Raw genomic sequence first — 65,598 nt, 5'->3', positions numbered from 1 at the left:
CTTTAAAGGATTGTTTTTTATATTTAAGTAAGTAAGAAAGTATGTATGTATGTATGTATGTATATATGTTAGTATGTAGATAGCTCTTGCATGTATGTATGTATGTATATGTATATCTTGTATGTGTATATATACGAGGTGCATGAATTTAGATAGGTATATGAAAGTATGTATGTATGTATATATGTATATATGTTAGTATGTAGGTAGCTCTTGCATGTATGTATGTATATGTGTATTTTGTATGTGTATATGTACGAGGTGCATGAATTTAGATAGGTATATGAATATATGTAATTATATCAATAAGTATGATGTGGATCAAAAGACTTTGTAATCGAGATTTTCATGGTTTGGAACTTTAAAGATCGATATATACATTTTCATGGTTTGAAACTTTAAAGATCCATATATACATTTTTTATCTTTAAAGGATTGTTTTTTATATTTAAGTAGGTAAGAAAGTATGTATGTATGTATGTATATATGTTAGTATGTAGGTAGCTCTTGCATGTATGTATGTATATGTATATTTTGTATGCGTATATGTATGAGGTGCATGAATTTAGATAGGTATATGAATATATGTAATTATATCAATAAGTATGATGTGGATCTAAAGACTTTGTAATCAAGATTTTCATGATTTGAAACTTTAAAGATCGATATATACATTTTTTATCTTTAAAGGATTGTTTTTTATATTTAAGTAAGTAAGAAAGTATGTATGTATGCATGAATTTAGATAGTTATATGAATATATGTAATTATATTAATAAGTATGATGTGGATCAAAAGTCTTTGTAATCAAGATTTTCATGGTTTGAAACTTTAAAGATCGATATATACATTTTTTATCTTTAAAGGATTGTTTTTTATATTTAAGTAAGTAAGTAAGTATGTATGTATATATGTTAGTATGTAGGTAGCTCTTGCATGTATGTATGTATATGTATATTTTGTATGTGTATATGTATGAGGTGCATGAATTTAGATAGGTATATGAATATATGTAATTATATCAATAAGTATGATGTGGATCTAAAGACTTTGTAATCGAGATTTTCATGGTTTGAAACTTTAAAGATCGATATATACATTTTTTATCTTTAAAGGATTGTTTTTTATATTTAAGTAAGTAAGAAAGTATGTATGTATGTATGTATGTATATATGTTAGTATGTAGATAGCTCTTGCATGTATGTATGTATGTATATGTATATCTTGTATGTGTATATATACGAGGTGCATGAATTTAGATAAGTATATAAAAGTATGTATGTATGTATATATGTATATATGTTAGTATGTAGGTAGCTCTTGCATGTATGTATGTATATGTGTATTTTGTATGTGTATATGTACGAGGTGCATGAATTTAGATAGGTATATGAATATATGTAATTATATCAATAAGTATGATGTGGATCAAAAGACTTTGTAATCGAGATTTTCATGGTTTGGAACTTTAAAGATCGATATATACATTTTCATGGTTTGAAACTTTAAAGATCGATATATACATTTTTTATCTTTAAAGGATTGTTTTTTATATTTAAGTAGGTAAGAGAGTATGTATGTATGTATGTATATATGTTAGTATGTAGGTAGCTCTTGCATGTATGTATGTATATGTATATTTTGTATGTGTATATATATGAGGTGCATGAATTTAGATAGGTATATGAATATATGTAATTATATCAATAAGTATGATGTGGATCTAAAGACTTTGTAATCGAGATTTTCATGATTTGGAACTTTAAAGATCGATATATACATTTTTTATCTTTAAAGGATTGTTTTTTATATTTAAGTAAGTAAGAAAGTATGTATGTATGCATGAATTTAGATAGGTATATGAATATATGTAATTATATCAATAAGTATGATGTGGATCAAAAGACTTTGTAATCAAGATTTTCATGGTTTGAAACTTTAAAGATCGATATATACATTTTTTATCTTTAAAGGATTATTTTTTATATTTAAGTAAGTAAGTAAGTATGTATGTATATATGTTAGTATGTAGGTAACTCTTGCATGTATGTATGTATATGTATATTTTGTATGTGTATATGTATGAGGTGCATGAATTTAGATAGGTATATGAATATATGTAATTATATCAATAAGTATGATGTGGATCTAAAGACTTTGTAATCGAGATTTTCATGGTTTGGAACTTTAAAGATCGATATATACATTTTTTATCTTTAAAGGATTGTTTTTTATATTTAAGTAAGTAAGAAAGTATGTATGTATGTATGTATGTATATATGTTAGTATGTAGATAGCTCTTGCATGTATGTATGTATGTATATGTATATCTTGTATGTGTATATGTACGAGGTGCATGAATTTAGATAAGTATATGAAAGTATGTATGTATGTATATATGTATATATGTTAGTATGTAGGTAGCTCTTGCACGTATGTATGTATATGTGTATTTTGTATGTGTATATGTACGAGGTGCATGAATTTAAATAGGTATATGAATATATGTAATTATATCAATAAGTATGATGTGGATCAAAAGACTTTGTAATCGAGATTTTCATGGTTTGGAACTTTAAAGATCGATATATACATTTTCATGGTTTGAAACTTTAAAGATCGATATATACATTTTTTATCTTTAAAGGATTGTTTTTTATATTTAAGTAGGTAAGAAAGTATGTATGTATGTATGTATATATGTTAGTATGTAGGTAGCTCTTGCATGTATGTATGTATATGTATATTTTGTATGTGTATATGTATGAGGTGCATGAATTTAGATAGGTATATGAATATATGTAATTATATCAATAAGTATGATGTGGATCAAAAGACTTTGTAATTAATATTTTTATGGACTAGATCTTTAAAAGACTGAAATTTATATTGTTGATCTTTCAAAGCTTGTTATTTATATGTAAGTTCTTGGTCCTTTACAAAGCTCATAGTAAGTTCATGGTCCTTTGCAAAGCTCGGACTAATTGTTCATTGCTCCAAAAAGCTCGGCAAAAAAAGCTCGCAAAAAAAATCCCCCTGCATTATGCCTTTTATGATATGCATAATGTGCTATGCCTAGTGCTTATGCATTATGCGCGATGCCTTTTACACTATGCATTATGCGCTATGCTTTTTACACTATGCATAATATGCTATGGCTAATGCACTATGCGTATGCGTAATGTGCTATGCCTAACGTGTTATGGTTATGGCCTAATGTCTGAGGCATATGAGTTATGCATTATGGTTTAGGTGTTAAGAACTATGCCTAATGCATATGAGCTATGCGATACACTATGACTAATGCATTATGGTTTAGGTGTTAAGCACTATGCCTAATGCATATGAGCTATGCGATACACTATGACTAATGCATTATGCATATGGGTTATGGTTATGGAGTTAAGTGCTATGCTTCTTACATATGCGTTATGCACTATGCAAGGAGCATTACACGTAATGCGCTATGCCAAATGCATATGTGTTATGCCTAATGTGCTATGCGTATGCGTAATATGCTATGCCTTATGCATATGCATTATGGCCTAATGCCTAATGTGTATACATTATACGTGCTATATCTAATGTGCTATGCCTAATGCATATGCATTATGGTTTAGACATTGTGCACTATGCTAATGCATATGCATAATGATGCTATGCGCCAAATGCAAATGCATTATGCACTATGATTGATGTGTTATGGTTATGGTGTTAAGCGATATATCTAGTGCGTATGAATTATATAATATGCCCAGTGCATATGTGTTATGTGCTATGCCTAATGCATTATGATTATTGCCTAATGCTTAACGCATATGCATTATGCACTATACTTAATGTGTATGTGTTATGGTTTAGGCATTAAGTGTTATGCCTAATGTGTCCTAATGTGTGTGTTATGATTATAGAGTTATGTGCTATGCCTAATGCATTTGCATTATGATTATGGAGTTATGCACTATGCCTAATGTCTTATGGTTATGGCCAAATGCGTATATATTATGCGCTATGACGATTGCATTATGGTTATGGCGTTAAGTGCTATGCCTAGTGTGTATGCATTATGCACTATGCACTATGCAAGGAGCGTTAAGCATGATGCGCGAGATGCCAAATGCATATGTGTTATGCCAAATGCCCTATGCGTATACAAAATGCGTTATGCCTAATGCATATGCGTTATAGTTTAGGCGTTTTACACTATGCCTTATGGTTATGACGTTATGCACTATGCCTAATCTGTATGGTTATGCATTGTGCCCTAATGCATTATGGTTATGTGAATATGTTATGATTATGCTTATGCTTAGAAGGTCCCCAAGTCATGTGTCTACAATACTAAAATGATGTCACGTGTCTAGTTAGGGTGGACAGTGCCCTATTCTGCTTGGAAGGTTCCCAAGTCTCGGGCTTCAATTTTTAATTTTTTTATAGGGTGCCAGCAATCGCGTTGGTAATTTTCTAGTGCTTTTTTGGCACCATTATCGAGGTTATTTTTGACACCTAAAAAACATCATTTTTGTTTGATAATTTATAATATTTTTTACATGGTCATGTTTACAATCATTTTTAATTTTTTGGGCCTTCTCAGCTCATTTCTAATGTCAGAATTGTAAAAAATGAGTATTTTAAAAGTTTAAGAAAAATAGCTATTTTTAAAATTAAAATATATAATATTTTCCTGTATAACAATAGTCCCTTGGCCTTTAGAATTTGATGTCCGATCACTAAACAATAGAAATGGGGCCTTACCCTAGTGAATATTATGTAAACAACTCGCTCGGGTAAGGGCATATTCATAGATCGAATAGAAAAAGGGTATGTTTTATTCATAGATTGAATAGAAAAAGGGTATGTTTTATTCATGAGAAATTCATATATAAGGTGTTTTTTAATTAGGCCTTGAATGCACATGATATAGAGGGTTTATAGATAGTGAACCCCCCCTCCCCCCCCGGCGAGATTGAAACCAAACTTTACAAGGAGGGACATGGTACCTAGGACCCTTCCCCTACAAAGGTTGGTTAGCATCAGACACCAATTGATTGAGACGAGACCTTACCTCAACAAATTTTGTGAGATGGGACCCATGTGTAAAATTTATCAGGTTGAGACCAGGGTAAGTCAATTTCTCGCATGTTTGATGTTGGATTGTAACCTAACTTGGTAAGGTCGAAAATGGGACCTAGGACCCTTACCATGCAAATTTTGGTTACCATCAAACACCGAACAATTGAGACAGCATCTCATCCTAGCAAATTTTGTGAGACTGGGGCCATGTGAAAATTTGCTAGGGTAAGGAAATTTCTTGGTTTTTCAATATGCGATTGTAGCCAAAATTGGAAAGGAGGGGCATGAGACATAGAACCCTTCCTCTATAAAGTTTTATAACCATCAGACATCGAATGATCGAGACGAAACCTTACCATGTCAAATATTGTGAGGGAGACAATTCCCATGTGCAGAATTTACCAGAGTTAGGAAATTTCTTGCACGTTCAATATCAAAGTATAATCAAAATTGGCAAGTATGGGAGGGAATCTTGGACCCTCCTCTAGCAAAGTTTGGTTATCACCAGACACCAAACGATCGAGATGAGACCTTACCCTCATGAATTTTGTGAGTCGGGGCCCTTGTGAAAAATGTCCAAGGTAAGGCCAATTCTCACTTGTTCGGTGTTCTATTGCAACCAAACTTAGCAAGGAGGGGCATGGGACCTAAGATCCTTCCTTTTCAAAGTTTGCCATCGAACACCAAACAAGTGAGACGAGACCTTACCCTAGCAAATTTTGTGAGATGGGGCCCGTGTGCAAAATTTACAAAGGTAAGGCGATTTCTCACATGTTCAGTGTGTCGGATTGTAACCAAACTAAGAAAGGTTGGAGGCAATTTCTAGCCTATTCGGTGTCGGATTGCAACACAACTTTGCAAGGAGGGGCATGGGACGTAGGATCCTTCCCTTTCAAAGTTTTTGCCCTAGCAAACACCATTTGCATAGGTTGGTATATCCACAAGACTTCGTTTCGTACCTCCATGTCGACCATGATTTTGAAATAAGAGGTGCACCAACCTTAACTGATAGTATCCGAGACAGACTACAAACTTTGTAGAGTGCACTCCAAGGTATCCTCTACCATTTTTTTATAGAATTGAGGCTCATCAGACAATGCCCATATCGGTTGGTAAGTCTAAATGGCCTCCTTTTACAGAGTTTAGGCTTATCAGAGAATGCCCATATCGGTTGGTACGTCTAAATGGCCTCCTTTTACTAGGGTCGCCCGGGTCGCCAACTATAGTAAAATTAAGATTTGGCCACACTAATGTGATGTGCATGTATTCAATGGAGATTAAACTTTGTACACCACTTTAAGACATCCCTTAGCCCCTGCATGCAAAGCATTATCCCGATCAAACATCATTTGGACACACTGACATAGTTTGCAAGTATCTGATTATGGAGATTAAACTTTGCACACTAGTTAAAGGCATCCCTTAGCCGTTATCTACAAAGTTTTATTGCCATCAAACATCCTAATGGCCTCCATTCACTAGAGGTACCCTGATGTTTAGGATTTTTTAAAAGAGGGCATTTGGATGCTTTGGCATGATGTGTGAGTATATCCAATGAGGATCAAACTTTACACAGTGGTTCAAGGCATCCTCTACCATTCTTGTGTAAATTTTAATCCCCATCAAACACCACCCGTATAAGTTGGTATGCCCAAATGGTCTCCTTTCACTAGGTCATCAGCCATAGTTAAAAGAGGGCATTTGGGCGCATAGACGTGATGTGTCAATATTTGGTGGGTCTCAAAATTTGCATACAAGTTTGAGGCATTCCTTAACAACCTTGTGAAAAGTTTGGGCCCCATCCAACACTATCCGCATAGGTTGGTATGGCCAAATTTTCTCCTTTCACTAGGTTCTGGCATGTCTAGGGTTTTATAAAAAGAGGACATTTTGGCACACCAAGGTGATGCATCAATATCCAACGGGGCTCAAAATTTTCTTAGTAATCCAAGGGATCCTCTACCACCCCTATGTAACGTTTGGGCTCCATTGGATACCGCCCTTATAGGTTGGTATGTTCAAATGGCCTCCTTTTCACTATAGGTACGTCGGTGTCAACATCACCATAATAAAAAGAGGGCATTCGGGTGTGTGAACATTAAAACATGAAAACATAATTAATATCCACCATTATTTATATCTTTAGAATCCTAATAAACTTACCCTTAGCTTACACTTAAACTACAACTCAAATATCTTTAAAACACAAACTATGTTTAGATGGTACAATTAATTTATTTTCTTTAATGATTAATATATATTTTATCACTAACTTTTAAAATACTCATTTTCTTATAGTTCGAACATTAGAAATGAGCTTAGAAGGCCCAAAAACATTAAAAACACCTACGTTTACAAAAAAATAAAAAATTATCAAAAAAACTACTTTTGGTGTAACTTCTGACACTTTGCAATACCAATGCCATCGATATGGCCTCAATCTCTTGTATGCTAACTAACATGGTCTAATAACAATTACTATAAAATGACATGTGGATATGTTAATTAACATGTGATAATATTAAAAGCAAAGTGCTAAGTGTATGCAACTAAATGATGCAAACAAGCATCGTTTGATAACAAACATGGTCTAGTAACAAGCATGGTCTAATAATTAACATGTGATAATGAATAGATTATCCTAACTAGAGTGGTCTAATACCAAGCACGATCTCATAACATTTACTCTGTTAAACGGTATATGGATATATGAATTAACATGCAATGCTATCAAAAGCAAAGTACTAAGTGTGTGCAACTAAATGATGCTAACTAGCACTATTTGGTAGCAAACAAGCCAGTGCTAGTGCTAACTACATCTGCTAGTTCTAGCACTTACTATTAATTCTTAAAGCCAAAGTAGGTGATGAGTGCACATGTGTAATGTGGGATGCAATTATACATGCGGCATTTGTGCCACAGTAACATTGGTTTCTTGGCTTCACTTTGCATTTTCAAAGATGTTACACATCTCTGGGAGTCAATGCTCTACCCAAAGGAAAGAGATAGATCTTTCCACAACAAGAGGTGTCTAATGGGAGAATCCAAGAATTGTGGTGTGAAGAAGTTGGAAACATGCTTCTTAGAGACAGAAAAGAGAGGTAATATCATTCTTAGAGACAGAAAAGAGAGGTAATATCATTACTATAAAATATTTAAATATGTGGAAGCAACAAATACTACAAAGAGGCCTTTTTATAGGCTTTTTGAGGAAACTTCTAATGGCAATCTAGCTGAGAGGTACTTCTTGCAGCTAGAGGCATTTCACCTTCGACACATGGTGTTAAAACCCTAAGATCTCTCTAGATAATTGTTATGCATAAACATGCATAAATCAGGCATAAACCAATCCACTCGACCATCCCCGAGCCCAAGGGATGCACACATGAAATATAAAGAAATACATCATACCTCTACCTTGATGTTCCGTACCATCAAGAGGTATAACTCCAATCCAATAGCATTTAGCTATAGTGTGAAATGGTAGGTGAGTAGATATGATCCTCTACACAAGAGAGCATAACATAACCTTGGCCTCACAAGGCCAAGCCTCCAAGCCCCCCTTGTGAGTGTGCCCCATCCTCCTATTATATAGAAGGGCCCTCAAGTGACTCTTGACTCTCCATTTCCCATGTGTGACCCTTGGATACCTGACCCTAACCTTAACCCTTAAGGTTAGTCCTAACCCATGCTCCACTAGAGCTTGTTCCCATGCTCCCATGCTCACAAGCTTAATCTGGGTTAGCCTCCTAGTATATGCACACATAATGTGCATATAACACATGGCATGTGTGAGGGTTCCCAAATCCACAATACATGTTTGGACAATCTTGGGTGCCCTTTACCTATCATTATAGCTAGCGGGTGGCATACAAGATAAAAAGAAAAACCCATGTATCTATGAAGGTATTTTGGATCCCTGTGCATGGTGTCACACATGTCCACCCAAAAGGCTCTTCATGAAAAAAAACTTGGCTTCTCATTGTAGAAAGCTTTAGTTGTTGCTTCTTGGATTATGTGTGGCCCTTCTCTAGCCAAGTATGTCGATACATACCTGTACATGTGCATTTGACATCGTATTGCCTGTTGACCATAAACTAGTAACAGGCAACATTTATGTATCATACCAGCTTATTATAGCCATCGATACACACCTAAAAAAAACTTGGCTTCTCATTGTAGAAAGATTTAGTTGTTGCTTCTTAGATTATGTGTGGCCCTTCTCTAGAGCCAAGTATGTTGATACATACCTGTACATGTGCACTTGACATCGTAACTGCATTTCAAACCACTCATACTTTGGCTACGTACTATTGATCAGCTTTAATTCTCATATCACTGAAAGATCATTCTTTGCCTTCAATGATTCAATAGTACACAGATGCCCAACTTCAATAGTAAAAACACAATTGATGCCAAATCCATATGCAAAATCTTGTAGCCATACCAAAAAGGCATCTATTTCTTTCTAAGAGCTGGCAATGCCAAATGTAACTAACCATCATTTACTGACTTTTGTACCTAACTTCATTCCTTGCTAACTTTTAAGGCAACCATGTTGTGAATAGAATTTTCTTTGACTAATATTGCATACCAGTCCATTGCTAAGTTTTTCTATAGAATATCCAATGCGCTTCACATCTTCAACACCTCAAACAGCCAACTATCCCCACTTCAAGCCAACGGGTGCACACATTTCTTCACACTACAGCGCCCGAGGACGTGCGCAGTTTAGGAAGGGGGGAATGTTCCGGGAATGCCAGAACAGGAGCATGGAGCATGGAACATTGTGAAAGAGAAGGGATTACTGGAAGAAGAGCAATGGGCGGTCTATGATTTTTTCAGAGAAACTTACTTATTTTGGGCAGTTACTATTTTTAGCCAGTACAGGATCTAAAGTGGGCCCATGGTAAAGTTTGCTTCGACCTCATCATTTTTGAGCCCAAGAGCATGGCAACTGGAGATTGGAGTGCCAACTGGGATAATTACTAATAAATTCACTATTTTTAGCTGAACGTAGGGCATGTGTGGAAGTGTAGTGTGAAGCCAGGAACCCTAGAGTGTAAAAGTATATAGCTCAAGAATGCAATGTAATTTGGTTTAGCTTGTGTGGGAATTCTATTGAGAGCTATAGTGAGAGCACTCTTGAGCTTCAATCTTCCATAGCTTGTGAACAATAGAGAGCTAATCAATGGCAATCTAGTGAGTCCCAAGCCCTTTTCTATTCTCATCTCCTTCATTGTAATGTATTGAGAGCTCAAGCTACTCCATGCTTGAAGCTCATGCTTAATGAATCCACTCTTTACTCTCTCATTTGCTGATATCTTCTTGTTAATCTTGTGAATGTGTTGAAGTAGCTTAAGTCTTTTGCTTTATGTGTGTGTATGTGTAGTTAGCATGCATGCTTAAAGTGAGTAGACCTCTCCATTAATGTTTGAGAAGACTTTGAATAGCTTGTGGGTTTGAGTAATTGCACTAATTAGTGATTAGATTAGGTTAGTATGTGCTGATTTTCTTGCCCATTGAATGCCATTTGGTTTGCTTGCATTAATGTTGACTATGTGCATAGGATGCTTGCCCCAATGTGCTTGTAGTTGAAGTGTAGTGAAAGCACTCTTTGCTTGCATGTGTGGTTGGAGTGTTTATGCATATTTAGGAAGGTAGAGCATGGATGTGAGTCCTACATAAGATTAGCTTAAGGATTGATTGGTTAAGCTTTAGGATTGAGAGAGGTGAGACTTTGCATGTGCGCATCATATGTTGAGATACTTGCTTGTTTTGAATTACATATGTAAGTAGAGTGTGAGAGAGAGAAGAGGTAAGTGTATGCATTCAGTGCATTCATCTCATTCTTGAGATTTACTTTGCGAGCTAACCCGGGTTAGAGTCCTCGAAATGATAGAGTCTCATGACTCATTGGTTGAGAGATCTTGCTTTCCCGTTCACTATAACGTAGGGGACTAGAGGGTCTTCCATTGGCGCCATTGCCGGGGACCAAAAACCCTATGGTTAGTCGAGTGCCAAGCTCGTATGCTTACCCAAAAACATTAGCTCACTTCGATTGCAAAATCAGCAGCGGATAGGATTAAAGGCGGCTGGGCTGCGTTTAGGCTAGATAGGCTAAAGTAGGTGAGGGAAAGAATAGAGTGAGTTGGAGTGGATAGAGTCCTATTGTATCATACTTTATTGGCGGTGAGATCACTCCTGCATCCTCTTCTTTTTCTTGTTTTTATGTTTATGCATGTTGAGTAGAGTAAGTAGATCTCATATGCATGGTTGTATGTGTATGTGTATGTGCATTATGCATGTTGACATAGTGCTTTGATTTTTGTAGGAGCAGGTTAGGTACACAACCGCTGGAGTAAGGTAAGGGCCCTTGGAGGCCACATTTACTGCTTATATTTTGGCATTGCCAAGGCCCGTTAGTGGCTATGATGGTTTACTGGTTAGGATAGGAGCACAAAAATGTGTCCAAAGATGCCATTTTTGGTCATCATATTATGGGTGAATCTCTGCTTTGTCGCCTTGGTTAATCTCACTCGTGACCACACACCTTTGTGTAGTGACTCTCTCCCTGATTACCTTGGCGAGTCTAACACTTAGCCACCTTGGTTAATCTCGCTCGAGATCACACACATTTTTGTAGTGACTCTCTCATTGATTACCTCGATGAGTCTAGCTTGAGAATCTCTGCCTTGCCGCCTTGGTTAATCTTGCTCGAGACCACACATCTTTGTGTAGTGACTCTCTCCCTGATTATCTCGGCGAGTTTAGTTTGAGACCACACATAAGAGACATGATTTTGGTGTTAAATGTGGTGTAGATGGGCTCAAAGCTGATGTGTGGGTTGCCAAAAGCAGTAACCATGTCCCTATAGCTTTGGTTTATCATTTTGGTGCATTTTCAAACTCTTTTGTTGAGCCAAACGACTCCACAAAGCTTGTGAACTTGCCAAATCTATCGAGACTAAGGAAGCCACAAAGCCAACAGGTACGGATCAAATCTTTTCTGAATTAAATGATGTTCTGGGTTTTCCATTTAACTTAAAAAGAAATGAACCATTGGATAAGGGAAAAGTGAAAGAGGAAGCTTTTGATGTAGAGGTAATCTATGTTGAGATAGAGTCCCACAGGATAGATTTAACCAAGAAGTGTACAAAGACGGGATGGGAAACTACTTTGCAACATCAAGACACCCCTTAGATGAGCTTCCAGAAAAGCATGTTTTGTATGGGGAATATTGGGATGATTCAGAAAAGCGCTACACAAACAATATGAACTATGAGTACAATAGGCTGAGTTGGGATGAAATTATGAGACTAACCTACAATGGTGTCCCATTCTTCTCAGACTTTTCTCTTAGAGCAAGTGCAAGGCCGGAAGACACCACTTACTTTGGTGAGACGGTAGCACCCAAGCCCATGAACTTTGAGAAAAGAGAACACACTATACATGAGAAGGAGAGACCCGAAGTATCTTTTAGGACAACTGTGAGGGGACCTACTTTCAAACCTAGTGAAACCTCCTACAAGGACAACAATGAGACTAGCGACCTCCGATGCCAGGGCACAGTGGGTATGTTGATAGAAGAATAGCGGGCCATAAGGCTATTTCAGAGCCATTAGAGCCACCAAGTGTGCATGGGGAAACTCATCGCACAAGGGTTAGAGATACAGGTAGAAGACACAATGATGAATACACTCGTAGAGTGAGACCATCAAATCTGCAAAAACTTGTCAAGAAGTATGACGGATCTAGAGATCCCCATGATCGTGTAGCTTCATTCAGAAGTTGTTTGAGCTAAACAAGTCTCGGATGAGCATACACAGGTTGAAGGATTTGGTCTTACGCTTGAGGGTAAAGCTTTGTCTTGGTTCCAAAACCAAGAGACGGAATCTCGAACGACTTATGCAACATTGGAGAAAGACTTTATTACGGCTTTCTCTAAAATAGGTATAAGCATACTCTAGTCACTCTTATTTATTCCTTTAAACAGAAAGAACATGAATTAGTGAGAGACTGTGTTAATCGCCTTACGCAATACATAACTCGATATCCAACGGATGAGAAACCTAGCCAGGCAAGATTGATTTCAATCTTCCTTGAGGGCTTACAAGACAAAACTCTGCATGCTCACTTGTATGCAGAGAACATACAAACTTCAATGACTGTTGTCTTGATGCCATGGACTATGATGATAATTTTGATTTGTCTGGTGACCAAAAGGAAGAGAAGAAGACCTCTACCAAGTCTTCTGACTCAGCAGCTTTGTCTGCCAGAGAAGTGAATCCAAATGCTATAGCTCATATAGTTCTACGACGTATGGGACAACTGTATCGACCTCCCTATAGATCGGTGTATGCCCAACAAGTTAAATTTGCAGCAATGTGATGAGCTATGGTGGATTAAATGCTAGAATTAACATCATTAACAAAGAGATTAGATGATAATTAAGATGTGAGTAGTGAGCAATTAACTGATAGCTTAATGTAGGCATGGATAATCAAAAACCAATAAATTCTCATTAGGCCAATGCCTCAATTTATAGAGTTTACATCCAAGCATCTAATCCCACTGCTTCCTTGTAAGATTCCTCCCTCCAGCTTTTGGGGTGTGCAGGTGTAAGAACCTCCCCTTCTGATCTTATAATTATTCCCTTCTCTGAAATAAAAGAAAGACCCTGTTTTGACCTAGAGAGAGAAAATGTTCTAGAGTGAGGTTATTCAATTTTTAGCTATTTTTGGATGAAAAAATATCTCTTGTTATTAAAATAAATTTTTCCGAAACAGAAGTTCAAAAAGAAATTCAAAAGGTGCATTGGAAATAAATTATAATCTGTTCAAAAGGCCTTAGCCTAAGGGTCCAGATTTTCTGAAAATTTTAGATTAAGGTTCTGAGGGGCCAGTTAGATTAATCCAAATGTAGGGAGGAGATAAATTAAAGAAATAAAGAAAATCCCTCCAAAAATGAGTAAATACTCACATAAGATGAAGAGTTGACTAAGGACAAGGATAATTTGTTGCCATATATATAGGCAGTGATGTGTGTGAACACACTTAGGACCGCCGGGGCACTTTTTCCCTCTTTAGGAGGTTTTTTCCCCCGGCTTGTATATACGCCCATCCTTCTAGGGCTAACTTATCTTTGTACATTGACACAATCTAATACACTTTGTGTTGTGTGCATTCTTGTTTTCTTCTTCTCCAAGCTTTGTGTGCTTTCCTGCAACTCTAATTCCAACAATTGGTATCAGAGCAGGCATTGGGGCTCCCAGGGCTACGCCGCCAGCACCCTCCGACTCACGTTCTCTGATTGAGGTGAGTTTTCATGACAGCTTCCAGGTCCCTATACTCTACAAATTAGCCGTGGGGCTTTGCGTTCTCAGAATTCGCATCTGAGGTCGTTTCGGGCTCCGTTTTTGCATTTCAAGTTCTGCACAGGTGTTTTCGTCATTTTCTACAGAAATTTTGACAGTGCAGTTTTCTGCAAAATAGGCATACGTATTCTATTGTGGACCGTGCTACATAGCACGAGTTGTTTTTTGTTCAGTCTTTGCTTCATTACAGGCAGCTTTTGCATCAGTTTCAGTCAGTGGCCATGGCTGATAACAGCAATGATGTATTTCGCATGTTGTCTGCTGAAGACAAACTGGATGGAGATAGCAACTACCCACTTTGGGCATACATGATACAGCATATTTTGGTTGCAAAAGGAGTGTGAAACATTGTGCATGGTACGGATGTACGTCCAGGTTCTGTGGATGTAGGATCTGTTGAGGATGTTGCAGGTTCTAGCAGCTCTACTGTTGCTGCTGTTTTACCCACTGCTGAACAAGCTCGTTGGGATGGTAAAGATGCGTAGGCTCATGCCTTGATTGCACTTTCTGTCAAACGTAACATCACCCCACATATTCGTTCAGCTAAAACAGCAAAACAGGCTTGGGATATTCTAGCTGGTTTGTATGCAGGTCGTAACGAGGCAAAAATCGCTTACCTGCATAAAGAGCTAGAATTGAAGATTATGCAGGAAGATGATGACATGAATGTTTTTCTTACTGAGATTAAAGATCTCAAAGAACAGTTGATTTCTGCAGGTGAGATTATTCCTGATCATTCTCTTGTGCAGACTGTTCTTGATGCTTTACCTGAGACATATCAGACTTTTACTTCCACATGGAGACTTCTTAATGAGGACAGACCTGATGCTGTCAAGTATGATACTTTAGTCAACAAGCTCTTGCAAGAAGCGCAGTCCAGGCAAAACAGGGCCAGGCAGCGTGCAGTTGATCAAGCATTTATTGCTGCCCAGCAGCAGAGAAGAAGTGGTAAGGCAGCCCCTTCCACTGTTTCTTCTCCTATTAGTAGGTCTGCAACTTCTTCTCCTTCCACAGGTAGCAACAATAAGAATGAGAAGGCTCTTGATGATAAAGGCAAGAAAAAGACCAGGTGCAACTATTGTAAGGCAAATGATCATGTCATTAAGAATTGCCCTAAGCTAAAGGCTAAAGAGGCAAAGAAGAAAGAGTCAAATGCAGCCACAATAGCGGATGCTTCTACAAATGCAGATTCTGCAAATGTTGTGCAAGATACAGAATGGGCGTTTAGCGTGTATTGCCAGTATGACCCATCTGTACATGATGCATGTTTGGCAGTTTCTGTTGACTCTCATGTTTGGTATTTTGACAGTGGTGCTACAAAGCACATTACCTCGCATCGTGATATGTTCACTTCTCTTGAGGCTGTCCCTAATGGGAATACTGTCACATGTGCCAACAATGCTTCTTACCCAGTGAAGGGCATTGGTAAAATTATGCTTACTGCTGCAAATGGCAGCGCTTTCACACTTTCAGATGCTTTGTATGTGCCAGGGATAAAGAAGAATCTATTGTCTGTCTCTGCACTTGCTAGACTTGGACTTGTAGTCAAATTTGTGGATGACAGATGTACTGTTCATGATTTGACTTCTGGTGATACGATTATTGTATCTGGCACCTTGTTTCGTGGGCTGTATAGGCTCAATTCTTATGACAAGTGTGTGGAAGATTCAGCAAATGCAGTTTCTGATGAAAAGGCAGTTTCAGATGCAAAACTATGGCATGCTCGTTTTGGTCATCTGAACTTTGCTAGTTTGCTGCGTTTGCAGAAATTTGATATGGTTGCTTCATTGCCCCCTCTTGAGGCACCATTGAAACATGTTTGTGAAGGCTGTATTTTGGGCAAAATGCAGCGTTCTGCGTTTCCAAAGGATGGTTCTGTGCGGGCCACTCGCAAATTGCAGCTTGTACATAGTGATGTATGTGGGCCTATGCAAACTCCATCATTTGGTAAACACTTGTACTTCGTGACTTTCATTGATGATTACTCAAGGCATGCATGGGTATATCCACTGAAGGCAAAGTCCGAAGTGTTTTTGTGCTTCAAACAGTTTTTCCTTATGGTTGAAAATGTATCCAATTGTACTGTGGGCACCCTCTGTTCTGATCGAGGGGGGGAGTACATGTCTAAAGAGTTTGATGCATTTCTAGCTAGTCGTGGGATAAAACACCAATGTACAGTGCCGTATACCCCTCAGCAAAATGGTGTTACTGAGAGAAAGAACAGGTCACTTATGGAGATGGCACGATGTATGGTTAAGAGCCAAGCTTTGCCACATGCGTTTTGGCTTGAGGCTGTCATGTGTGCTGCATATGTACTCAACAGGTGTCCCACTAAGGCCTTGCAGTCTATTACTCCATACGAAGCTTGGCATGGCAGGAAGCCTTCTATTGGTCACTTGCGTGTCTTTGGTTGCTTGGCCTATGCTTTAGTGCCTATGCAACAACGCAGAAAATTGGATGATAAGGCTGTCAAATGCATTTTTGTTGGTTACAGTGCTGAGAGCAAGGGTTACAGATTGTATCATCCGCAGTCAAAGCGTATCTTGATTAGTCGAGATGTTGTTTTTGTGGAAGATGCTGTGCAGCCCTTGTTATCATGTACCAAAGAGACAGGTGTGAGCTCACGGGATGTATTTAATACGTTGTTGCCTCTCTTTACAGGTGGGAATTCAAATGTAAGTCCTAATGAATCAAATATTCAGCCTATGCAGATTTCAAACGACATCATAGATCAGCCTATTTCTGATGCAGATTTACAGGATGTAATTGATGAGGATAGGGCTGAAAATGAGCAGGCTAGAGGTAATGCCTAAATGGCTGGTGCAAACCTTGCGTGATAGTAAGATTGATGCACCTATGACTAGTCGTACTCGTTCAGGTTTTCAGCATGCCTCTTATGCATCAGATTGTTATGCTTTGGCTGTGTCTAGTATGTGTGAAGAGGAAGAACCTCTTTCATTTGATGAGGCACAAAATTCAAAAAATTGGTTGGCTGCAATGCAAAGTGAATATGATGCTATAATGAAGAATGGTACATGGTCTTTGTGTGATTTGCCTATTGGTAAAAAGGCCATTGGATGTAAGTGGGTTTTTAAATTGAAACGAAAGCCAGATGGTAGTGTTGATCGCTATAAGGCTAGACTTGTTGCAAAGGGTTATGCTCAAGAAAAGGGCATTGATTTTGATGAGACCTTTGCTCCCACTTGTCGTATGACTACCATTCGTAGCATTTGTGCATTGGCAGCTCATAATGGTTGGAATGTACATCAGTTGGACATAAAGACTGCGTTCTTGAATGGAGATTTGCATGAGGAGGTGTATGTATCGCAGCCTCGTGGTTTTGTTCAAAGAGGGCAGGAAAACAAAGTGTGCAGGTTGAAAAAGGCTTTATATGGTTTAAAGCAAGCTCCACGAGCTTGGTATGAAAAGATACATGCATATTTGAGTGCACATGGGTTTCAAAATAGTCCAACAGAAAGCATTTTGTATGTTAAATGTGTGGATGGTGTACATCTAATCATTGCTCTCTATGTCGATGACATGCTGCTCACAGGACCAAATGAAAGTCATATTGCTGATTTTAAGGCTGATTTGAATGCCTCTTTTGAGATGTGAGATTTGGGACATTTGCATCATTATTTGGGGATACAATTTAAGCAGTGTGATGGAGGTATTGCTTTGTGTCAGACAAAGTATATTGAGACATTGTTGCGGAGATTTGGCCTTGAAGACTGCAAGCCTATTGCTACTCCAATGGAGACAGGTTTGAAGTTGAGTCTTCATGATGCTGGAGATCACTTTGATGTCACACTCTATCAGACAGCTGTTGGTTGCCTCATTTATGTATGCATTACGAGGCCGGACATTCAGTTTGTAGTCTCACAGGTGAGCAGGTTTATGCATAGCCCAGGGTCTCAGCATTGGAAGGCAGTTAAACGCATCTTTCGCTACTTGAGTGGCACCATACATCTTGGGTTGTTTTATCCCAAGGGGGGATCATTGCCGCCAGATTTACATGCTTTTTCGGACTCAGATTGGGCTGGTTGCTATGACACAAGAGTGTCCACACAAGTGGTTTTTGTTTCATGCTCGGTAGCTCATGCATATCTTGGTTGAGCAAGAAGCAACCTACTGTGGCCACTTCTAGTTGTGAAGCTGAGTACAGGGCAGCTTTCACAGCTACGGTTGAGTGTGTGTGGCTCAGACGGCTTATGGCTGACTTGGGTGTTGGACAGGAGTCTGCCACCTCTATCTTCACTGACAGTCAGAGCGCATTGGCAGTTGCGAGAAACCCAGTTTTTCATGCTCGCACAAAGCACATTGAGGTGCATTATCACTATGTCAGGGAGAGACTCTCAGCAGGAGAGATCAGCTTGGCCTATGTGCCAACACAGGACAACCTCGCCGATCTTTTCACAAAGGCACTTCCTCGTGAGAAGTTCGAAGCTTTCCGCAAAGCTTTGGGCTTGCTCCCCTTTGTGGATTGATCTACTTCGGTCATGGCACTCCCCTATACATGAGTGCCAGCTCTCGTTCACACCATCACTCCCAGGGGGAATTTGTTGCCATATATATAGGCAGTGATGTGTGTGAACACACTTAGGACCGCCGGGGCACTTTTTCCCTCTTTAGGAGGTTTTTTTCCCCGGCTTGTATATACGCCCATCCTTCTAGGGCTAACTTATCTTTGTACATTGACACAATCTAATACACTTTGTGTTGTGTGCATTCTTGTTTTCTTCTTCTCCAAGCTTTGTGTGCTTTCCTGCAACCCTAATTCCAACATATTAGTTAAAAAAGAAGAGATATTTAGAGAAATGATGCATTTTTGACACCTCAGTGTGGGAAAATTCCCCTCATGAAAGAGGCACCTATTTCACATGTGTGGGTGAGTTTTAAACTCACAAATAATGAGATATTTTCATCTCTCCTCTCTCTTAGATCCAAAAAGTAAGCTAAACTGACCTAAAAATGGTCAAAAATTGACCAAACTGATCTGAAAAATTCTAGAATCAGTTTGCTTGGTTAGAGGCTCACTTTTTCCTATAAAGCAAGCCTCCCCCTTTGTAAATGGTTAATAGTGTTTTATGCACTGTTACTCTACTCTACCACCCAGAGCCAAAAACTGTGAATTTATTAATAATTCATTAGTTTTTGACCTTTTCCTCTTCTAAAGAATTGGTGGCCACTCTTATTGCAAACAAGAGTAGATCCCTCAAACCATCAAGCCAAAGGAAAGCTCTCAGAAATTCATGTGAGCTAGAAATCCTACTTTTTCTTATTCTTTTTTAATGGTTTTTTAATTTTTGTTTTCTTTGAAATGTAAAATGATGCTATACCTTGCTGGAAAGGCTTTCCCCCTCTCTCCATTCTTAAATTCAGCCTTTCTTTATCCTAGATGAGTAATCAAATTGTTAGAATTGAACTTTTCATATTGTTTCTCTTTCAAAAGTGAAATTTGATTAGTTTAGAATGCTTTAAACCATTTGGGATATTTTTTAAGTAACTTGAGGATAGAAAAAATTTAAAAATGGTCAACCATACAAAGGAGGTTATGAATTTTTTTTTTAAATTTTGTGAAATAAGTTTTATCTTTTATTATTCAAAAAGAGTAATCCCCACCGGTTATGTATTCTAAAAGTGTTATTTTCATTCTAGACATAGAAAAATGCATAGTAGAAATATTTTTATTATAAAAGTATTATTTTTATTAAAATTAAATTCTATGCATATTGGATAATTTCTTTTTATCATAAAAGTGTGATTTCCATTAGATTAAAATTCTATGCATAGAAAGATACATATTCAATATTTTTTTATTTTAAAAGTGTAATTTCCATTAGATTAAAATTCTATGCATAGAAAGATGCATATTAGATATTTTTATTTTAAAAGTGTGATTTTCATTATATTTAAATTCTATGCATAGAAAGATGCATATTTGAAAATATTTTTATTATAAAAGCGTTACTTTCATCAAATTTTGATTTTATGCATAGAAAGATGCATAAAGAAATTTATTTTTATTTCAAAAGAGTTATTCTCATCAATTTTGATTTTATGCATAGAAAGATGCATAAAGAAAAATATTTTTATTTTAAAAGAGTTATTTTCATCAATTTTAATTTTATGCATAGAAAGATGCATAAGGAAAATTATTTTTATTTCAAAAGAGTTATTCTCATTAATTTTGATTTTATGCATAGAAAGATGTATAAAGAAATTTATTTTTATTTCAAAAGAGTTATTCTCATTAAAATTGAATTTATGCATAGAAAGATGAATAAAAGATTTATTTTTTTATTTTCAAAAGTGTTATTCTCCTTAAAATTAAATTTATGCATAAATAGATACATAATCAGATTTTTATAAAAGTGTTATTTCCCACTGAAGTTATTCTTATGCATAAATAGATGTGTAAAGAATCTTTATATCAAAAATAAGAATTTTCTTACATTCTATAAATAGATGTGATAAGATGTGATATGAATCAGATAGATGAGAATGAATAGAGAATGGATGTGATGAGAATAGAAGTGATGAGAATGAGAGGTAATATGTGATGAATGTAATACGAATCAGATAGATGGAAATGAATGGATGGATGGATGTGATGAGAATAAGAGGTAAATAGATGTGATGAATGTAATGCGAATCAGATAGATGGGAATGAATGGATAGATGGCTGCGATGAGAACAGGAGTGACGAGAATGAGAGGTAAATAGATGTGATGCGAATCAAATAGATGGGAATGTATGGATGGATGGATGTGATGAGAATGAGAGGTAAATTGATGTGATATAAGGTGATGTAAATCAGATAAATGTGAATGAATAAGATGAGATGTGATGTCATGTGAAATCGGGATGTGAATGAATGATATAGGATATGAAAGAATGTGTTAGCATGTGAATCGGGATATGAATGAATGATAAGGGATGTGAATGAATGATAAGGGACGTGAATGAATGTATTAGCATGTAAATTGGGATGTGAATGAATGAGATGTGATGTGAAATGGATTTGATAAGATGCGATGTAAACTGGATAGATGTTAATGTATGCAAAGTGATGAGATATATGGGTAGATGCAAGTGGATGAGATCTGATGAGGATAAATGAGAAAATAAGTGATAAGATAGAAACAGATGTGATTATAAGAGAATGGGAATACTTATGAAATGAATGTGGATGATGTGGATTGATCTGTGAATAATGTGGATTGAGGTAGATGGATGTATGGATGATGTGGATTGATGTGTGGATAATGTGGATTGATGTGGATGGATGTATGGATGATGTGGATGATGTGGATTGATGTGTGGATAATGTGCATTGATGTAGATGGATGTATGGATGATGTAGATTGATGTGGATAATGTGGATTGATGTAGATGGATGTATGGATGATGTGGATTGGTGTGTGGATAATGTGGATTGATGTAGATGGATATATGGATGATGTGGATGATGTGGATTGATGTGGATAATGTGGATTGATGTAGATGGATGTATGGATGATGTGGATTGATGTGGATTGGTATAATGTGGATTGGTATAGATTGATGTGGATTGATGTGGATTGATGTGGATTGGTATAATGTGGATTGATGTAGATGGATGTATGGATGATGTGGATTGGTATGTGGATAATGTGGATTGATGTAGATGGATATATGGATGATGTGGATGATGTGGATTGATGTGGATAATGTGGATTGATGTAGATGGATGTATGGATGATGTGGATAATGTGGATTGGTATAGATGGATGTATGGATGATGTGGATTGATGTGGATTGATGTAGATGGATGTATGGATGAGATGTGGATTGATGTGGATTGGTGTAGATGGATGTATGGATTATGTGGATTGATGTGGATAGATGTATGGATGATGTGGATTGATGTGTGGATGATGCGATTGGATGTGAATTGATGTGGGAATGATGTGATGTGATAGGGATCGATGAAAAAAATAAAATTGTAAGAAGATGAGAAAAGATGAAAATATTGTTGGAATTGTATTTGTATATGAAATCTATTTTTAAATGACTGTTTTATGTCAAGAATGCTGGGAAAGCATTTTGATCGTCTTGTGAATGAGGTCGTGGAGAGCTATTTGTTAAAGTTGCAACTGCTAAGACGGAGAGTCAACTGAGGATGTCTCGCGGTCGGCCAAGGTCTTGACCAACCTCGGTTTGATTTAAATGGTGAGCTTCCGATACAGTGGATGAGAGACCAAGGAAGCGGCCTATGAGTGAAGCGCTATTAGGTGACCTGCGAAGGATCCTAGAGGGTGCTGACCATATGATGCTCGGGCTCTGGGTCGCCGAAGATACCCACAAGTACGTCGGGAAAGATATTGGAATAAGGAGTAAGAGTTGTTTTCTAAATTCGGACGTGGATATGGTTGATTGACCTTGCTGGTCCTCAACGGATGAGTCCATGGCTCTTTTATATGGATCCGTTGGTTGATCTTGCTGATCTTCAACGGAGATTCCATTTTGATATGTGAATATATTTTCGGTTACTATGAGCTAGGAACTATCGGAAAGGCCCCTGAGTGGATAGGTGGTGAGCGTTCTGGTTGCCAAAATGATGCCATAGGTACACCGATGAAGGAATGTTTGGAAATAAGGATTCAACCGGAGATTTTGACGATTATGATCAGTGACACAATGGATTCATTAAAAGATTGTTTTTTTTGAAGATGCTGATTCTGTGAAAAAGGCAATTTCATATTGGGTGTGTTAGTGGTGTGACTAGTTTTAAGTTTGCATGAATTTTCGGCTAGGGAGCCTTGGGAACTCTTTTCCCTGGTACCCCGGACAAAACCTAACCAAATTCCTAATTGGATCCTATCACTACAGTGGTTGGACGGTTGGCTAACCCATGGGACTGGATGGGGTTAGGCTGGACTGATGGATCCCTAAAATGAGACTAAATTTCTGTTGGTACGATAGATGAAGTAAATCCCGGATAAAAATTGTTCTATGGAAAAGAATCAACGGCTGTGCCTCTCAATGAGGAAAAAAGCGCTGGTTTCTATGATCCAAGTATAATCTTTCTCTTGATTTGACTATGGGACTTACGGGTTCGGTCAGATCAGCTCAGTTAGTTAAGGCTTTTGACTACGTTAGAGAAAAGTTATCCTAGAGGAATCGCCCGTGCTTTCCAGGCAAGGAAAGTTTTTCGGAGTTCGGTTTTGGATGAACCTATGGATTAGTCTCTTGTCTGGATATCCGTGGGTGAGGCCCCGAGTGTGGGATCCTGCCCCCCGCGCCAGAAGTATTACTTCCGCTGCTAGCACCCCAAAATTCGTTGCGCAGTGGGGTCAGGGATCTTACATTTCTCCTTGATTCACTACACCTCTTTTACTTGATTCTCTTCACCTCTCCTAGAATATCTCCACATCTCCTAAATCTCCTGATGCTACCCTTTATTTCCTCCTAGTAGATTCTTCTTACCTTTTCATAAGTTCTCTCACATTTATAGATTCTCTTTTTACAGCCTCTAGCCAAGGGCTTGTTCCCGCACATACCCTATTCACTTGTATATTTCAACACCTTCCCTCATGTGAATACTCCTAGCACACCTGGACCCTATACCAAGTTTCCCTCTTACTTGATAGTCCATGACCACTGCCTCAAGTCCCTAAACTCATAGTCCTTGACACTCTCTCTCTCTATGTGTCCAAGGCTACTACAAGTGCCCGTGACCTTGACTAAAGTGCTCACACATACATCTACCACATGGCCTACATCATCGGTGGCTCAGAGGTGGTTTTACTTTGTTGGGGCAGGTTACATTGGGTTGTGGGGTCTCTCTCTCTCTCTCTCTCTCTCTCTCTCTCTCTCTCTCTCAGAAAAGATGATCCGACTCCACTTCCTTAGGAGCCTCCATGAAGTTTGCCGATGTCGTTCCTTCTCCACTGGGTTTGCTGTAGCAATCTCTTGCCATGTGTCTTGGCTTTCCACAATTGTGGCAAGTGAAGGTCCTTCCTCTTACTCTGCCCTCTTCCTCGTCCTCGTCCTCCAGAGAATCCTCCTCGGGTGAAGAATGCTTTTTCTTCTCCTACTGTTGAGTCCAGCCATTTCTTCTCTTTGCCTCTGCTCTCTTGCTCTCTTGCTCTAGTAGAGCTCCTTCTATCTCGTTTAGCTTCAATTCGGGTACATTCTTTAGTGTTGCTACAATGTTTTTATATTCACCTTTGTCCACACTCTTCAGAAGCACTGCTAGTGTCTCATCATCTTCTACCTTTTTGCCAATAGCTGCCAGTTGTTGCTTAATACTTTTATATCTGTTCAAGTGTGTGATTAAAGGTTCACTTTCCTTCATATCCAATTTGTAGAATTGCATTAACAGATTTATCTTTGACTTTTTAGCTTGTGTGCCAAATAATTTATTGAGTTCATCCCATGCATCTTTTGCCCGTTGTATCCATGTGATGTGATGAATGATTTCATCATTTAAATTGAGTGCGATAAGTTCCAATACTTTTTCATTCTTGCTCTTCCACTCATTTTTCCCTCTCACCTCTGGCATTTATCTCTTCCCTCAACTAGCCCCCACAGATTTTTCCTCATAAGCAGATACATGGTTTTTGTCTGCCATGTGTAAAACTACCATGTGTAAAACTGCTCCCCATTAAATTTGGCTATTTCTTGTGCCGTACTCATGATAATGTGAAGGGGGTCTTACCTCTTGATCCAATTTCAAGATTCAAGGGCAGTGTCTACCCTTTTATAACTCAATCTGGTGTTTCGGAGATGATTACAATAGATCAGCATAAAATCACCAGAAATTACATTAAATCAAGGGTAACAATTTGTACGAAATGGTTGGAGTATCAAACCATCTCCGAAGTGAAATCTGAAGTGATAGGGATCTGCATCAGATACCTAATGGTTAATTTGAACCCTCAATTGCACCAAAAAATAGTGATTAGTACTGATTAATCACTAATTAGCAAATTAATCCTCTATTTTGTGTGTAGAAAACAGAGTATGCGGGGAGTCCAGATTTGAGGCTTAGAGTTTAAATGAGCTCAAATGCTTTCAAGGCCATCAATAGCAATTAGTCTAGTAGAGGATTAAGCCAAGAAACATAAGATTTGACTAAACATTAAATGCTTAATCTCTGTTTTACCAAAGTCACCTGCAGATTTGATGAAGAGCTTGGATCTCACTATGGACTTGATCAAATTAAATTCTGACTTCACCAGCTTGTATAGCACCCTTGAAAACCCCTAGGGCCAAGAGAAATTAGACCCATTTGATCTGGAGCAGTAGAGATTTCAATTTCTCCTCAGAAAAATGACACCTACAAATCAGCAAAAATCGACAGCTCCAGCAGGCGGTTTGCGATTCTATTTGGATGGGCTAGAGCACTAGAGTGTTAGCTATGTAGTGTTAGCTATGTATACCTAGAAGGGCTTGCCTAATGTTGCTCCTGGAGGGAGATCAAGCCCTCCAACCACTGGCTGGGGTTACAGAGAGCTAGTTGAAAATAGTTAAAAAAGTGATTATTTTCTAATCATCTACTAATCTTAATTAGTTAGATAATAGGCTCATAAACTTGATGGATTCTAGGCTAGGCTTTGATACCATGTTAAATTTGCAGCAATGTGATGAGCTATGGTGGATCAAATGCTAGAATCAACATCATTAACAAAGAGATTAGATGATAATTAAGACGTGATTAGTGAACAATTAACTAATAGCTTAATGTAGGCATGGATAATAAAAAACCAACAAATTCTCATTAGGTTAATGCCTCAATTTATAGAGTTTACATCCAAGCATCTGATCCCACTGATTTCTCCTTGATTCACTCCACCTCTTTTGCTTGATTCTCTCCACCTCTCCCAGAATATCTCCACACCTCCTAAATCTCCTCATGCTACCCTTTATTCTCTCCCAGTAGATTCTTCTCACCTTTTCATAGGTTCTCTCACATTTACAGATTCTCTTTTTACAGCCTCAAGGGCTTGTTCCCGCACACACCCTATTCACTTGTATATTTCAACACAAGTGCCGTAAGGCTCTTATAGGAGTGGAACATGTGGGGGAAACCATAGAACAGAGCACTGTCCTACGCTTCAACCTATGGCTAGAAAATCGCATGATCTCTGGTGTGATTTATGTAAATGGAACGTCATGCATGTGACCAAAGATTGCAACCATTTCATGAGAATGCCGCGTGATCAAGCTTATGCTAATCCGCAACAATATCAACCACAAGGGGGAAATGTAGAAAGGGCTCTTGTCCCTACTTAGACTAGAACTCAAGAACAGGCTAGACTCATGTTGGGGGCACAACCTCCGACACCAGGAACCACACCCTTTAGATATGTGGGAGTAAATGAAGTTGAGCCTGGTATGGAATTAGTGAGCATTCAACCTTATTTTTATGAAGAGCAGCAACCGCTGATTGATCTAACCTCACAAGCGCCTATCATGCTGATTGAAACACCAGTCTATACAAGCCACGACATAGATCAGCTATTGTACTTAGTACACTAGGGAAATCAATGTTTTATCCCTCAACAGCAACAACCACAGCAGAGAGCTTATCACGAGCAACAAAAACCTCAATGGAGAGTTTACCAAGCGCAACAACCGATACAGTGTTTCAAGTGTGGTGTGGTGATCACTATGCAAGAGATTACCCCAACGAGAAGCCACCAGCTAGACCTAGTCAGCTTGTGAACATTCAATTCCCTTCAGTACCAAGATATTGCAAGGATTGTTTGATCGCGCGCCTTGTGAAAGATTGCCCAGCACGGCCTAGAGGGAGTGAAAGTGTCAATGGAAAAACAATGCTTAACTTTGTTGATGTGATACCCTCACCTCAGACATTTGAAACTGAAACAGAAATGAACGAGGGCCCAAACACATTGAAATACAAACGGAGAAAATGGGGGTAAGCCCAAGAGTGAATGAAGTTGGACCTGAGAAGAAGGCTACTCAGAAAAGGATACGTAGACCTAGGAGCCGAAAATCAAGCAGTAAGAAGTCTGCAAAAAGCTCAAAGCCGTCTGTAGATAGTATTGCCGCTGAGAAGTTGAAACCCGATGGTAAGACTCAACCTAGCCCTAAGGTACCTGATGACATAGAAGTCTCAGAAGTTAGCGCAGGTGGATTGGTCTTAGTGGAAAAGATCAACGAGCCTTTTGATGCCATTCGAAAGGCTTACGTCTATCGCATTATGGCTCTAACAAAAATTCCAAAGAAATTGCAGGAGTATCCAAATCCTCAAGAGGAAAAGATTAAGTTGGTTGTTCATCAGCAGAAGATCAGGGAAACCCAAGCAATGTTGGAGGGACTTCCAAAGACTGTAACTAGAGGACCAAGACATTCTATAAACGATACCTGAAGTAACTTCAAGTATGGAACGAGGGAGTGAACCCATTGCTCCTTCAGTTGATGAGCAATCAAGGCACACAGAGGAAATAATAGTGCAAAATGAAAAACAACCATTGACAACCGCGGACTTTGGAGATGAAATTCTAGAGATAGAAGAAATGCTAGCACAAGAGATGTGGGAGGCAGAAAGCTGAAGAACAAGCTTCTTCTACTAAATTGCCATCCTTCTCTATAGTAGACTTCACGGGACGTCAACCCTTTGAAGCTGAAGCTAGATCTGTAAAAAGAGGAACAATTTTCTGAGGATTAATTTCCTAGTAAACTCACTCCAAGAACGATGCCTTCCTCTATCTCGAGGAATATGATCCAAATTCAATAGTCATGCGAGTTCTATCTTTGTGGGCGAACGCCAAGTGAGGAGAGAGACACCACAAACTTGCAAGCACTGTTGTCGGCTCCAGTGACATGCACACTTCCTTTAATGGACCCAGAGCTATGGGAAGATGTAGTAAAATGTTTGATGGAACGAGGGGTGTGGAACAAGGACGTTCAGTTAAAGGATTTGCAGAAGGCTAAGAACGCATGTGCAAGTCCCAGTGTGAATAAGGTGGGAGAGTACTGTGAAGATGATGGGGGAAATACCACCTTGCCAATCACTATCAACAGTATAAAGTCTATTGCAATTCTTGATAGTGGAGCAGGAATTAGTATTGCAACAAAGTCCATATGGGAATCATGGGGAAAGCCTGCAATTCGAAGAACTAGAATGAGTCTGCAATTAGGAGATGGAAGCCTAGAGAGTCCAGTGGGGTTACTAGAGGATTTCAAAGTTGTGTCGTGTGGTATTGAATATACAGAGACATTTGCTATAGTGGATTTTGGGAAGAATACCAATTACGAGGTGATTCTGGGATGTCCGTTCATGCGACAGTTCCAAATGATCCAGGATTGGGGTTATAACTACTTGTACCTTAGGCATGAGGGCATTATAACTAGAGTCAACTTGAGAAATCATGAATACAGGGATGTAATGCATTCCCCAGTGGAAGAGTTTGACTTAACTTCCTCTGAAGATATAGAAAGGGTTTTGGGCAAGGGAACGGAGTTATGGATCTGTGGGTCCTCTTGCATCAATTTGAAGCCTGAAGATGTTGCGACCGAGAGAGATGTAAGAGACGATGCATATACCCCAATTCCTTTCCCTGAGCACTTGATTGATCCTCGAGAATGGATTCATGTACTCTCAACTCTGGATGTTTGTGCGCTTCCAAAGCAGACAAAATTCTGTGATCCAAATGGTTAAGATGTTATTCATATGAATGTTAAGAGTCTATCGCAACCCTGAGGATTCAAGCTCTGACTATGATAGCTCTATTGAAGAGTATTATGAAATGGATCCTAATCCTAACACAAGTAGGACTCCTGAGACATTAGAGGAAAAAAACACTCTTGTGCAAAACCATGGTGCTGAAAAGCAAATTGGGAACACGTTTCCATCAAAAAATTCTTGGCCCACAGAACACCAAGATTTGCAAATGAAAGATCATGCCGCCTTAACTCCACTTCATCAGAAATGGCTAGAGCTGGTCGACGAAATTTCTCCCTACTTTTTGAAAATTTGGTTGCCCAACAATATGGGGTGTAGTGTGAAAGGAACAAGCAAGGGGAAGCATTTTTTGAAGAGATTATAGTCTTTTGAAACATGAGGAAGCAAGTTCGTTTGAAATGGTGTGTGCGTGTGTGTGGTGGATTGCAAATGAATGACCTATTTGGGGTTGCTCGTGGTATGAGAAAAAGAAAATTGGACCTATATGTGTTGTGGGACTTATATGTGTTGGGTGTAGGCATCGTGACACATTGTATGTGTGAGTGTGTATCTATGTGAGAAAGAAATATATCTGAAATTTTCTTATCACCGCCAACCTCTCCCTCTCATATGCCATGCTTCAACCTTCTTGTTGTGCGATGCACTCCTCAGTTTTTTGGTATCTCTGTTTGCTAATGCTTCCTCTTGTCCACATGTGCACTCGCAAGCCGCAACACCCACACACAGCCACCACCACCATCACCCAAAAAACAAAGAGAGAGAGAGAGAGAGAGAGAGAGAGAGAGAGAGAGAAATATAATGAAATGAAATGTTATATTAACGTCTTCAAAAGGCCAAAGTGACCTATGAGACCAAAGTTACAACCATGTGACATCTGATACATTGTCTGGAAAAGAAAAGAAAGAACTAAGTATCTAGCCCCACAATACATCAGTAGGGGGGGCATTCGGAAGCAGCAACTAGGGAGAGTGGGAAGCTAATGCTACTAGTCAAAATGGGGTACATGAGTACATGGATACATGAATACATGCATATGGGGGAGTACAAAAGTGACAGTGAGTACAACAGTATATGGCTGGAGTCGTAATCATCCTAGGAGCTCTAGCATGGGTCTCTGTTGGTGGATGGCCTGGATATCTGCCATAGTGAGATGCCTGGTCGGGCGAGCCCGATGCCTCGCAATGATGCTCTGAATCCTTCGGTGTAGGCACCGTCTCCGATGTGAGGATCCGCGAACCCTCGGGTGTCTAGATCTGCCCAACTGGATAGCTCTCTCAACTAGAGTCCCACGGGGTGCTCGCTGCTGGGCTGTCGCCTGTGTAACGTCTACGAGAGATGAGACAAAAAATAATACAACTGTGTTCTTCCGGTCATCGGAAGAAAAGAAAGAAAAGAAAAAGTGTGCATGTGTCTGGATACAACTGTGAATCATCATGGATCGGTGGAGCCCATATACAAACAATATAAGGGGGGGTGCGGATGTGGATGGAGTGCTAAGGCAAGATGCATCTCTATATGCTGAAGGGGTAGTACAAGCATGCTATGCAGATCTATGGCTAACTCCATCCAGTGCCATAAGAGGGATATAAGATATCATACATCGCCAATGCTGAGGCTGTGAATGGCGTGAACATGTACCCTGAGTCTGAATGAAAGCGAGCTAGCCTCTCCTGTGTCTCCATCTAGTGTCTCATTCGGATAGCTGCTATCTCTCGGTGACGGAGTCGGGGTGCTCTATGTCTAGTTTGTCTAGGTCTCCTCCTGGCTCTCAATTCCTCTGCTTGCTCTCTTTGCGGTCACCCCACGTGGTACATCAGCTGGCACTGGCATAGCTCTCTGGAAGAAATCTGTGAGGGGGGCGAGGGGGGGTGAGGGGCTGGCGGGGGGCTGGCGCAGAGATTCAAAGGCGAACAGGCGAGAGAGAGAGAAGAGAGGCGAGGGGCTGGAGCAGAGATGCGAAGGCGAACAGAGATGAGGGAGAGAGGGGAGTGAGGGGTTGGCGGGAGGCAGGCAGGCGCAGAGAGAGAGACCAATGTGTGTGTTGAAGACCACGAGACAAAGCCGAGTGTATAATGTTTATTAATTAATTAGTTTATGATAGATACCAAGGCTAGTTTAAATGCATAATTTAAAAGTTTTAAAGATTTTTTGGTTTCATTTTTGAGACTCAGTTTTCCCTCTCCTCATCACCTTGCACAGATCATGAAGAAAGAATCCGCCGGAAAGATTAGAACAACTAACTTCAGCATGCGCCCGATACACACACACACACACATATATTGTCCAGCGTGCGGTAGTGCTCAGATGTGGGGAGATTCGTCTCTCAATCGGCCTGGTCAGGGGGGTAAAATCTTGTTGAAGAAGGTCTTTGAGGCCATCAACTCTGCAAAACGGGCTTCTCTCAGGAGGCCATGGATTCCAGCCATGTTGCTCTCGTTGGCCTTCTCCTATTACCGCTGTGTCTGCAAGCTCTCCTTGGGCGTGAATCTCAACAAGATGCTCAAGTGTGTTGACAATGATGTCATGATGGCTACTTTTCTGAAGTTGTCCCTACTCCTCCTCTCGCCAAGAAGAAGGCGAAGAATGCTGTGCCCAAGAAGGCCAAGAATGCCCAGTTTGAACCAGTTCAAGATCGGTTTGGCTACAAAATTTCAAGAAGCATGTGTGTGTGTGCAGCTCAAGGTTGTGAAGGCTCAGCAGCCGTAGCTTCTATACCCAGTGCAGTAAAGGTGGTGGGCCCTCTGATATTGCCTTGCAGCTACAGCAGTAAGTACAATTATTACTGCTGTACCTTGCAGGTACAGCAGTAAGTACAATTATTACAAAGCTGGTTTGTAGTTTGGGTGCATGCATGCATCCTCACGTTACCCATTAGCAACAAAGTCCCTGCATTCATCCTATTCGGCATATTGTTTTACCCTTTCTCTTTGTTAAGTCGTTTCAGCCCCTATGATGTAATGGCCCTCCCCCCGCATGAGGCGTTGGAGCCGGTCCAAGTCGCTCATCGTGTTGAGTCTAGTCCAATCCAAGAAACCTAAAAAAGATTTTCCCCTAAGGGAGGAGGTGTGGTGTGAGTCCGCCCGGACAAGCCACAGTAGTGTGGGAACAAGCCCTAGTGTAACAACCTAGCTCTCTAATATAAGGAGGTGCTTGCACTCATGCAAGGCACTCTCAGTTTGCATCAATCTTGTCTTCCACTTGAGCACATCACAATATATATATATATGTGTATATATATGTATATATATATATATATATATATGTATATATGTACAAGAAGGGGTGAGTTAGCCACTTAAAGCATTGTTTGTAGCAGGTTTGAAGCCCACTCCCTCCATAAATGAAAAACGTTCAACATAGTATGTTAATAAAATATAAGCAGCCCAACACCCGCCACATGTGCTTTGTGGGTGTGTGTGAGAAATAAATATAGATATATAAACCCACAAACAAATAGACAAGACCCTAGCTAGCTTGATGATCAAAAAATTGGTCTACATATAAAATGTACATTTGTTGTGATACATGGAACATGTATTGATGTACAACTAGATGAAAAGGTTCATCATTTAAAACAACTAGCCTTTGATGCACCCAGGAAAGTAGGTCCCTTACATCAATGTTATGAGTGATTAAAAAGGACCTTAAGTAACTATTGGTCCAAAAATGTTGATGGGGATGAAGACTACCAACTGCAAACACCATGACTCAAGGAAGACAAGCAAGAAGCAAGTAGAAGGGACTACATGTTTCTCATCAACCTATGCGTATATGGCAAGGACTATTTTGCCACAAACTTCTCAACCACGTCGTCAGCACCCAAGGTCAAGTTCAGAGATACAAGATATCAACGATCCTGTACTGTCAATTTCTCTGGAGTCTTTGTGCAAACCCGGTTATGCATAGGGCTAGATCAAAACCATCAATTTAGAGTAATCAACAAGTTATGGAAAAAGGTATCAACTTGGAATAACGGTAATAGAAAATAAAGACTGTAAGGATCCAGCTTAAGTGCTAGAAAAATTGGTATGCTGATTTCTTAAGCAAACCCCAATTTATTGATTTCTTATGAAAAAAAGTGAATGTCATAGTTAAATAAAAACAAATGAATGTGTGTGTGTGTGTGTGTACTCGCCCCTTACCTGCGGGAGCTCCTCGGGAGTAAGTTTCACACAAGTGATGAAGTAGGCTACCACGTGTGGATAACCTACTACCCACCAATATTTAGTATAAGTCATGAAACCGCAACGGGTACAGTAAGACAACATGGTAGAGTAAAAACACCTAGTTAGGTGAAGTGAAATTTCCTAGTTAGACATTGTTGTACACACTCCAGTAGGACCCACTAGCAAAGTCTACCAGGTAATCAAGCAAGTACATATCATATGTATTTTGGGATATTTGCATGTCTTTAAATAGCCAAAGTGAGAAAACAAAGTATGCCATGAAATAATGTCAAATCAATCTAATAAGAGTGAAAAGTGGTTGTATAATGTGACATTGGTGGTTGGGTAAATGCATGAATAGGTGGCCCTTAATCTATGTCTGGGACAACAGTATGAAGAGGTGGTATTGAGGTGCGTGTAGCATAAATACATAAGATTTGTAGTTTTTGGATTCTTCATGTTATGGTAACTGGTAAAACCATCTATAGATTTCATAATTGAAGCCGTTATGATCGTCAAGAAACTACCGACTACAAACACCAAGACTCAAGCAAGACAAGCAAGAAACAACTAGAAGGGAATCCAAGCCTCTACCTGTTTCTCATAAACCTATGCATATATGGCAAGAACTATTTTGCCACAACCTTCTCGACCATGTCGTCAATGCCCAAGGTCAGATATACAAGATATCAACCATGCCAAGTTTTTGTCGATTTCTTCGAAGTCTTTGGGCAGACGGTATGCATAGGGCTAGCTCAAAACCATACTAGACATATAAGCACTACAATTCTAGCATCAATTTAGGGTAACCAACAAGTTATGGAAAAAGGTATCAACTTGAAAAAATTGAAATAGAAAATAAATGCTATAAGGATCCAGCTTAAGTGCTAGTATGTTGACTTTTTAAGGAAAGCCCAATTTACTGATTTCTTATGAAAAACATTGAATGTTATAATTAAATAAAAACAAATGAATGTGTATGTGTGTGTGTGTGTGTGTTTTAAATAACAAGGTGGAAATGCATGATGGCTTGCCTTTTTCTATGAAGGAAGAAGAGAGAGAGAGAGAGAGATACCTTAATGAAGAAGAAGAGAAAAGGGTAAGGGAAATGAATAAGATAAATAGTTCTTTGCTATAAAAGAAATTATAAAGATTTTCATTCCCCAAGCGTGCAAAACAGAGAGAACTCACGGGAATAATCCTATAGCCTAAGGCCTATAAGGCTATAAGTGAAAAGATGTTTCAGTACATCCTTTACTACACATTGAAAACTTAAACTAAGGTACTCATTTTCAATTCCCTGCAAAACAAATGATGACTTGCCTTGCACGTTTCTCTAGCCAAAACTCTCAAAGGACCGCTATGGCCTTTTGGCAAGCCAAAAAAATAGCATTAAAAAAAGCTTTCAAATGAACATTTAGAGTCAAAAGCATAAATCGAGCGAGTTGTTTACATTTAGAGTCGAAAGCATAAACCGAGCGAGTTGTTTACATAATATTCACTAGGGTAAGGCCCCATTTCTATTGTTCAGTGATCGGACATCAAATTCTAAAGGCCGGGGACCTATTGTTATACAGGAAAATATTATATATTTTAATTTTAAAAAATAGCTATTTTTCTCAAACTTTTAAAATACTCATTTTTTTACAATTCTGACATTAGAAATGAGCTGAGATGGCCCAAAAATTTAAAAATGATTGTAGACATGACCATGTAAAAAAATATTATAAATTATCAAACAAAAATGATGTTTTTTAGGTGTTGAAAATAACCTCGATAATGGTGCCAAAAAAGCACTAGAAAATTACCAACGCGATTGCTGGCATCCTATAAAAGAATTAAAAATTGAAGCCCGAGACTTGGGAACCTTCCAAGCAGAATAGGGCACTGTCCACCCTAACTAGACACATGACATCATTTTAGTATTGTAGACACATGACTTGGGGACCTTCCAAGCATAAGCATAATCATAACATATTCACATAAGCATAATGCATTAGGGCACAGTGCATAACCATACAGATTAGGCATAGTGCATAACGTCATAACCATAAGGCATAGTGTAAAACGCCTAAACTATAACGCATATGCATTAGGCATAACGCATTTTGTATATGCATAGGGCATGAGGCATAACACATACGCATTTGGCATCGCGCATCATGCTTAACGCTCCTTGCATAGTGCATAATGCATACACACTAGGCATAGCACTTAACGCCATAAGCATAATGCAATCATCATAGCGCATAATATATACGCATTAGGCCATAACCATAAAACATTAAGCATAGTGCATAACTCCATAATCATAACGCAAATGCATTAGGCATAGCACATAACTCTATAATCATAACACATACACATTAGGCATAGCGCTTAATGCCTAAACCATAACACATACACATTAAGTATAGTGCATAATGCACATGCGTTAAGCATTAGGCCATAATCATAACACATAAGGCATAGCACATAACACATATGCACTGGGCATAGTATATAATTCATACGCACTAGACATATCGCTTAACACCATAACCATAACATATCAATCATAGTGCATAATGCATATGCATTAGTCGCATAGCATCATTACGCATATGCATTAGCATAGTGCACAATGTCTAAACCATAATGCATATGCATTAGGCATAGCACATTAGATATAGCACATATAATGTATACACATTAGGCATTAGGCCATAATGCATATGCATAAGGCATAGCATATTACGCATACGCATAGCACATTAGGCATAACACATATGCATTTGGCATAGCGCATTACGTGTAATGCTCCTTGCATAAGTGCATAACGCATATGTAAGAAGCATAGCACTTAACTCCATAACCATAACCCATATGCATAATGCATTAGTAATAGTGTATCGCATAGCGCATATGCATTAGGCATAGTGCTTAACACCTAAACCATAATGCATAACACATATGCATCAGACATTAGGCCATAACCATAACATGTTAGGCATAGCACATTACGCATACGCATAGTGCATTAGCCATAGCATATTATGCATAGTGTAAAAAGCATAGCGCATAATGCATAGTGTAAAAGGCATCGCGCATAATGCATAAGCACTAGGCATAGCACATTATGCATATCATCAAAGGCATAATGCATACGCATAAGGCATATCTCTTAATGCCAAAACCATAACACATTAGTCACAATGCATAATGCATATGCATTAGGCATAGTGTATACCGCCATAATCATATGTCATACACATCGGCATAGCCCATAACACCTAAACCATAACGCACATGCATTAGGAATAGCGCAATAAACATAGCCCATAACGCATATGCATTATGCATTAGGCCATAATGCGTACGCATAAGGCATAACATATTACACATATGCACAACACATTAGGTGTAGTTTGTGCCATTGAATTAACTAAGAAGGTGAAGGTTTAAGGCTCAATAGCTTCCATTACTTGCTTGCCTTGCCATTCTTTCCTTCCAAATACCTTTCTTGGTGTATGTTTTAGCATTCTTTACTTGTATGTGTGCTGCCTCATAGCTTGCAAATGTGCTGCTACATTGTGTGTGTGTGTGTGTGTGTGTGTGTGTGTGTGTATGTGTAGCATGCATGCTTGCCTTAATTCTTGAGTATATGGACACTGTAGTTTTGCTTGTGTATATTAAGGAGAACATGTGTGGCTTAAAGAGGACCATTAAGCTCTTTGCTAAACAATAGCATTGTGGCTTATGCACTTTCTTGTTGTCGTTAGCTAAGTTAGCTTCTCTCTTGCTCTCCCTTTCTTTCTTTAATTGGGATGTCCCCATGCTCCAGCTAGATCACTTGTTTTTAAGTATTATACAATTAGGAGATAGCCCTTGGGCCTTTGGTTGTCGTCTATTGTTGCGGAAATCCTTCCCTTAATACTCGTTTGTCATATACTGCTAGAGCAGGGTGTGGCGTACTATCCCTATCTCTACACGACTCTCCATTTTACACTCTCTAACAAATAAAGGTAGAAATATGAAGCAACAAAGTTTTGTGATATGCATCGAAAGTCCAACATTTTCCAAAAAGTTGTTGGGTTGAAACAATCTGTTTGATAAACAAGTCTATCTTAATAATTGAGAATGCTCTTACATTTGATAATACATTCATGTTTAGGTTTTTCAATAAGCAAAATGTATTCATCTTATTATTTAATTACGCTAAATATAATGTGTTAATTAATCAAGAATTAACAAGAAAGTACTACACCATCCTAACACCAAGGATAACGCTATAAATAATTTTATAAAAGCTTTAAGAAAAGACCCTTTCTTTTAATACAATGGAATTATTGGCTTCTCTCTACGAAACTAGGGAAGGATTAATAAATGCTTAACATTGAAAGCAAGTAAAGGCTTCACAATCCTCCATAATAAAACATCATTTACATCTTTTTCTTAATTTGTAGGTCGATTTGGAGATATTATTCACCATGTGTTTAAAGATACAAATTCACACCTCCTCTTCTCCAAATTAAGTAGTCCCTTTCAAAAGGCCATTTTGACTAAGATAAAAAATTGGATTATTATTATTATGGTGAGTCATGGTATTCTAGGGCATGCCAATGATCATGTACACACATTTGGAGGGCACATGAAATGTGTGGGTGAAGAATAGCTTCTAAAATTATGGTGTCTTATTTTTCAATGAAAATAATTTAATTACGTTGTTATCATAACACTGTTATTTTGTTGAGTTGACTCTTATAAATCGAATCATTGTAATCATATACATTTTAAATATAATTAGTTCATCTTAACATGGTCTTAAAAAACTTGAATTGGTTCTTATATTTGATAGATAGGTGAAGCTATTTAACCCAAAACATGGTTAGTTGAGAAACTCTTGACGGTACCTAAATACACAGAGGTGTAGCAAAAGAGATGCATACAATGGAGTGTGAACAAGAATATTCCTCATACCACGTAGCATCTTCCCACCAAAAGCATTAGCTGTATTCTTGTTTTTCTAGGTCGCAATTTAAGCAAGATACCCTAAATGTTACACTAGCAAGACAAAGCCAACACAAAGCTAATTCTGAGAACATAACCCTCTAGTGTAATTTGTTAAATTAAATACGATTTAACTCATTATCTCTATAATTAAGGATTAAGCTATTCTTTAATGTCAAACTAGGATTCTTTTCCTACCCAATGTATTAGCCATTGCTACTTTATTTATTCAATATTATTTTAATACCATCTTCTTGTATCATCTGAATCCAAGAACATGTCCAAATTCATGTTTTCGGAGCGTGCGTGTTATATACTCATGGTTGTCATCCACAGGACTATATAACTATCAACTCCATTATGCAAAGTATGGACTAGATACTACGACATACCCACTCACGTCATCAGTGTGCCCAATAGTGGGTGTAGAACTCTGTATCAAGATATTCTCACACCCGCACTCCACACATACACATAAGAGCATATATTCACACAAAGGCCTTCCTACTGAGTTTGTATCATACCTCTGAAGATGCAGGGCAGACTCAGCCATAATGAAGCCTAGCACTAAGGGAAGTAGCAAATAGAAAGAATTAGTACAACAAATAAGTAGTTGATAGAGAAAATACATCACTAAAGATAGAAAGTATTAGCACAATATCAAATGGCCGCAACTCGGACGAAAATTTCACGATGTGAAATCTACATGTCCACTAATATGGCTAAAATATATACCTAGATGAATCGAGGAACATATCCAAATTTATCTTTTAGGAACGTACATGTTATATACTCATGGTAGTCATCCACAAGACTATATAACTAACTCCATTATGCATTGTATGGACTAGATACTACGACATCCCCACTAACGTCATCAGCACCCAATAGTGGGTGTAGAACTCTGTATCAAGATATGCTCTCACACACGCACTCCACACACACACAAACACATAAGAGCATATATTCACACAAAGGGCAGACTCAGCTGTAATGAAGCCTAGCACTAAGGGAAGTACCAAAATAGAAAGAATTAGTACAACAAATAAGTAGTTGAAAGTAAGAATACGTCTAAATTAGCCAGGTTTGAATACATTAACTGTCATGGTTTGAATACATCAACTGTCACTGCTGCATTCCTCCACTGATATATAACATTACAAATATAGCTACCGGTGCCAAGTCCAGTGATGGTAGGATAGTTGGCACGAGGATTTTGGATAGCCTCAATTACGGCACAAACAGCAACTTTGGCATGATGGACAGGGATAGGAACTTGAGGAGCTGCGAGCGGACCTGGAATTGCCGGTGCACTGGCTGCAAATGCCTGTATGTGCAAAGGCGCATAATGGCTAATGATACTATTAGCCTCAACAAACAACAGCCAATGCAATACTGGGCTAGGCATCAAAGCCGTTTCGATGATCGCATTTGAAGGAGCGACCACCGCAAGGACCAAGGGATCCACTTCTCCAAGATCCGACGCCCAATCCTGGAACAACGACCAGGACGGTGCGCCTATACCATCAACGATGCGTATAATGGATAGATCTTCACCAATGCATCTTTCCTGTACTGCTCCGGCTTCCACCATTCTTCTTATCAGAGGTCGTGGAAGACTTGTACCACAAGGACGGACCATTCTCTTCATTATTCCAAACAAAGAAAGAAAGAAAGAAAAAAACCTTCTGAGTAGAGAAACAAATGAGAAAACCACATCATCACGACACAAAAGAAACAGTATTCATCACAAGCTTATATCTACTCATTAAGATCATTTAGAATCTGATTTGCAGAAAGCTCACAAGAAACCATATCCAGAAAATAATTAAGAAAGCATCTACAGGTGAAAATTCTACTAGAGAAGATTCATTCAAACAGCAGCTACAATTGAAAGGCACTATAAATAATTAGGTACTATTTTATTATCATTCAATAAATGATAATAAAATAGATGCGGTGTACTGACAGACCCAAAAAAAAGGGTTGCCAATCCTTGCTGAGTGAAATACATAAAACTACTCGGAGGTGGATGAATAGCAAGCAGCAACAAGACTGAGAGCGTGAAGCCAACGGATGCATCCACACTTAATAAAGGTAGGTCATACCATACCTTCAGTTTAATTGCTTCAGGCAGTCAACAAAGTTTGTGCCGTTAAAGGGAACGCCTCCTATCCCTACACAAATTGATTGGCCCAAACCCACCGCCGTTGTTTGGAAAACCTGCAACACTAGGACTCAGCAGCATGTACACATTCCCCACAGTGATTCATCAAGACTAAATTTGCAAAGGAGCCTGAAAAATACTTACAGCTTCAGAAGTTAAAGTTCCTGATCGAGACACGATTCTAATTCTTCCAGGTGTGTAATCCACCAGGTTTGATAATGCTAGGGCAGTTTGAACCTATCAATCGAGGCTTCGACTGCTTGTTTATAGCAGCTTTAACACGGACCTGCAATGACACTCGCAAAATAGCAAACAAAAATTATGAATCTGCTGCCTGCTGTGCATGCACAACTAATTTTTACTTGTCAACACCCAAAATACACACCATATCTTGTTGAGGAATCCCTTCCGTGATACAAACAACCAAATACAACCATGAGAATACAAATCATTATCACCATGAGAATGCATTTGACATAACTCTCATGAAGGCTAAGGTAGATCCATGGAATCACCGGCACATACAACCAAGCATATGTGCTAATACTAATACCAGCAAGCTATAAGTTGAGGTTAAATTTTTCACCAAGAAAATACAACCATGAGAATACAAATCATTATCACTATGAGAATGCATTTGACACAACTCTCATGAAGGCTAAAATAGATCCATGGAGGCACTAGCACATACAACCAAGCATGTGCTAATACTAATACCAGCAAGCCATAAGTTGAGGTTAAATTTTTCACCATAGCCAGGCACTGCACCGGTTCACTTAGCCTTAACGGCAGCCAGGCTCTGCACTACACCGGTTCACTTAGCCTTAACGACAGCCACGCTCTACACTGCACCTGTGATGAAGCACTACTCACTAGCAATGAATGCTGAGGGCACAGCACAGAAGCGTAACTCTGGTAGAAGGTCTTCTGATGTGACCCGAAAGCTTTTGTGAGAAGGAATATTCCATAGAAACTGCAGCTTTGGAGTCCTACGGTATGGATTGCAAAGCTTGCATTACAGACCCCAAACACGCACACACACACACAACAAAAATATGCATGCACACACGCCAATTTATTTTTTCTTTGACAATAATTGAGCTTACAGTTCTGCTTTGAATTTTACCCTGTAATTCCTTCATTGTTCAATGCACTCACCAATCAAGTTGTGAATATGTTCATTTAAATTCATTAGCACTTATGAGAATACAAAGTTTATAGGAGTTGAAGTGACGAGCTCACTCGCTGCGGGCCACTTGCCAACCCCCTTCCATTGCGCCCATCTCCTCACCACCCCTCAGCCCCCCTCGTCGCGTCGCCTCCTGCTCGCCACCCCTCTGCACCTGGCCATCGCGGTGTGCCTGGCTGCGTGCTCATTCTCAGCTGCGCGCTTTTCCTCTCCTCGCGCCTGCCTCCCCCCTTCGTGTCGGGCTGCCCCAGTTGCCGGGAGGGTGTTAGTGTGTGTGTGTGTGTGTTTGGGTGGGTGTGAGTGTGTGTAGGGTTTCTGTGTTTTTGTGTGAGTAGGTTTTAGGAGTTGAGCTTTAGTGTGTTTGTTTGTCTCGGTGGGTTTAGGAGTGGAGGGTTAGTGTGGAGTGACTCAGTGGGTTCTCTTGGGTCTAGGCCTTCGGGCGTGTGTAGGTGTTTGTGTGTGTGTGTGTCTCCGGCAAGTTTCCTGTCCGACAGTCCTCTCCTGCCTTCTTCCGCCCCCGCAAGCAGGCACGGATGGCGGACCCACCTCCTTCACAGAGAGACTCCACAGAAGCCCCCTCGACCGTCCCCGCCGACGACGCCCTCCGACTGTCTCTCTCCCCGGAGGAGAAAGTGAGCCTCATAGCAGAGATTGACAGGTTGCAGGACACATCTGTGGTCTGCAAGGTCGTTGGTAGCCGCCCTGGCGGCAGAGAGGGGATTCGAGACCTTCTCCAGGTTCACTTGCTCGCAGATTCAGGAACGATAGTAGATGCCCAGACGTTGGGACGGGGTTACTACCAGATAGAGCTTGAAAGTTGAAACCCCCCAGATGGTGACCAGAGTACTATATCAAAGTCCCCTCACGCTTCGCGCAGCTCGGGTGCACTTTAGGCCCTGGCACCATGGATTCAGCCACCGATACTCTTGGAGAGGAGACCGGCTTTCCAGTGACAGTCAGTTTCCCTGGCCGTCGACAAGAGTATCTTCACCTTCCTCCGCAACTTGGCCGGGCATTCAACGCCGTTCTCGAGTCTCCCCGCACGGCAGCCTCGGTGGTAGCAAAAGGCTGCAGGCCTTCCTTCAGTACGGGTCATCATTCCAGATCCACACGACCCACCGAAGGAGATCATGCTCCCCGGAGTTCGCTCTTGCAGCGGGTGGACAGGGGGTTGACACGACAGCTCCGCCTGGGCCCTCACCGCCTGGGACCTCATCAGCAACAGGTACTACTTCGACAGCAGGTACTTTGGTGCAGACTACCGAGCAAGGTTGGCAGCCTGCGCCGGAGCAATGGCGGACAAGTACAGGTACAGGGGGACGTCAGGGAGCAGCTCTGAGGCCTGCCGCTCCAGCTCAGCAGTAGGTTCCCACTAGAAACAGATTTGATGTCCTTCACGAGGGCCCGTGACCTGGCCGTGAGGCTATGTCCAAGCACCCGCCGGCTTCCCAGCCCTCTGTGGTTGGGGGACAAGAGGGCCAGCCAGCCCCTCAGCCTCCCCCCACCTCACAGCCACCCCCCGCTCCCGCCTCGCCCACCCCATCTTCTCGTCTCCCCCCCCTTCCTCCCTCCCCCAGCCGCATGTCCTCCCTCCCCCCCCTTCCTCCCTCCCCCAGCCCCCCAGGCTAATTCCCCGCCGCCGCCGCCCCCCCATCCCCGCTGGCGCTTCTTCTCCGATTGTGAGGCAGTTGCTTTTTCCTTGAGCCACTCCTCCAGGGATGAGGCGACGGCGAGTCGCCCCTCACTGGTTCTCAGCACCTCCCCATTGTCGGCAGCTCCCCCAGCGACACCGAGCTTTGATTTCTTTTTTGCGCGGGGAGCATTTTGATTATGGATTCACGCGGTATTTTGGCGACTTTAAGTCTGAGCTTCTAGCTACGAAGCTCCAGGTCCACGTCCTCTTTCTTGCAGCGAGGGGGGGCGAGGCTATGGACTCAGCAGTCGCTTTCTCCTTCCGGCTCTGTGGTTCTGCTTCTCAGGATTGGACCTCTGAGGCGGCTTTTGCCTTGGTGCGAGAGCAATCGCTAGAGTTTTCCCAGCCCTTGGGCCACAGGGATGTCTCAGAGATGCTTGATGCTTTTTGGGCTCTGGCCAAATTCTCAATGGTGAGCGATGCTCAAGGATCAAGAGAGCGCGATATTGTTGTACACTTATTTACGTCGGCTCATCGGCCCCCTTGCTATATGTACATCCCCATGAGGATTATCTTGACCAGACGGCTGCATTGACGAGTGCGTGCAGTGCCTAGTTTATGCTCAGGCGGGCTATGTATGATCGGCTTGCTTCGGTACGAGGTCGCCTAGACGCAAATTATTCCCCATCAAAACCCTCGTCTAAGCTTGCCAGGATAGTTGCTATTGTAGTATCAGTCTTCTCTCCATAGAGTCATGAGGATTGCCTCATGGAATGTGCAAAGGATGGGAGGCCCCAATTTCATGCACTTTTGGGGCCCTTGAGGTGGGAGCTTCAGAGATGTTTAGTTGTTGGTGGGGATATTGACATTTTGATGCTTCAGGAGCTCACTTATGCGAGAGTTGTATCCAACGTTGTGGACAGATTATGTGCGGTCACCACACTCCTGACGAAATGCCATTGTGGATAGAGGAGTTATAATCCCAGGGAGGGCTCAATGGATCATTGTGCACGTAGGAGATGTCAGGCTTGGCGTCCTAAATCTGTATGTACCTAATCAAGCGAGTGGTCGTGCTGAGTTCTGGACGCGGCTCACTAAGGAGTTGCCAGCTGACGAGCATTGGTGCATTGGGGGTGATTTTAACATGATAGACGACCCAGAAGACGTGGCAGCCACGTCACAGTTCATGGGACAGCTTGCTGCTTGGGAGAGGCTATGTATGACACTGAGGATTGTGCATGAATGGCAGGAGGCATTTGGCCGTGCGCGTGGCAATCTAGCCTTCTCGCGATCTGATAGACTGGTTGGAGGCACCAACATTTCTAGGATTCGCAAGTTCTACGTTGGAGATTGGCTAGGGGCCCACAGTGGCTCGATCAGCATTTTGGCAGGCACTATGCTTTCTGATCATGCGCCTATCATACTTCATGTGGAGAAGGGCAAACGGAGATCATCCCAGCCTATTCGGATTCCAGAGTCTTGTAGTGGACCCTGACAGGGCAGGAAGAATGGAGGTCTGAGCAAGCCTTCAGTGGACAGAGGGAGAGTATGCTGGCACGGCTGCTGAGCGGTTGAGTACCCTGAGTACGACCTTCAGTGATGAGGCACAGGAGTGACTTGCCCGGCTCCATGACGCAGAGCGAGGTTTGCGACAGGGCATTGCCTCATTGCAGCGGCTTCAACAGCGCCACTCGGAGCGCCCTTGGATAGAGACATGGTTATGCCAGGCCCGCCAGGAGCTCAGTTCTATAGAGGAGAGTCCGCATGACTCCCACTTTCACAGACAGGCATCCCACTGGACCCAGGTGGGGGGCAAAGTTACTGGCGACTTCTTTTCCATTACAAGCCTGAGAAAATCCAAGTTGTGTGCACACTTTTTTGCTCTCTGGATTATGCAAAAGTTTAAATCAATATGCAGGTTTCACATTTGGGGGTTTTTTTTGAAGTCACTTTAAAAAAAAAAAGGAGCCAAAACTTTGGCCATGCCCAAACTTCACACATTTTTTTTAATTTTTTTTTAAAAATGTATCATGATTTCTTTTCAACAGCAACATGAGTTTTCTAGATCTCTCTCTCTCTCTCCATGCGGCTACATGAAAAATCCACATCCTCTTTCTCTCCACGCAGCCGGTAGAGTACGTCAGGTCATATGTCTACTTGGAAGTTACTTTCACAGGACCGTGTTTCTCCCTGAAGGAGGCAGCAACAGCTAGATTAGCTCGAGGGCATGCAGCCTTGGGGGCACTTGAGAGGCAATGTGCACACATACAGTTTCAGGAGCCACGCACCAAATTGTGGCTATTTGATACGCTTGTCACACCGAGATTGTTCGGGCTGAGCTGGGTGCCCCACCAGTAGTAACCGAGGCCCTATTCCAGGCAGTTACCTTTTTACAGCGGCTATGGGAGCTCCCTCAGCAGCAGAGGTACTCCCGATTGGCATTGACCTCATCCATACAATTGGCAGTTGGCAGAGGATGGAGATACTCATTGTTGGTACGCTCAGATGAGATCATGGTTTGACCTACATGGTTTGCGGATAGAGGCACTACCACCCTTTCAGTACAGTCTGGATTGTCCATTTTTGGATCTCTCCCGCTCAGAGCAAAACAACGTGATCAGGATGGATATCATCAGAGTGGACACACAGAGGACATGGACTAGCCCCCTTAAGCCCTTGGGCACGAAAATGGCTCATTACAAGAGCCATTTTCTACACCTCTCACCGGATGATTTTATCACCCGCCCGGCGTACATCGATGTACACCTATCACATGGGATTCGTTGTGCCATTGGACAGATTCGGACCTCATCACACTAGCTGCGGATTGAGACAAGGCGATATGTGCATCAGATTGACTGCATTTGTCAGCTATGCTACCAGGAGGTAGAGATAGAGGAACGCTACATTTGCCGATGTACAGTCTATTATGAGATCCGAGGGAGATATCACTGCCTCTTCCGAGAGGGTTTTGGGCCGTTACGCAGGGTCATGGAGTTTGAGGATGACAGATGCCTGGGATTGTTTCTACTTGAGCTCAGGAGACGCAGAGAGACCCTCTTGGCAGACAGGAGGCGAAGCCATGATGTACCTAGATAGAGGACCCTGACAGATTTCTTCGGCACCAGCACCAGCAACCCATAGAGAGAATCTACATTTTGCAATCAATGAGAAAATTTAAAATTATACCTGCAAATTTAACTTTCATGAAAAATACACATTTTTATTTGCTTGCTTCATTGTAGAGCAAGAAGATAAAAGTACTTCAATACTTCCCTCCTCCTATAATACAGAGCAAGAAATAATTTTTTAAAATGGCAAATTTCATATTTTTTTATTTTTTTTTAAATGAGTTACCATATTTCTCCTGCATAAAAATTGCATGCACACACATGCTCAATATGCAATTCTTTAACATAAATTGGTACACACATTAAAAATGAAAACTTGATTTTTCTCAATTAAAATTTAATCCTCTTTCTCCAAAACCCTTTCCCATGTGCGCACACACGATCCCCTCGTAGCCAGGCTGCTCTGATACCATGAAACATAAAATGAGGCATGCTCCTAGTTACGGGACCACTGAAGGGATTTGAGTCGGATCAACCACCCGTCCATAGTCACCATCCAGTGACACCCCCAAGCGTCCATAGGCAAGCGCCCACAACGTTAAAACCACGGTGTCTTATACCACCCGGCCTAACCCCCTCGGGGGACCTCGTGCCATGCTAGCCTCGCAGGCTACGCACTAGCTCTCAAGCTAGTGGGTCTCATGTGTCTTATGAGGCCTCCGGCCTCTTATAAAGTCACTGGCTACACTGGTCGCTTTCACACAAGCGCCCGCTCGGGTCAGATCTACACGTTGTGTCAAATGCATTCTCATGGTGATAATGATTTGTATTCTCATGGTTTTTTTTTTTTCCCTGAGAAAAGATCCTTTCATTAGTTATATAAAAAACGCCCGTAAGGCTACAAAAGATCTCTCCTGCTCATAAGAGAGACAGAGCAGTGAATACAGCATGGCAGCCCGGGAGACTCTCCCTAGGTGCTGCAAAATACAAGCATCAGTACAAAGGACTGAGAGGCTAAATCATACAATAGGGGGGGGGAAGAGCCAAACCGGTGGCCTGTAGTGCCAACGGGGGGATCTCGTGTGTAAGGTGTAGAAGGGGCCACAGCGCCAAGTGGTGTGAAAGGCCTGGCGCCGTAAGATCGCCTCGTCCGAGTCTCCCCGGATGCGATCGTACTGTCCTCGCAGGGTGTGGATCAACTCCTGCCAAATCCCCCGTACTGTCTCTGCTGGTGGCTCCAATCTCCCCTCAAAGGCCGTAAAGCACCGGGCCCTCCAGGTGAACCAGATGGTGAGGCTACTGAGGAGCTCCCATCGTAAATCCCTCTCCTGTGTCCAGCTGGCGGGCGGACGAGAAATCCGGTGCCGGAACCAAGCGAGGCTGGCCCCTAATAAATCTGATGGCCTGACTGCCCTGCTCCATCTCATAGCCCATAACAGCCCTGACGAGGTCGACCAAGCAGCGGCACCCCACGTAAACATACCCTCTGGAGAGAGGGGAGCCAAAATACGCAGCCTCCGCAGCCAAATCTGCTGCGCCTGAGGGCAATCCCAAAGGCAATGTCTCTGTGTCTCCAGAGGGTGGCCGCATCGGACGCAGGCCGCTGGAAGACCGCTATAAACAAGCCAAGTGCCAACTGCTGAGCCCCTGTGGGGGGCGACCAGCCACTGAAAAGTTGAGATCCTGCGGGCCTGTCGACTAGCCCAGAGCCGAGCCCAAAAATCTTCCAGGAACTCCTGTGAAAGTCCCTGTAGCCGCCAATGCCCCGCTGCCGCTGGAGAGACCGTCCTCCTCGCCGTCAAAATATGCCGTCGCAGCCGAACAGTATACTGGAAAAAGGTAATCTCTGTGGCCTCAAGGGATGCATAAGGATCATGCCACTCGTACTCCCCGGGGTCCCACTGTAGCCGGACCAAGGGGCGCGCTACATATGCCCATAAGCGCCAATCCGGGAGTACATCAGCAGGGTCGGGGTCAATATGCCACTTCCGAGAAGCGGCGGCCACTACCCGAATCCTCTGAAAAGTGCACTCTGCAACCAAAGGCGACTCCACCTCCACTCGCTGGAGTCTGCCCTCATCCTGAATCTCATAGTAGAGGCAACTGCCATCCTCAGTGCAAGCTCTGATCGCAATCAAGATCTCCAACTGAGTAAAGGCTCCCATCCACCGTGGGGCCACTGGCTCGAGAGGCGTGAACCACTCCTCTGTGAGTGCCTCCTGGATATCATCCCTCATAATCAACCCCCCTCTGAAGTGACTCAACCTCTCCACCTGAATCTCCTCTGGGAGACTACAGAAGGCCTGCCAGTCTCCAAAGCTACGAGCTGGGCCTGCCGCTAAAGGCCCCCAGGCTAGACGAGGCCGAGAACCCAGCATATGACCCTGCTCTGTGCGAACCGCAGGGCTCCAGGTGAGCGGCTGTCTGGCCCGCTCCTCAACACAAGAAGGAGGTCGCTGAGAGAGCCCCGGTCTAAGCAGCTCCCAAGCTCTCAGGATACTCAAAGCAAATCTGTCCTCCCATCCTCTACTGAGGCCTGTCCTCCTCATCTCTCTGAAGATCCAGCGAATCTCTGGTGCCCAAGTGCCCCCTGCTGGGGGCGCCCGAGCCTGTAGCCGCTCCAAGAGGAGCTCTTTCCAAGGCTCAGCGCCTGGAAGCAACCCCCGAACAATAAGCTTCCCCAATAAGGCTCTACTCTGATCGACTGGATCTATAATGCCCACACCTCCCTGAGCCAGCGGAAGTGTAATAACTGCCCATGCAACCTTTGCCCGAGCTGGCTGACCGTCCCGCCCAGACCACAAAAAGTTCCTGATCAGCCTCTGTACCTGGCTGATGCAAGAGCTCGAGAAGATCCAGCAAGATGTAATGTACCACATGGTCGCTAACAGCACCTGATTTGCCACCACCACCCTCCCGGCCAAGGATAGTCGAGCTGTACTCCAATACAAAAGCTTCTTCCGAATGCTCAGAAGAAGCGGGGCAATCTGCTGCTCAGGTGACAAAATTAGGCCAATCTGGCATCCCAAATACCGCACTGCTGTGCCTGGAGCAATCCATCTAAAACCGGGGTCCGGGCTCCATGCCGGAGTGGGAGCACTACTGATCCAAAAGGCCACTGTCTTGCGCCAATTGATCAATGCTCCCGAAGCTGCACTAAAAACCTGGAGCGACTGCTCTGCCCGAAGAAGATTGGCCTCTTGGCCATGCAAAAATAAGCCCGTGTCGTCTGCAAACTCAGCATCAAGCAGGTCCTCCCCCCGGACTGGGAGCTGGAGTCCTCTCAAACCAACCTCCTCTGCTGTCAAATACATGCTCATAGCCTCCGCAAAGAAGAGAAAAAGAAAAGGGGCGAGGGGACACCCCTGACGGACTGATCTGGTCAGCTCAAAACTCGGCCCCCGTCCTCCTGCAATCAACACCTGGCTGCGAGCTGTGGAATACAGAGCCGCCACCCCTCTGATCCATCCTGGCTCAAAGCCCAAGCGAAGCATAGTGCCCTCTAAGAAACCCCAATCAACTCTATCGTATGCCTTCTCAAAATCGAGAAGCATCACGACCAAGTCCTCGCCAAGAAATCTAGCTCGGGCCGTCGCCTCCCAGAAAGTGAAGATGTTGTCAAGGATACTGCGCTCCTTGACAAATCCTATCTAAGTAGCATGAATCAACTCCCCCAGGAAGGGCTGGATCCTCAAACTCAAGGCCTTTGCTAAGACCTTGTAGACAGTATTGAGGATCGTAATAGGCCTCCAATGCCGAATATTATCTGATACTCCCTCCCCCTTGGGGATAAGATAAATCAAGCCCTCTGAAAAACTCTGCGGCATCACCCCAGTATCCAAAACATGCTGAAAGCCCCTGCGGAGGCCTGGCCCCAATAGGTCCCAATAGCGCATAAAAAAGGCCGGCGTCAGTCCGTCCTCCCCTGGGCAACTATGTCGCGGCAGGACCCTCAAGGCCTCGGCAAGCTCAATCTCTGAAAGAGGCGCACCAAGAACTGAACGCATACGATCTGTGACCCTCCTCTGCACATGGGCCCACACAGTCTGTCTGCAAGCATCTCTGTCCTCAGTGGCTGACTCCGCTGAAAGCAGGTCTCTATAAAATGCAGTGGCAGTGGCTCTGATCTCCCCGGGCTGAGTAGCTACCGAACCATCCGGTCTACCAAGCTGACGGACTCCTGCCCGAGCATGGCGGGGTCCAGTGATCTCAAAAAACTCCCCAGTCACTCTATCACCAAGCTGCGTCCACTGAGAGGCCTGACGACGATAGTAAAACTCATGTCTCTGCTCCTCTGCCTCTCTAACCTCCTGGCGTGCCTGGCTCAGCTGTGACGCCAACCACTCACATGCAGGCTGCTGCTCCTGAAGGCGTTGTAGCGAGGCAAGGCTGCGTCTCAGCCGATGCTCCCGCTCGCGAATCTCTCCCAGCCGTGTCAAAGCTGCAGCGTGCAGAAAAGAGCTAAGCTCGATGAGTCCCTGGGCACACTGGCCTACTGCATCCTGGTCAGAGCACTGACTATCATGCCAGATCCTCTCAATGTCCTCAGCGAGACTGGGATCTGTAAGTACCCTCTCTGGGATCCTCAACTGCAAGCTGGGCTCCTGTGTCCTCTCCTCCAATGTCAGGATAACTGGTGCATGATCTGAAAATGAGGTGCCAGCGAGAATGCCGACGGAGCCCCCTCGCTCCCCTAACCAGTCGCCCACATAAAAGCGATCAATCCGAGATAGATTAGTCCCTCCCTGTCGGCGATCCGACCGAGAGAAACTAAGACTGTCCTAAGAGCGGGAAAAGGCCCCATGCTGCCATGCATCAGTGATCCTCAGTGTCATGCAAAACCGGTCCCAAGCTGCAAGCTCCGTGCCGTGCACTGTAACATGACTGCCTCCCACCCTATCGGCCGGGTCCTCAAGCATGTTGAAGTCTCCCCCGACACACCAATGTGCGGCCTCTGGCAATGCATCCATAACCTGGGTCCAGAACTCTGCTCTGGCACTAGCATGATTAGGCGCATAGACGTTGAGCACGCCCACTAGCTCATCATGCATCCTCAGAATGACATACTGTGCTCTGCCAGGCACAATGATCCCTCGATCCACAATGGCCTGCCGCCATACATCTGCAATGACCATGCAAACTCCTCCCTGTCCACCCAAAGGACCAAACCCTGCAGACCAAAAGGTATCCCATCTACCAGGCATCACCGAACCAAATCTCCGGATCCTGCTCTCTGAAGCTCCTGCCTCAAGCAACCTCGATAGCGTATAAAATGTGCTCCGCCCAGGCCCTGTACATTCCATGAGATGATCCTCATGGGTGACCTACTGAGGTGGATGCTGTCTCAGCCGTGCGGCGGGCCTTCGCAAGCGGCTTGGATGGAGAGTAGTCCCCATCCGAGCGGCTGCGAATCTGCCCACCCAGTGGACTGCAAGAATCACGGATCAGGCGCCAGTGGCTGTGGCCCATGGCGACTGCCTCCTGCTCTGACAGAGCAACCTCGTGTATACATACATATCCAGGGTCGCGCGCTAAGTCTGCCACTATACGCACGACCAAATGACGAATCCCTGAGGCATCCACACTCCCGGGATCCAAGAAAAAATGAGCCAGCTCCCAGAGCCGGCCTATCACATCTGTCACCTCCAGGTCACTCACATGATGAGAAAACTCAACTTGCCTGAGTTCAAAGTGCTAAGAGCGAGCTCTAGCGTCCACTCCCGGTCGCAAGGGCCACATAGAGGGAACGAAAATGCCACTGCTGCATCTTGTGCCTCCTCCCCGCGGGCCGGAGGTATCACTACATGAACTCGGATGGGTGCTGGCTCATGGGGGCCCTCTGCTCCAAAAAGCTGAGTGAAGGCGTAATCGAAAGCCTCCGATCGCTGTCTAACACCGAGGCGACTCAGCCGACTGCGGATAGATGATATCCATGAAGCCCGAATCGGCATGGTAGGTCTCCTCTGTGGTGCTCGAGCGAGGTCGGTGCTCAGCGCCCTCCGGACTGCGGGCGAACGCCAGGGGACTGCCAGGGTCTCTCGGGAAGGCGAGGCGGGTGGGGGGGAGGAGGGGGGGGCGAGGGGGGTGGAGAGGGAGCCGCTGCCAAAACCGGAGCGGGGACGGGAGGAGGCGAAGGTGGAAGCGAGGCGGTGGGAGGGGATGGGGGTGGGGGTGGGGGGGTGAAGGAGGGGGTGCTGGCATCTCCTGATCCTCAGTCGTCACTGCAGGTGTCTCCTCCTGGAGGGGAGCAAAGCTGTTCCTCACGGGAACCCAGTGAGGCTGAGACTGTGGCTACTGCTGCAGCGGTCTCTGTGCGTGCTGCTGTGGGGCTGTCTCCCTCGGCGGCGCCCCTGTCCAGGCTGCCACTCCGAAGTCTCTGTGGCTTGAGCAGGTGTCCCGGAGGCAGCCTGCCGTGCCGCATCTGTGGGCGGGCCATCAAGGGCCTGCTGCTGTGGTGAGGGTCGAGGTCTCCTGCGAGGGCAGGCCTTGGCCAGATGGCCGACCTGCCTGCATATGAAGCACTGGTTCGGGAGCCCCGAAAACTCCACTCTCTGATCAATCCATCCCCCCCCTATCCTAGGTAGCTGAATGACCTTAGGAAGGGAGGAGATGTCAGACACCAAAACTCTGACGGAGGGTAGCCCAGCTGCTCTGGCCACCACTGAAGCTGTTGTGGGGCCAGTCTCGAGTACCGAGTCCACCAATGCTCCTAGCCGAGAGAGGAGCGGAAGATACTCCCGACGGAGTCCAGGGAAGCAAACTGTAACATGAAAAAGACGCTCTCCCTGCTCAGCCGCTGCTGGGTCAAAGCCATGCTGCCAAGGTCTGAAGAAAGCCCGAGCACCCCAGATGTCAAGGGGACTCATGGCAAGGACCTTGGCCACACTCTGGGCGGTCTCAAACTCGATCTGATAATATCCACGGCCCAGTAGCTGTACGTCCAGGATCTTGCCCACATCTGCAAGAAGGCGGGCCTGGAGAAGATCCCGAATCTCCCCTCTGCTGGGGCGAGTGCCGACTATACGGCAGATGGTGGAATGAGCCTGAAGGCGTTCCACCTCTACGGTGAGGCTCGCTTCCTCTTCCGGCGAAACAGAAAGCCTGATGGGGATGTCCTCGGGGACGGGCGAGGGTGCTGCGGATGAGTCCCTCTGAGGCGAGGCGGGAGGAGTCTCCATCAGAGTCTGAAGCTCAGGCGTAGGCGAGGCGAAAGCGGAAATCCTGCAAGAAACGGGCTGCACACAGAGAGGCCGAAGACCGGAGGAAAAGGAAAAAACAAAACCCCCTGGCGGGGACAGACAGCACGAAAGGGGAGGGGGGGGCGAAATGTCGAAGGAGAAGCCCGCGCGGGGGGGGGGGGGGGGGGGGGGGGGGGGGGGGGGCAGCTACGCGAAAGAGGGGCGGGGAGGAGAAAAGCTGGCGGAGGGGGGGGCGGGGCGCTGCAAAAGTGAGGCGGGCGCGAAGAAGGGGGGGGGGGGGGGCGAAAAGGCGAAGAGGCTAGGGGGGGGGGGCGAGATGGCGAGGAGGGGGGCGCAGCAACGAACAAAAACATGCATGCACGCACGCCAATTTACTTTTTCTCTGCACCTCGCCATCGCGCTGCGCCTGGCTGCATGTGTGTGTGTGTGTGTGTGTGCGTGTTTTCATTTTTGGGCCGGAAGATCCGAATTTACAGGCATGCTACATAATAATCTTAATTATTCTTAAAGACAGATTGTATATTATTTGATATGATATAATACAGAAATTCAAATTTTCCAAAAAGAAATCTTAATTATTAAATTGCAAGCGGCTGACGTGTCATACCCAAAACAAAATTACGTGGCAGTAAAGCAGTGAAGTCTTGTTTTTCGAATCCATGCGCATTTTTCTCCCTTCCTTTCACATTTTTCTCCCTTCTTTTTCTGCTTTGTCAAATCTCTCTCTCTCCCTGTCCCATTCACATCCCTCTCCATCTCTTTTCTGATAGGGCAGGCACCACCACCACCACCAGCATGGCTACCAAGCAAACCTACTCTGATAAAGAACAACTAGCTACAAAGGTTGAGGAGCAAAAACAAAAGCTTGAAGAGACAAAACCAACTCTAGAAGATGATTCAACATCTCTGGCCCTCGATGGCAGAAAATGTGTAGAATTTGTACCCTAGATCTGTTTACAACCAAGGAAATCCAAAGCTTCCAAAAGGTTCTCAAAACAGAGCTGGAATTGTTAGTTAACAAACTCTGCTTCTGTACCAACAAAATAAAATGGCAGTGGAGTTGAATGTAGCCCATCTTGCACACCTCACTCTCACATGCACACATGATTCGGTTGACACATTTTTCTCTCTCTTTTCCGAGCACACATGCAGACTCATACACATACACACTCACACATGCATGCAGCACACGCACACAAACACACTCAGATTCATACACACGCGCACACAAAGAAAGGTTTCATATGAATTTTGCACACACATGAATTTCGCAGGTTTCATATGAAATTTCTCCATTCGCGATGAAATACTTGCATTTTTCTCTTCCACTCACCATATGGCCATTAAGTTGCTTGGATAGAAATTTGTCCTATTATATTTAAAAATTAAGCGTTTTTAATGTGCTTTGTATGCTCTGAAAGAATAATCTCTCAGCCTACATCAAGGTTTCATATGACGTTTCATTTCAAAGGTTGTCTTCTCATCAACTGCATGATATGTGCAACAGGGCAAAAATCAATGCATGCGGCATCACGGCATCCCTCCGGTAACCTCTACTTGGCATCTTAAAGCCTATGGCACTGTAGGATCTGCTTAAAAGGGGAAACTAATTTATGAGACACATTGATTATAGAATATGTACGGCGTTGTCAAGGTGTGCTCTATTTGTGAGTGCAAGCTGCGAGGACTGTCAAGGTGGGGGCTTTGGCAATGGGTGCTTGCATGTGTGAAGGCTTTTATTTCATGGTGAGGGATGATGCGAGGTCAGCATCAGATGTGTCTTGAAATATTTGATGAGATTGCAAGATCATGCTGGAACACAATGCATGCCTCTTGAATCAAACAAATACACACACACACACCTTTCTACTCTCTCCCTCTAGCATCTTGTAGGTTTTCTATCCCCCGTTCCTAGACTTGTAGCAGTGATTGTCTCAATGTGTAGGACCTTCCCCCTTTGTATCCAATCTCAGAGATTTGATAATGACTTCCAATATATGGGGATGCCATATGGCTCTATGCTTGGTGCACTACGACAGCATCAATTTGAAGTAGATGTTGCAGCCACACTCAGTAGCCATAAAAATGGAGCATCTTGCAATCAATGGTTCACACGCTCAAGGCAGCAGCCTGGCTTCATGCGCGATGCCGAGCTTGGAGGATGCGATGTCCTCTCTCAACTCGCACTCTCTTCCCACCATGACTTTGGTTGCATGCTTTGCAAGTTAAAAAAAGAAGGGAAATTATGCGCTTGCTTGCACACATATGCACATTTGGGCTTGACTCTTGGAAACCAGCTCGTCCCCATGCTGGTCGAAGCCAAACATATGCATTATGCACAACAAGTTGTTGACATATTGAAAGGTCAAAATCAGGCTATGTCAAATGTGGGCAGCCCCTTCTTGCCCTCACCCTTTTACGAGAGTGATGGTTCGATGCATAGTGGGCATACTTTTGTGACCTTGGTCAACGCTTGTACCAAATTGAAAAAAATCTTGGGCTCTCAAATACATGCAAGTGTGGCCGCAAGGGGTTGCTACAAAGTGACCACTTTCTTGGCAGTGCTTTGGTTGATATGTATGTGAAATGTGGTTCGCTTGCAAAAGCACAAGAATTGTTTGAGAAGCTTCCTGTAAGAGATGTTGTCTCATGGAATGCAAGTTATGCAAAGCAGGGATGTGGAGAAGAAGCCCTCAAGCCAACTTGATGGCTTCTCTCCAACATCTATCAAAAATTTGCATAGATACTCTTACTTTCGGGATGGCTCTTATTTCTCCTAGTAACCGATGCACATTTCCACTAAGATCACTCCACGCCTTAACATTTTCCACGTTTCATGGTTCACCCAACAAATCTTCAACATCGTTTGCTTCCTCTTGCATGCCAACAGCTGTAAATATATTCCCCATGCAGGCATACACAGCAGCGCACTTTTCATCCAAATGTGCTGACTGCTCAAAAGCACATCTTCCAAGCTCCACATTTACCCATTTTTAACAAGCTCCCAAAAGACCAAACCACACTAGAACATCATTAGAAGGTGGCTAAACAATGGCCTAGTCGAAGTGCGCTACACGGACAGAAAGATCAACCATCCAAGTGTAGTGTTCTAATGCAGACCAAGCAGCTTCCACCATTGTCACTGCCAAGCAAAATATTTCTTTCCAACAACCCTGCTTGCGGATCTCGATATGTATCTATTCTTCCTTCTTGGCTGATCCTATGCTGCCCCAAGCTTTTAGAATTTAAGTAAAGGTTCCCTCCTACAAGAGGGGCAACCATAAAATTACGCACAAACTCTATGCTGTGAATAACTAATTTAGCACCTAGAGCTTCATACTTGACACTCGTTGTTATGCGTGTGCTAAAACGCTCAACTTGTTTGTCAACCGAAGTTAGGACGAAACGGGCACACCAAGCGGCCTGTTTCGTGACCATGTCCTCCGTGCTGCCGCTGTCAAACAAGACGACGACTCTCTGGCCACCTATGTACCCAAAGGTCTTGAGCAATTCCTTGCGCTCATACTCTTGGTCATGGGCGCCCTTCCGCTCATCTTCGAGCTCCCCGGCTAATGATTGCTCCAACTGAAGCATTGGGATTTGAAGAACTAGGGACAGCCACTGGAGTCTGTGTGGGAGCTGTGGGCTCACCACGGAAGCTGTGGAGATTGCGGCGGCGGTCTTTGGAGCGGTAGTCTTCTTATGACACTCCCGAGAAGTGTGGCCTTTTGTATGACAAAAGAAACACCTACCCTCCTTGTATTGAGAAATCTCCTCGGCGCTCAACTTGCCTCCTGTCTTGCCTGCCTCCGCTTTCTGGTCTGGAGTAAGCTTGGACACATTGCTCGAGTTCTTGGAGCCAAAGGCTCCCGTGCTCTGTCATGGGGAAGACCTCGTCTGGTTCTGGCCTTTTTCCCTCAAGGCGATAGCCTTGGGAGTAGCCGGTTGGGAAGTCTTGGGCTTGCCACCATTATGCTTCATTTCTGCACTCTGCGCAAGCGAGAGTGCATCTTCGACGGTGGCTGGCCTAAACATGCGCACCTCCCAGTAGATTTGTGTGTCAAGGCCATACAAAAATTGGCCTTTCTTGTCCGAATCAAATAAGCCTAATTACAAACATTAAGTCAAAATTCTATTGGCAAACTAAAGGACTGGTTGCGCGTTCTGACGTGCTCCCCTGAACTCGTCTTCGAGTCGCTCAAGGTAGTGCGGTAGAAACTGCTCCTTAAGGTCGCGGACAAACTCGTCCCACACATAAGCTACCATACCTAATCTGGTGTGGACATGAGCCGATTGAGTCCACCAAGGAATGACCTCACCTTCCAAGTACCAACTGGCTAAGCTCACTCTGTCAGTATCTGTCTTTCTAACTGCGGCAAAGTAAGCTTAAAACTGATGTAACCATGAAGAAAGAGTTGTGGGGTCGAGGTTTCTATCATACTTACTGAAGTTCATCTCTTCGAGAAAATGATTGGAGGGTGCCGCTGGTGTCAATCTAGCGTCCAAAGCTGCAAGGTAGCGCTCATGTTCCACGTGTCGCATGGCTTCATCTTCACGTTGTCGGATCTCCAATGCACACATTTGCAACTCAAGCAAAGAGCTCGAGCGGCTCCGGTCGTGACCCTGCGAGAGGGTCCCTGTGTAGAGGATCTGGAATCTAGGAAATGGAAGGAGAGGGAGGAGGAGATGGAAAACGCGGCGCTGGAGAACGGTTACGCTCTTCCTGAGCCAGGATCTGTGCCTTCTGCTCTTACAACTTGGTCGTCCGGTCTGCGATTGCTGCATCATCTGTTGGAACATCTCTATAACACTCAAGCCTGTTGCCCTAGCTGGGCTACCCGGTGCACTCTGGTCCCAAGGTTCTTAGTCTCTCTCATCGTTGAAGCTCGCCATAGCAGGAAAACGAAGTTCCTTTCCAGAGCGTAATCTGACCATCCACTATGTGTGGGAGGCTTCTGAAGGCTTCCAAAGGCTGAAAAACAACCGTCCTTCAAGGGACATGAGTCACTCCGAAAGGGGTAGTCCACCGAAGTTTGAAAACGAACCACATGAGCAAGAAGAAATTCTGGTTTCTTTGCTGAATCTTTACACTTGAAGTGGGGGCCCTACAGAGGGTATTTGGGACCCAATACTGTGTCCTCTTCTCTCTCTCTCTCTCTCTCTCTCTCTCTCTCTCTCTCTCTCTCTCTTTTTCTGTTCATTTATATTCAGTTTTGTGCGTTAATTTCGTCTTGTGACAAGTGTGCTGTTTTTTGAGCATTGAAGTTACCGATCCCCCCCGAAGCTTCCGCATGTTACAGTGGTATTAGAGCCTACCACGAATGGTGTATTTGCTTTTATTAGAATGATGTAAAATACCGAAAATAAAAGACTGATTGAACCTTCTTGGCTGAGATGGATCTCTGCCCTTGACCTTCAATCCTTCACCCCTTCTACGTTAGCTTGATCTAGGCTGTTCTGGCCCTTGCTTCAGCTTCAACACTTGGCAAATGATGAGATGATTGAATGAATTGTGGGCTCAGGTATTTATACCTCTTTTGGATAGCAGTTGGCTGGCTAATAATGTAACATGCGGAAGCTCTGGGGAGTCTTCTTTCAGCCCTAAACACTCTTGGAAACCTTCTGATGCAAAAACGCACCATCTGATGCAAAAACGCAGGTAGAGAGAGAGTAGAGAGAGAGAGTGAGAAAGTGCTGGAATTTCAGTACATACTATGGTACAAAAAGGGTACATATCTTGCAGCCCTTGGCTGCCTTCATAAAAAGGTGGTTAACCCTAAAATCTGTCCCCTATGGGACCTCTAAGGATCCAAACCCCTAGTGGGATTGAATGGTTAAAACAATGAGTACTTGGGCCTTTTTATAGGTCCCTTGGACAAAGGGTAGACTGGCCGACTGCTGGCCGGCCAGTATTAAATGCATTAAATGCTTAATAATTCAGCCGACTTGGTCCTCTTCCTTGATCTTGATGCGCCTGATGCTGCCCCTGCTTGCTGGTTCAGCCGACCACCTCCATGAGCAGCCGACAGTCCTTTCTGTGCAGCCAGCACCAATGTCTTGCAGCTGACACACTTCTGATCCATGCTTTGCTCCAAGTCCTGCTCCATGTCCATCTTCTATTGGTTCATGGTCTTTATCTGTTTGCCTCTGAGAATGTCCATGGCATTTGTGATGCACATGACAAATAAGTAGTCGGCTGTCACAAAATACTCCATGACTTGAATAAATACAGCAAAAATACTATATAATGCTGCTCATGTTTCCACACTTGGGCTGGGCACATGGAAAATGAGGGCTGGGCACTGTGCGCCTGCTGTACTGGAGGCTGGGCAGCCTGTATGGGCTGCCCCACACTTGCCCTACAGCCCTCCCATGGCGTGATAACCAGTCGGCTACCCATGCCAAAAGCCCCTAGGCTGTCTGTAGCCCTCCCATGACCTACTACCCATGGTGTGGCTGGTGGGTATAGCCAGGGCCTTTCTAACCCTTATGGGGATTGTCTTGTACTTTTCCCATGCCCACATGAGTTCTTGGGGTAGCCCTAAGGGCTGGCCCCTTTTCCTAAATGCAAACCCTACTGTCTACACAGTGATAACCTTGGACTCATGTGCAGGACAATGCACACCTGACCTCTGACGACCAGGATGGAACCCTGGCTAACACATCCCGGACTAGGCTCACATGGGACTAGTTTACCATCCCAGGTCTTGCACCTTCTGTACAGATATGTTTACGTGGCATGGAAGTGCGGGATGCACGTGACATCCCCTTCTGCTTAACTTGACGGAAGCTGCATAGCCTCCAAATAATCCGTCAATAATGCCGGTTAGTCGTTGAAAAACTCTTTGTCAAGCCATACTACTTCGTGGGTCCCTCGGTCTTGAAACTTCGTGATGAGGAACTGTCTGTGTCTTCGGCTTGAGCCATGCTTGAAACGGTGCAAAAGGATCTGTTCTGGAATCATAACTTTTGCTTCATCAATGATATCTGGTTCCGCCTCGTCTTTAACTTCTGAAGGGATTGGACATGCATATGGCTTTAACCAATTGACATGAAACACATCGTGCATTGTCAAACTCGGAGGTAGCTTCAAATGCATTGACACCTCATTAATCTTTTTCTGGATGGGAAAGGGTTCGAAGCTCCTGAAAGACAACTTTGGGCATTGCTTGCCCACCTGGGTCCTGCTCTAACCTTTGCTTCATAATCCGAAGACCATAGTTGTTTCTCGTACGCGTACGAACAGGTTCGTACGTACGAGTCGTACGGTACGATACCGTACGAATTCGTACGACATCGTGCGGTACGAGTTGGGGGTTTTTTTTTCCCCAAATTTTTTTTCCCTTGAAAAAAAATTTCCAAATGCTAAAAAAAAATAGAAACCTTGCTTTACGAAGATCCCAAATGCTCGCAATACTTCGCAACTTTCGTGTCCACTCAGTATTCCATATGGGGTTGTGGAGAGACCTAAAAAATCTGGCGAGGTAGACTGGTAGTGTACACTTGATTGGTAGGATGAGAGAATCTTGCTACATCACTTGGGGATCCCTGGTATAGGTAGGCTAGACAATTAGATTCTCAAGTTATGCACGAGGGAGAACATTTGGACATGGCCATTTTGATCTAGAGAGGAGTCCCTAAACTTATCACCCTAGATGCACTCCTCGTATTTGTGCAAGGACGGTCCCTTAGTCATAAACGCTACACTGGGAGACCTTTGGTATTGCATTACCCATCTAGGTTCTTTTTTGGAGACAATCGGGAGATCCAACTGGGAGACACATATCCATGTACTGGTTTCTCAAGCACTGTAGACTCCTCCCCTCCCAACCTTCCCTCACATTCAAGCTTGAAGCTCCATAGCTTGTAAGTGTAAAAAATAAAAACCGTATTTTATCGTACGGTATCCGAAAATTTCATATCGTACCAAAAATTCCCGTACGGTATCGTATCGTACGGTATCGTATTTTCGTACCGTGACAACCATGCCGAAGACAAAAACAATCCCCTTCCGAAAACTTCATATCCCTTTGGTCTTTATTAGCTTGTCGAGTGTAGTCTGCGTGCTCGTACCTTGCAGGAATTGGTGCATCTGCATCATCAATGTATGCCTCTTCATGGGTTGTGACAGGGTTGCCCTCTTGCCAGACAGCAGCGTGGGCTGCATAAACTTCGTCAGGGTTGTCGTCTGCTCTACAGGGTCGCCCTGTTGCCAGACAGCAGTGTGGACTGCATAAACTTCGGCACGGTTGTCGTCTACTACAGGGTCGCCCTTTTGCTTGACAGCAACGTGGGCTGCTGTGGCTGTAGTAGCCGCCGATCAACACAAAGTTGATGACGATGAAAAGTCTGCCCCTGTACATGTAAAAGAAGGAGGTGCCAATGCACGCAGTGCATTTTGCAGCATCTTCTTCTTCATCATTGGGAAGAGCCAGGGACGCCAAGAAGGTTGTGATGAATTTTTTTCATCAGAGATGTGAGAAAGGAAAGCAGGATTTAGAGAGAGGGACTCCACACAAAACCTAGGACCAGGACCGTACTACTGGGCGGCGAGGGATACCATCTCGACAATAGAAATTAGAGAAAGAGACAGAGATTACACAGAGACATAGGCGAATGATATATTGTATTGCATGAGAGAGAGAGAGAGAGAGAGAGAGAGAGAGAGAGAGAGATTATTCAAGGCGTTACATGTGGGTGCTTTTATAGCACGTGTTGTGAGATGTGAAAGGTTTTTGCACGTGCCTCTTGATACCACCGAGGCTATTTATGGTTGCATTCATACCAACAGCCACTCCTCTTGCTTCTACAACAAATTTGAGTCTCTTGCTGCTCATGCATGCCACTGAATGTCAAGGACTTACCAACTACTTGTACACACTAGTGATGACTAAAGCATGTAGTAGAGGATTATTCCTTGTATGGCACTCTAGTGGTCAGATTGACTAGAACGTCTAGATGAATGATATTTTACTAAGTAATTTTTTAGAAGAGCCAAAATAATCCAAGACTTCCGGAATCAGATGACTAATTGACATTATTTTCTTTGTTTTATTTGTGCTGCATGGGCAGTGCCTGGGTGTTACACATCATGTCCCAGTTTAGTTGTCATGTACAAATCTTCCCTAGGCGCACATGGACATTTCGCCTCTTCATGATTTGCAAGCCTTTATTTGTGGTATGGCTTGCCTAGTTTTTGTGAGCATGACACTCTTCCGGTGTCCATGTCAGTCCCTAGGTCAGTACATCTACGTTTGCCTCGGTAGTTCTGTGTGCATTTAATGGGTAGACATTGAACCAAGTGCATGCTTACACAAGGCCAGGATTGCCGAGTTATGTGATGTCATGTGTCTTGTTTGCTAGCTACGCATGTGAGCCATACAAGATGCCAACAGCAAAGGTAGATGACTGGATTGACCAGTTGAAGAATCTCTTTTATATGCACTAGGCTCCCTCGCACATGCTCAACTGAAATGAACCGAATGCAAGAACAAGTAACAATTGACAAGAACTCAACCATGCTGTGAGGTGAATGAGAGAGACACCTGAGAAATAATAATAATAATAATAATAATAATAATAACTTGCAAAAAATAGACAAATACATAACTAAATCAAACACACACACAAATTCTTTATTGAACCACATCAAAAGAATTTATAACAAACAAGCTAAACAAATTTTTAATGACTAATTAGCAAAACAAAATTTAAATGACTAATTAGAGAATGTGTACATAAAAAAACTTTCATACATTACCACTAGATATAAGAGCTACAACCACTCATCATACTGTATAAGTTACTTAAATTTAAGTCTTCCAATAAAGAATCTCAAAGGGTTTGACTGGCTACAAAAGAAAGGATAAATTGGAAAAGAACCACACAATCATTACAAAAATATCTACCACTGGTTGAAACCACCTAGTTATCAAGCCTATTCATTCCCCTAAGGGCCATCTAGCTTGTAGAAAATACAATCCTTGGAGTAATTCCAAGGTTTGTGAACAAAAATGCATACCTGTTAGACAAGAACCAACATCAATAAATACAAACATCAGTGGTCACCCATGTTGGCTCCCGCACACGGATACCCAAAGAGCTAATCCGCAAACCTCCGCTTCCATGTGCCCAAGCACCCACACATAAGCAATCAAACTTGCTTTCCTCGTGCATACAAGTGTTCCGCTTTATTTTTCCATGCAGTAGGACCCGAACAAAAGCAATCTTGCTTTCTTGCTAGACCACCATGCCCCCCTTGGCATATTCAAGGGCACAACCATGCATGATAGAACCAGAAATACAATTGATGTATCTCAAATACAAGCACCCAATCTTCTTTTACAAAACAAAAACTCGAGCTTTGTATTTTTTTATCAAAAAGAAAAGTGTTCTATTTATTTAAAAAACAATGCTTCCTAACCTTGCCTTGCTTGAAATCTTACAAGAGAGATGTGACAAAGGATCAAAAAACAATGCTTTCTATCCCTACCCACCTTGAAATCTTACAAGAGAGAAATTCACATCTATAAACCCTACTGATTTAAAAAAAAATAACGTTTCTCTAGGACAAGCAAAATCAACAACATATATTACTGCAGCAAACAATCAAAGTAAAAAGCTGCATGTGACACAAATCACACGAAGCTTGATTCATGCTGAGAAACATTTGGCTACACAATATCTAACTTGAAGAGGATATTGACTTTTTAAAATAAGATGAAGGTGCTTACCTATGCTATGGAGAGTCTACATATTTATCATCACAAATATGTTTAGAAAGTCAATGTAGAAAAGCATCAAGTTCTCCTTTACATTACCCCTAATATGCATCATTAGGCATCGAAAGTGTGGGGTAAAATTGTCTTCAAGTAAACGAGACAAACTTAACATTATCAGTGGGGATATGGCTCCATTTCATGTCATATCCTCGCGAACTTCCAGAATGTACTCCAATAAAGTAGTCCAGTAGCTCCAGTAGACACACACCTGTCCTAAAGCTCCCTCGCACCATGAATATCGTTGTCCCTATGGCCATGCCATTGTCATGAAGCAATGATCCCACTGAACAAACCAATTGTTCGTAAAAATCTTTCAAACGTCTCAAACAAGCATCGCAACAACAAGCTTTTAATTTTTATCATGATCAAGAACATGAGAAGGTAAAAACTAAAAGCTTCTTGTTACAATGCTTATCCGAGACGTTTGAAAGATTTTCAAGCGGACAATTGATTTTTGTTCAGTGGGGTCATTGCTTCATGACAATGACGTGGCCATAGAGACAACGACCTCCATTGTGCGAGTGAGCTCTAGCACAGGTGTGTGCCCCCTAGAGCTACTGAGCTACTTTATTGGAGTACATTCTAGAAGTTCGCGAGGATATGACATGAAACGGAGCCACATCCATTGATAATGCTGAGTTTGTCTCCTTTTACTTGAAGACGATTTTACCCACACTTCTGACGCCTGGTATTGCATGTTGGAAACAATATAAAGAAAGACTTGATGCTTTTCTACAATAACTTTCTAGACACATCGCTGATAAAAAACATGTAGACTCTCCGTAGCATAAGTAAACACATTCATCTTATGCCAAAATATCAATATCCTCTTCAAGTTAAATGTTATATAGCCAATCAAGTTTTATGTGATTTGTGTCACATGCAGCTTTTCACTTTAATTGTTTAATGTCAGTAATGTATGTTGTTGATTTCGCTTGTCCTAGAGGAACGTTAATTTTTTTTTAAATCAATAGGGATTATAGATGTGAATTCACACATCTCTCTTGTAAGATTTCAAGGAGGACAAGGTCATAAAGCAATGACCCCACTGAACAAACTAATTGTCCGCTTGAAAATCTTTGAAACATCTCGGACAAGCATCGCAAACAACAAGCTTTCTTTTGCCATGATCAAGGACACTTGCGATGCTTACTTTCTTTACATTTTGCTATGTGTGCAACCATTGCATCCACATAGCAAAAAGCAAGGCTATAGAGGATCTTTTCTTCTGTTGTACCTTGCAGCTCTTGAGTGACT

The 65,598-nt window shown here is 42.7% G+C and overlaps 1 protein-coding gene and 1 long non-coding RNA gene across 4 annotated transcripts; both read right to left on the bottom strand.

Moving 5' to 3' along the window:
- Positions 1-39,351: 39,351 nt before the first annotated feature.
- Positions 39,352-64,005, bottom strand: LOC147616129 (uncharacterized). Of its 3 annotated transcripts, XR_015262685.1 has the most exons (5): positions 63,582-64,005; positions 54,168-54,377; positions 40,613-40,754; positions 40,415-40,524; positions 39,352-39,946 (listed from the first exon to the last, which is right to left on the bottom strand). It is a non-coding gene; the product is annotated as an uncharacterized LOC147616129 (long non-coding RNA). The 3 variants fall into 3 exon arrangements; XR_015262686.1 differs by lacking the exon at positions 54,168-54,377 and having other exon boundaries at positions 63,629-64,002; XR_015262684.1 differs by lacking the exon at positions 54,168-54,377 and having other exon boundaries at positions 63,582-64,000.
- On the bottom strand, positions 47,206-49,915 carry LOC147616130 (uncharacterized). The gene has a single exon (XM_086778088.1). The coding sequence runs from the start codon at positions 49,913-49,915 to the stop codon at positions 47,381-47,383; it is 2,535 nt and encodes an 844-aa protein (XP_086634214.1). The 3' UTR covers positions 47,206-47,380.
- Positions 64,006-65,598: the final 1,593 nt, after the last annotated feature.

The sequence above is a fragment of the Cibotium barometz genome, chromosome 39 (assembly GCF_041138505.1).
Source record: "Cibotium barometz isolate CiBa-2024 chromosome 39, ASM4113850v1, whole genome shotgun sequence".
Classification (NCBI taxonomy): domain Eukaryota; kingdom Viridiplantae; phylum Streptophyta; class Polypodiopsida; order Cyatheales; family Cibotiaceae; genus Cibotium; species Cibotium barometz.
The sequence above is the reverse complement of the archived record's forward strand: the minus strand, read 5'-3'. Positions and strand labels throughout refer to the sequence as shown.

Bases quoted from the DNA above. Each gene is read 5' to 3' on its own strand.
- LOC147616130 (XM_086778088.1), bottom strand. From the start codon at position 49,915: ATGCTTCTCGATTTTGAGAAGGCATACGATAGAGTTGATTGGGGTTTC.